General features: G+C 47.3%; 1 protein-coding gene, 1 long non-coding RNA gene and 1 pseudogene across 2 annotated transcripts in view; 1 reads left to right on the forward strand and 2 right to left on the reverse strand.

Annotated features, from left to right (window-relative positions):
• Positions 1–31,248: 31,248 nt before the first annotated feature.
• On the reverse strand, positions 31,249–33,299 carry LOC136610591 (uncharacterized). Its single transcript, XR_010790116.1, has 3 exons — positions 33,145–33,299; positions 32,210–32,380; positions 31,249–31,699 (listed from the first exon to the last, which is right to left on the reverse strand). It is a non-coding gene; the product is annotated as an uncharacterized lncRNA (long non-coding RNA).
• A 6-nt stretch (positions 33,300–33,305) lies between these two features.
• LOC136610008 (general transcription factor II-I repeat domain-containing protein 2-like) lies at positions 33,306–49,473 on the reverse strand (annotated as a pseudogene).
• An 18,704-nt stretch (positions 49,474–68,177) lies between these two features.
• LOC136610592 (ranaspumin-like) overlaps positions 68,178–72,089 on the forward strand; it is a 22,410-nt gene continuing 18,498 nt past the window's right edge. Inside the window, exons 1-5 of the mRNA XM_066589816.1 lie at positions 68,178–68,402; positions 68,528–68,580; positions 69,029–69,088; positions 70,734–70,790; positions 71,472–71,519. Coding sequence (XP_066445913.1) covers positions 68,318–68,402; positions 68,528–68,580; positions 69,029–69,088; positions 70,734–70,790; positions 71,472–71,519 — 303 coding nt within the window. The 5' untranslated portion in view covers positions 68,178–68,317. The remainder of the gene's footprint in view (positions 68,403–68,527; positions 68,581–69,028; positions 69,089–70,733; positions 70,791–71,471; positions 71,520–72,089) is intronic.

Below are 72,089 nucleotides of genomic sequence, written 5' to 3' on the forward strand. Positions count from 1 at the left end.
ATATATAAACATAATTAAGTGTATAACATTGAATATAAATGAAGGATACCACAAGGCCCCTTGTCCACTGTGAACTGCAAGCTCTTAGTACCCTGTTTCCTTGAAAATAAGACCTACCCTGAGTTTACACAGTCGATAGTCATTTGACTTTTTATGACTGCATAAGCAACCAACCAGCTTGGGAAAAAGTAAGTGATTCTATGATTTGACAGATTTTGAATTTTTGGGGGCTAAGGAGGTTTTTAACCCCTTAGTGACGGGCCCATTGCCTTTTTACGTCCTAGCTAAGTGGGCTTTAATCCTAGAGGACGTGAAAACATTCATCCTTTTTGGATTAATGCCCTCTTAGCTGAAGACGTGACAGCTCCATGCTGTCAGTGCCCGCAGGTAGCCGACAGCATGGAGCTGTCATCCTGGGCTGCGGGCAGTCCCCCTCTGCAATGCGATCGGCGCTATCCAATGGATAGCGCCGATCGCAATAAAGTGGAAAAAAGTTTTAAAAAGTTAGATATTCAGCTGCTCTGATGGATCGGATCCATCGGGGCAGCTGACATTACTCAGCCACCTTGTCAAAGGTGTCCCGCGGTGCACTGGTCCTCCGGGACCCTCGGCCACCCGTCTGCGCATGCGTGCAAGATGCATGGCGTCACGTGCATGCGCAGAAGGCCGGGAGCCCCGCAAATTCAAAATCTCCTGGCTCCCGGCTCCTGAAGGTAGCCAGGAACCAGGAGAAGTCACCGGGGACCGCGGTCAGCGGTCCCCGAGCCCTCGATCGCTGCTATCCAATGGATAGCGGTGATTGCGAAAAAGTTAAAAAGAGGGGCACAGAGGGGCTCAAGCCCCAGGAAATTCAAAATCCCTCTGCTCCTGGCTACCATGTATAGCCAGGAGCAGAGGGAGGTCATCAGGGACATGATCACTGTTATCCAATGGATAACAGTGATCATTTAAAGTAAAAAAAAAAGTTTTAAAAAGTAAAAAAAAAGTTAAAAAAAGCTTACGTTTCATCTTCCCCCACGGATCATATCCGTGAGGAAGGATGAAATGAAGTACCTAAGGCCCCCGGATTTATCCACGGACCTCACCCCAGCTTTTGCGCATGCGCCCGTCGCCAAAATGGCAGACGCATGCGCAAAAGCCGTGGATTGCGAGGGTAATTTAAAATCTCCCTGCTCCTGGCTACAAAACTTTGCCAGGAGCCTGGAGATTTCACGGGGGGCCGCGGTGAGCGGTTCCTTATCACGTGTACACCGTTATCCAATGGATAATGGCGATCACGTAAAAGTAAAAGATAGGTGAAGCTTCATCTCCCCTCACCAATGTGATCGGTGAGAGGAGATGAAACTTTTTACAGGAGGCCTCCGTATTTGAACCCCAACGCGATCCTCCTCTGTGAACTTTTCCGGATTCTGCACATGCGACCACCGGCAAAAACACCGGACATATGCGCAGGAGGCGGGGAGCTCAGGAAATTTAAAATCTCCTATCTCCCAGCAACCAATGGTCGCCGAGAGCCTGGAGCAGTGACCTTGTTGCGCGGTCGCCAGTCACATGATAAAAAGGTAGCGATCTACCTTAGGCCACTCTCACATGACCAGATAGGAATTAGGGATTCTGCATGCATCTGATCCGTGGTAATACGCAGATTAATCGCATTGGATTACACAATTCCGCTCACATTAGTGGGTTGGAGTTGCGTAATCCACTCGCAGAAAAGAGAAAGCAGCAGATTCTATTTTACTGCGGATATCCTCAACATAGAGCCCATTGTGCTGCATGGTCGTGGATATACCCGCAGCCCATACGCAACTACATTGTGTATGGGCTGCGGGTACCCGCGTCTTTGCTAAGCGACGGTGCGGGAAATACAAACCAAAAAAAGATGCACTGCGCATGACCTCCTGTGTGAGTACGCAGTTATGCGCAGTACATTACGCGGCCGTATGCAGGGTCACAGCCGGGCTCACAGCTGGGATCCGCTGGGGGGGGGCCTCCGCAAGTGGATCCCACCTACGCCTGCGTGAGCCTGGCATTATTCAGAGCGCTACCTGTAATACGTAATTTACAAGAAACCCTTCATGTAGTTCCAGGAGCAGCTTGTTGAGTGCCTTCTGCGAGAGACCGCCGCACCTCAGCAAGATTACGAAGACTCACAGAGAGCTACTTTTTACACCCCATACCCACCACTGATGTCATAAAATACCCCCCAAAAAGCATGAGACAAGGGGGGATACACGATTTTATTGCCCCATGTACCCATCCTAACCAGCCTCCGTAATTACCCCTGTCTTCGGAAATACCACACAGTTCACATTATTACTTTTATCTAAGATTTGGGGAACGCCGAAAAGGGCGCGGAGTGTGTGTGGTGGGGAGAAATTTTTTTAAGGTATCAATTTTTATTCCGTACAAGTCAGCAATGAGGCCTGGAATCTATTCAGTTGTGTCCTGCAATCCAACGGGTGTTCCCTGCATTATAGGCCTAGCCATGTGTCCTATAAGTAGATTAGGGCCACAATGGGTATGTTTCTGAACACGAGACAAATGGGGGTATCCATTTTGGGGTGACAGTCTTCATTCCAATCATTCCTATGTACACTGTACAATAAAATCTGTTTTTAAATTGACAAAATTGCCAAAAAAAAAGAAAATAGTAATTTTTTCCTTCTGCTTTGCTTAGATTCATTCAAATACTGTGGGGTCAAAATATGCAGTACACCCCTAGATGAATTCGTTAAGGGGTCTAGTTTTCAAAATGGGGTCTTAATCATTTTGGACGCTCAATGGCTCTACAAGTGGGCAATGGGACCTAGAATTTATTCCGTTGTACCCTGAAATCCAACGGGTGCTCCTTCCGTTATAGGCCTAGCCATGTGTCCATTAAGTAGATTAGGGCCACAAGGGGTATGTTTCTGAACACGAGACAAACAGGGGTATCCATTTTGGGGTGAAAGTCTTCATTCATTTGTGTGCTGTACAAAACAAAACTGTTTTTAAATTGATGCAACTGCCAAAAAAATGAAAATTGTAATTTTTTCCTACTGCTTTGCTTAGATTTATTCAAAAATTGTAGGGTAAAAATACACAGTACACCCCTAGATGAATTCATTAAGGGGTCTAGTTTTCAAAATGGGATCATTTGTGGGAATTCTCCATCGTTTTGGCCACTCAAGTGGGCAATGGGGCCTAAATCACCTTCAAGCAAAATTTCTGTTCTGAAAACCACCGACTACTCCTTTCATTTTGGGCCCCGTTGTGCATCCAGACATAAGATTAGGGCCACAATGGTATGTCTCTGAACACGGGAGAAACAGGTTATTCCATTTTGGGGTGCAAGTCTTCATTCAGAATTGCTAAAAAAACAAAAATCACATTTTTTTCATTTTGCTTTGCTTGAATTCATTCAAAAACTGTGGGGTCAAATGGGCAGTACACCCCTAGATAAATTCATTAACAGGTCTAGTTTTCAAAATGGGGTCACTTGTGGGGGTCCTCTATGGTTTTGGACGCTCAGGAGTGTGCTATGTGGCATAAAAGGCTTTCAAGCAAAATTTCTGTTCTGAAAACTACCATCTACTTCTTTCATTTTGGGCCCCGTTGTGCATCCAGACATAAGATTAGGACCACAATGGGTATATTTCTGAACATGGGAGAAACAGGGGTATCCATTTTGGGGTGTCAAACCCCATTTTCATGTGCACTATAGGAAAAAAATATGTCTTTAAAATGACATTTTTGCAAAAATATGAAATTTTATTTTTTCTCCCCTAAATTGAAGTAATTCCTGAAAAAAAAAACTGTGGGATCAAAATACTCATGACACCCCTCAGTGAATACATAAGGGGTGTAGTTTTTAAAATGGGGTCTTTTGTAGGGGTATCTATCATTCTGACACCTATGGACCTTTGCAAACTTGGCTTGCTGTAGGAAAACAAAGTATTCCTCAAAATGCTGAAAAGTAATGTTAAATTTGTACGTCATCTAAATGGTTAAAAAACACAAATGTTTTTCAAATGTGCATTCAGAATAAAGGAAACAGATGAAAATATATATCCTATCAAAAATTTGTACAGTATGTTTGCACATATTTGAGATACTGCAGTTGAAAACATGAAAAAATGACAATTTTTTCAAAATTTTTCCAATATTGGCACTTTTAATAGATATACACAAATTATATCGGACTATTTTCACCAACTAACCATGTGGCGAAAAAAACAATGTCAGAATCATTTGGATATGCAAAACCTTTACAGAGTTAGGCCTCAGTCAGACGACCGTTTTTTGCCGCGATTTGCGGATGCGCATTCGATCTGCGCATATATAGAACCATTGCTTTGCAATGGGATCGGTCACATGTCCGCTTTTTATGCGGATGTCTGATAAGTTATAGGACACAAGGATTCGTAGATCGCGTCTATCTGCGTTCTGCGATTCCTTGTGTTCTATATATGCGCTCAATGGGGCCGGCCCCATTGAGAACATCTATATATATAAAATTGAATGTATGTCTGTCTGCGTGCGTGTCTGCGTGTGTGTTTGTCCTTTATGCGCTACTACACCATTCATCCGATCGCCATGAAACTTTTGGAAGTTGTTAAGTACACTCCTGGGAAGATTATAGGCATAGTACAAATATCCTACGATAAATGGCGCGCGAGCGTCGTCGAAAGTTACGCCCCCCCCCCCCACGTAGATCGAGTAAGTAAGCCACCTGCTATTGGGATGTCATCACTGATGTCATCAACATCGGACGCCCTTGAACATGCCCCAACATGTTCTATAAAGCTGCATTGTGATGTCATTAAGGCTGTATTATGACACGTACAGCTTGGAACCACTAGAGCACGCCAGCCAATTACCATTGGAGTTGGAAGTGGGTAAACAAGTACTAGGCTATCTTCCCAAGAAGCCACAGCAGCCGGATAAATTGTATGTTCCACCCAACGGCTATTTTATTCAGCCCGCAAGGGGGAAGCAGCGGCCTACAAAATCTAATTCTCTCATTTCCTGATGTCATAGATAGATAGATAGATAGATAGATAGATAGATAGATAGATAGATAGATAGACTGTATGCAATAACCCAGATAGATAGATAGATAGATAGATAGATAGATAGATAGATAGATAGATAGATAGATAGACTGTATGCAATGACACGTACAGCTTGAAACCATAAATACTAGAGCATGCCAGCCATTTACAGTCAGTCTCCATTGGAGTTGGAAGTGGGCAAACATGTACTAGGCCAGTGATGGCGAACCTTTTAGGGACCGAGTGCCCAAACTACAACCCAAAACCCACTTATGTATCGCAAAGTGCCAACACGTCAGGGGGCAGGGCTTATCACAATGTATGATTTTACCCCCGTCGTTCTAAAAAGGACAAGGCTGTTTCAGAATAGACCGGGTGCAGATTCTGACTGCTTTTGGGACGCGGAAATACTGCAGAATGTCCTCAGCGGAGATTTCTGTGGAAAATTCTGCAGCATTTCCGCATCTAAAAAGCAGTCAAAATCTGCACCCGGTCTATTCTGAAAGAGCCCTGCCCATTTCTGCCACATGTACACATACCCCAGCGGTAATAGTGACACCTTCACCCCAGCGATAATAGTGACATCCCACAGCAGTAATAATAGTGACACTCCCCCCATTAGTAATAAGAGTGACATACCCCAGCGGTCCCCCAGCAGTAATAATGCCCGCTCCCCCCCCCCCAGCGGTTCCCCCAGCAGTCATAATACCCCCCCCCCAGTGGTCCACCAGCAGTCACAATGCCACCCCCAGCTGTCCGCCAGCAATAATAATGCCCCCCTCCCCCCAAGCGGCTCCCCCAGCAGACATAATGGCTCCCCCCCAGCGGTTCTCCTGGCAGTCATCATGCCCCCCTTCCCCCACAGAGATTTTCTTGACAGTCACCATGCCCCCCCTCCCCCCAACGATTCTCCCAGCAGTCATGCCTCTGCTCCCCCGCCAGCGATTCTCCCAGCAGTCAGAATGTCTCCCACCCCCCCCCCCCAGCGATTCTCCCAGCAGTCAGAATGTCTCCCATCCCCCCCCCAGCGATTCTCCCAGCAGTCAGAATGTCTCCGATCCCCCCCCCAGCGATTCTCCCAGCAGTCAGAATGTCTCCCATCCCCCCAGCAATTCTCCCAGCAGTAAGAATGTCTCCCCCTCCCCCCCCCAGCAATTCTCCCAGCAGTAAGAATGTCTCCCCCCCCCCCCCCAGCGATTCTCACACAACGGCTATTTTATTCAGCCTGCAAGGGGGAAGCAGCGGCCTACAAAACCTCAGTGGTCCCCCCCCCCAGCGGTTCCCCCAGCAGTCATAATACCCCCCCCCCCAGTGGTCCACCAGCAGTCACAATGCCACCCCCAGCTGTCCGCCAGCAATAATAATGCCCCCCTCCCCCCAAGCGGTTCCCCCAGCAGTCATAATGGCTCCCCCCCAGCGGTTCTCCTGGCAGTCATCATGCCCCCCTTCCCCCACAGAGATTTTCTTGGCAGTCACCATGCCCCCCCTCCCCCCAACGATTCTCCCAGCAGTCATGCCTCCGCTCCCCCGCCAGCGATTCTCCCAGCAGTCAGAATGTCTCCCACCCCCCCCCCCCCAGCGATTCTCCCAGCAGTCAGAATGTCTCCCATCCCCCCCCAGCGATTCTCCCAGCAGTCAGAATGTCTCCGATCCCCCCCAGCGATTCTCCAAGCAGTCAGAATGTCTCCCATCCCCCCCAGCAATTCTCCCAGCAGTAAGAATGTCTCCCCCTCCCCCCCCAGCAATTCTCCCAGCAGTAAGAATGCCCCCCCCCCCCCCCCAGCGATTCTCACACAATGGCTATTTTATTCAGCCTGCAAGGGGGAAGCAGCGGCCTACAAAACCTCAGTGGTCGCTGCTGCCGTCATCTATATATATAAAAACGAATGTATGTATGTATGTCTGTCTTCGCAGCAACGCGCGACGGGTACGCTAGTATACTATAAAAATCATTCTCCTCTGCCACAGCTGAGAAGAAGGATGTTCGCCCATTGAATTCAATGGAGCCAGCAATACAGCCGGCTCCATTGAAAGCAATGGGCTGCCGGCAAGCGCGGGATGAATTTTTGGGAAGGGCTTAAAAATATAAGCCCCTCCCTGAAAATCATCCTAAAATGTGTAAAAATAAAAAAAAATGTATACTCACATTTTCCAAGCAGCCGGAGTTCAGCCACGTCTGGCCGGCAGTACAAGGAGATGTTTCTGTATAACTTCAGATTTATTGCGCCGCGTTTCGGCTTATTCTTAAACCTTTTTCAAGCATACACATCATGTAACAACATACCTGTATTTATAGTAGGTAAGCAATGAGGGAACGGGAAAGCCGGCACCGTGCCGCCACCAATCTTGGGCGTTCACTTCCGGTAATTTGTATAAATAAAAACAGCACATCTTATAATTAAAATTTAAATGACCTCTATCACACTTAACCAATATAACCTTATGTAATTGGCATCATTGCGCACTCCCGCGCTGCATTGTGTCATCCCATAATGTGGCAATAACGGTCTTTAAGGAGTGGGGAGTGGATGGCGTGATGGCGTCATCACACGTTCCCGTACAGTGTTTACGTCCTGGCCCTAGGCACGGAGTGTAAAAGACGTAGTGATGTCACGACCTCTCTTTTAAAATCAAGCTCTGCGTGTTAAAATCATTCATCCTACTGCGATTGCATCTGATGTGTTTAAACTGACCATACGGAATATTATTCTTCTGCTTTCTATAATGTGCACTTAAAATCTAAGAAACTGCTACCATCCTCAGGCTTAAAATATGTTTTAGCAACAACTCTCACATATTTGTGACCTAGAACCAAGCCGAGGAATGCGATGGAGATGGGGGAGCTCTTACCTGAAAAGAACAACTTCTAATCCTTCCTATTTAGATACCTATTAAAGTCCTCCTGACCCTTCCCAGATATAAGTTGTCTATGTGCTGTTTATAAAAGACAATTTTGTGAGACCAGTCATAGCCCGATAAAATAAAGTTCTTCTCAAATTCCCAGAGTAGGGTCCCTCCATCATTTGTAAGGCTGTTTGTCTTTAAGTAAGTTTGTCTCCCTGCCCTATGAGCGTGTTGTGATTGGTAGATTGGGAGAAGGGGGAGGAGTTGTGAGTGAGAGGGTTGAGGGAGAACTGTGTTGGTGGTCAGAGAAGGTGCGAGCAGGAGAGGCAGGCTGTTACTTCTGCTGGGGCTAGGTCGCAGGTTTGTCCCTGCTGCTAGAAGGCTAGTCCCCTCCAGGCATGAAAGCACAGGACGGGCTGCTTGAGAGTTGGTACGGGAATGCAAGTTATGCACATTCCCGCACTGAACTGCTTCTAGAGGGGAAGCGCAGAAGCCTGCTACAGCTACCAGCTAATGTGAGAAACAATTGATAGTCTGTGTAGCCCAAGAAATAACAGATAACAGTGACTGAGGAATGTTTGCTTTGGGAAAAAGGACTTTTTGTTGTCAGGTGTGTTCAAAAAGGTAGATCTCAGAAAACTGTTCAGAAGTCTGTGTCTCCATGTTCAGAAGTACAAGTAATTTGCCTGTGTTAGAAAATCAAAGTTGGATTGTGAATAAAAGGAAAGCGTGTGTCCCTGGTTTTAAAAAGCACTTTTTGTTGATGGACGTATTTATTCATCACAAGTAACTGATGGCTTATCTAGGGACACTGGCGTCACAACAATAATCTGGGACTGATCTGTGGTAATCAAGTCTGCTATAAAAATCTTATCTCCCTTGCAAGTGACTGAACTGGGCCATACTTTAGCCTATGGGAAATGAGATGCTAGAGCTACCGTGAACCGCTGCCATCTTGTACCTCGCTGTCACCTCGGCTGAAGGCCTGATTCCCGGTCACTGCTGAACAACAACCAGGGCTATAGTGATAGTATGCACACCAACAATACTTGTGTTTAACTAGAGAGCGGACTCTAGTATCACAGTTCTAGTCTGCTGCAAATAAACATGGTCTCTGCCTATTTAACAGTACACTTAACTTGAACATGGAATGAAAACACACAAATCAACTTGACAGTAACTTCTTCATTTGTGATGTATAATAGGAAAACAGTTTTTCATACTTCTGGTTAGATATTTACCATGTTATTAACACACACTCGCAGTAAGGTGAACTAAACTTCAATACCATCTGTTAACAAGTAATTGGGACTTAATGCACGCAGCCCGCAGATGATAAGAATACTCTCTGCGACTATTGGAGCTGCAAAGCTCTGATGCCGTCACTTAGTAATTCCAGGCTTGATTCCGGTATAAGGTGCAAGCAGAGTTCAATATTCAAGCCTCCTTACAAATACCAATATCCCGTAGTTTGGTAAACTACGCTTGTAGCAGACCTAGTTAGTCACTTGAAAGTCACTTTCAGTGTGTTTGGCTTTGAATGAGGCCAACCTCACTTATAATCCAGTGCTGCAGAAATTCTTAATGTCCACTGATGGGCCTTGGTCCGTTGCATTCATTGTGCTGGGCCTTGATTCGTGGCACAGTTCCAAAATGTCTTTTTATAGATTATTGCTCTTCAATCTACAGCTTGGCTGTAAATCTACAGCTTGGCTGGGAATCGCAGCAGCATTTCCCTAAGCAGTGCAGCAACAGCAAGGGTACAGCCCTTTACCATCATCCAGTAGCCTCCTGCAGACTATCACCATCTAGGTCTGCAGCTGTACTACGCTCTCAGCAACGCCTCCGAGCTCCAGCAGCAGCTCCCTCCATCCAACCTTAGACCCTCAGCACCCTCACTGTAAGCGGTTATACCTCTTCTCCTTCTCATAAGTCCCCCTGCACTCTCTACTGGTGGTGTAGCATAAATCTTTTTATATGGTACTGAAGTGCCAAGAAGACTGAGATTTCCTGAGGGGAGGGAGTCTATGCTCTGGGCTGTCTTAAAGGGGTCAAGTCATGGAGCTGGCCAGGCCTATCACCCATACACTCCAAGCACCCTGTTCCCATTCTCTCCAGAAATGTGCTCAGGTTATGGGCATGGCTTAATGCCGCAGTCATCTGGCCACTTCTATCTGAAAGGGGAAAGCGCAGTAGGGCTCCCTGCTTACAGAAATACAGAGCCAATTTATAAGATCGAAAACACACTGTACAGCTGGCCACATACAGGCAAACAATGCCCACATTAGGCTGCAAAAAGCTACACAAATTACCATCAAAGTCATGGGGCCATTGGTCCCCATGGGTGGGCATACTCTGACAGCTGCAATGCGCCCAGCTGCACTAACATGACTCGGTTTTACCAGTGAAAGAAAGAATAACAAAAGAATATTTAAAACTACGTGTACGCGAAATATTTATTCATAGCATACGAATCTCTGATTGAGTTAAGTCTCATTATCAGAGCATCATTTAGGTCATAAGGGTACTGTTGTATTATGTGGCCACCGGATTTGTGAGTGGAGACATGGGTTGAGACCCCACAGTGATAGGGCACGCCTATGTGATGGAGCGAGTAGCTGATTGGCTGGCGCAAACATACCTCCCTACATGTGAGCCGATCCCCCTGACAAGTGTACACATCTTCCAGCTCCTGTGTCAACCATCTCCCCGGCAGACTCCTATCTGAGCTTCACTCCAGACGCCGCAGTGCTCACACAACATCCCTGCCGGACTTGCCTGTAAGCTCCCAGTTGCTGTCTCCAATGGCGCGGCACACGGTGAGCTCCTCTCTTGTCCGTGTTCCGCACAGCTCACATAGTCACCCGGCGAGCTGTTCTGTCAAGTTGCAGCTGCTGTCCCCGCCAGAGTATCGTGTGGCAACCCAAGGTCTAGTAATACTATGACCTCCCAAGTGCTACTATGTCACAATAGCATTTGAAGGTGTCCCCAGCTGGATACCTGCAGGAGGTCTAAGGGCCATATGTTACTCCCAAGCAACTGGTTGGCAAAGACCCTATTGGAATATTGCTAACATGTTTTGTCCTATATTTAGAGTAGTCTATTCTAAAAAATTGTACTTTCTGAAGTCTACTTGTACCGTTGGCGTTCCAACCTGAATACAACCACATAAACAGTACAGCTGCTGTTGAACTCTACACAAATAGGACCCCAACCTATCGTTGAGTATATTGAGAAAATTTGAATATTAAGAAGCACCAGTAGGGGTATTAGTCTTAAAGGTGTTCTCCTACTACAGACATTTATCGCCTATCCACAGAATATGTGATAAATGTCTGATTGCTTGGGAAGGTGGTGGTGGTGGTGGGGGGGGGGGTCACTTAATCATGACTGCTCCTGGTGAATGGAGTGGCAGTGCTCATACATGACCACTGCACCGTTCACTTCTATGGGACAAAGGGATATGGCTATCTTTAGTGGGAAAATCCCATTTATTAGAAAAAGAGGAAATTGAATTGTGCAGTATATTTTAAATAGTGTTCTCATTTCCAATAATGTCCTGTGGGTAACAACACGTGTGTAACTCTTCAGCATCTGACAGATCTCAATGACACCTGGCAGGGATAACGTTATATGCAACTAATTTTCTGATTTCCAGGTAGATAAAATCCAAAACATAATTGACATTAACACAGACATTTTATATAAACCAGACAGATTTCCTTATTTACAGAATGCTTTGTCTAATTCTACTTTCTTATTGTCAATTATATACTTTTAATTTTGCCAACATTTGAATACAATATGTGGGAACACTTTCCTATTGAAAGGTCATGTCAATAGAAAGAACAATGAAGTAGGAAATAAGCCCATTCACACCTCTAAGGTAAATGTTCCCTGCATATTATAAATCATGTAAACTCATATTAAAACTTTGTCCTTACGTACTGCTTTATATATTTTAAAATTCACAATTTAGACAGAAAGTTTATATTATTTAAAGAATGAGCTAAAAAGCATAGTTTATCCTTTTGCCAGAGTCTAAGCACAGATGGCCTAGATGGCTTAAATGAGTTTTCAGTTACAGCATCCACAGAAAAATCCAAAATAGTACATAAGCTTTTGGACAGATATCTGCCCTCCATTGGCATCGGTCACAGTCATGTGTGTCACAAAGAGCTCCGATGCTTAGCAGAAAATGCTCAGCTTTTTAGCCAGTTTTATACAACACAGAAACACTTCAGAGGTTTTATCCTGTATATAAGTATATGAATGAGAATACAGAATAATTCTATTGGGGTTAAGTAATTGCTAGTAGACACATCATAGATGAGGGTCCTCTACTCAGGACTCCCTGTATGAACCAGAGCCGAGACACTAAATAAGAGCAGCTCCAGCTCTGTAAGGCCCTACTTGTCTAAGGAAACAGCAAATGCACACAGTGTGTGTCAGTGGCCTCAGATAACATTCAAAGTGGCTAGACATAAGGCAGCTAGCAGTGGGGTTTGGGAAATTCAATTATGGTATACAAAAGAAGGGGAAGTTGCTCCCACAAATCTCTCAAGCATCTATCCTCCCACTCTATACTCCTACTACTAGCTGCGGGGATAGCTCTCCTAACCCTGGGACATCTTCTGCTTCCTCTAGCTTTAACTTCCTTTCTGTCCACTAAGAAACCCACCAAATCTGGTTAACATATGCTATACACTCTTTCCTATCTCCTTTAAATGTGCATTTTAGAACTGTCAGTCAGCTTGCAACAAGCTCCCCACCATTCATGATGACTTCATTACAAAATCCTTACATCTGCTGGTTCTCACAGACAGATGGATTCAACAGTCTGACACATATTCCTCACTGCCCTATCTTATGATGGTCTACACTTCACTCATACCCCCAGACCTGAGAACAGAGATGGAAGAGGGGTAGGCATTCTTTTCTCTCTATAATGTACTCTCCAGGTAATCCCCCCCCCCCCCCATTACCCTCCTTCACATTCCCCTCTTTTGAAATCCACACTCTTAGAATCTTCCAGGCTTTGTCCATGCGAGTGATGGTCATCTACCATGCTCCCTATTCCCTCATGTGTCTCTCCTCAGCTGCTATCAGTCACCTTACAACAATGTTCAACCTCTGTCCTTCTTCTGGTATCTTTCCTCCTCCTTTAACCATGCTGTCATATGCCCATTACTAAAGAAACCGTCTTTTAACTCGAGATGTGCTGCCAATTAAGAACCTGTCTCTAATCTCCCCATCATCTCCAAACTCTGAGGACAGCTAGTCTACTCTCGTCTAATAAACTACCTCTCAGATAACTCTCTCCTTGACCCATTGCAATCTAGTCTGTAAGCATTTGCGAGCAGGGCACATTGGTTTATTACCGTACGTTATGACCTATTTTGTATATGTTTTCCCCAATTTGTAAAGCACTGTGGAATATGTTGGCGCTGTATAAATAAAGATTATTACACAGAACAATACAAAGGTATGGAGACATTTAAATAAATGTGAAACCCTCTTTGTGAACACTATCCTTTGTGTGGCATGTAGCTAACGGGAAGGGGGCAAATCTGAGAGGGGCGGGGTTCAACAGGTGGCCATTTTGAAAGTCACCATCTTGGACTCAGTTTTTTTTAACAAGAAAGAGAATTTAAAGTGGAATGTCATGTAGCTGTATTCCTGCCAAAGTTATTAATTTTTCTGTGACATTGAACACTATGATGATCCAATACAGAATATGCTCAATGTGCTCCCCATTGTTTTGAATTGCCAAGCCTATCCACTTCTCCCATTCATAATACACTGAGAATGACACCTCAGCAGAAATGGTTGCACAGGTGTCCATGATCTGCTGTTGCTTTTGCGCCACACTCTGCACAATCCATAAACCTGACATCACCTCACAGGTAGAATTTCAAGGTGGTGAAACCTGGTGAGCACAGAGGCCACTTTACCAAGTGACAAAGCCCAATCCACTTCCCTGTAAACTGCTGATGCATAAACTCATGGATATCTCGTCCATAATGTGGGGGGGGGGGGGGGGACACCATCCTGCTGGCAGAACATTGGGGATTTGCCATCTTCGTTGCACACTGACGGGGAACACCTTGTAACAATTACAGATACTTGGTGGTAGTAATGTTGCCATAGATAAAGAATCAGCCCACTATCTTTGTACCCTACACACCCAACCACACTATGACTTTGTGTTCGCCAACCATCTTGGAGCAATCTGTCCAGTGTGGGTTTGTGTCAAACCAGCAGAAAAGGTTTTGTTTGTTCATCTCCCCATTCACGTAAAAGTTTGCTTCATCATTGAATAGTATCGTCTCGGTGAAATGTGGTTTCTATTGAAATTTCTGTTACAATTCAGCAGAGCAATTGGGATCCTTCTCATTGAGACGATGCAGCAACTTGATCTTGTATGGGTGCCATTTGTGCATAGCCAGTATCCACTCAATGTTGGTTTAACTCATTCCTTTCTCCTGTGACATATGCTGGGTGCTATGATGTGGGCCCTTGCAGAATGATTCTAGGAAGGGCATTGTTGTTACTTCATCTGTGGCAGCTTTGTTCTGTCCACTTTTTGGCAGGTCCTACACAGAACCTATTTCACGAAATTTGGCAAGCAGTTTGCCAACTGTGCCATGGCGTATCAGTGATCTGTTAGGGTGCCAAATGTTGAAATCAGCTACAACGACTCAGGTACTGTGCTACAAGGAGATCAGCACAGTCACTCTTCTCTCCTCACATGTTAATCTTACAGCAATATCTGTGTCTGTGATTTTGATTGCTTATTAAACTATTTATCAGATACACACATGCCCCTTTCTCCTTAGTAACATGTCACACACAGGATTGCATCCCTAACAGGGATGAGCGAGTATACTCGCTAAAGCACTACTCGCTCGAGTAATGTGCCTTAGACGAGTATCTCCCTACTCGTCCTTAAAGATTCGGGTGCCACCGCGGGGCGGGGAGCTGCAGGGGAGAGCGGGGAGGAACGGAGGGGAGATCTGTCTCTCCCTCTCTCCCACCCACTCTCCCCTGCTCCCCGCCACGACTCACCTGTCAGCCGCGGCGGTCCCCAAATCTTTATGGACGAGCAGGGAGATACTCGTCTAAGGCACATTACTCGAGCGAGTAGTACCTTAGTGAGTATACTTGCTCATCCCTAATCCCTAACGATCATTTTCCATTTATTCAGGTGTCTCCATACCTTCAGACCACCCTGTATTATTATTAGACAGTGTTATATACCAGTTTTACAGGTTTTGTTAAACAACTGGTTCAGTCTAAACTAATTTGGACAAAACCAAATTTTTTGCAAAAGTTATGGTCTGACCAAACTTTCCAAAAGTTTGCTCATCACTGAGAACATTAAAGATTGGTAAAGGGAAATATCTCCATATGTTACATTTCAGGAGGATGCGCTTAGAGTTATTTTGAATATAGGATGTAGATTCTCCAGCAGATCTCCCACTTTAGGATTTATTCTTTTGGTAAATTTAATTTATAAAAATAGAAGTAAAGGAACTTGGTTAAATTGCACTGGATTTTATAAGTACAGAGGCAAATTATTAAACAGTGTGTATGCAAGTACTTGGATGAGAATGGAGTAATTAACCAGAGCCAGCATGGGTTTGTAATAAACAAGTCATGCCAGACGAATCTAATATTCTTAGACAGAATCCCTGACTGGGCTGATCAGGGAAATGCAGTACATATAGTATATCTTAACTTCAGCAAAGCATTTGGAAAAGTATCTCATACTATACTTATTGAAAAAATGACCAAATGTGGAATCAGCAAGGCAACTGTTAGGCTGGCTGTCCACGGGCGAGGTTTCATGGCAAGATTCTCAGCAATAAATCGCACGTGGAGCTCGCATGACATGCTTTTCATAAGATAACTATGGAAAGCGCAGCCTGATGTACACGCATGGAAAAACGTTCGTATCTAAAAATCGCAGCATGCCGCGATTCTCCACAATGAACCTATCACTATAATAGGCTCACCATGGAAAATCGCAGTGACTTTAAATGATTTCCTTAGGTGGATTCACAGTTAGCTGAGTGATCGTACCCAAAGAGTGGTCATAAATGGATGTACATCCGATTGAAAGAATGCCTTATGTGGGTTACCACAAGGTTCTGTTCTGGGACCAGTGTTGTTCCACATAGTATCTAGATCACGTGAGGTAATTATCCACCTTTGCTCTTTCTTAGTCAAACCTCATCTGGAATTCTGTGTCCAGTTCTGGGCACCCCAATTTAAAAAAAACATTCACAAACTGAAGCAAGTTTAGAGAAGAGCTACCAGGATGGGGAGCGGTCTGCAAATCTTAAAGGATCTGGGAACATTTAGTTTGCAAAAAAAGAAGGCTGAGAGGAGACTTAATAGCTGTCTACAAATATCTGAAGGGCTGTCACAGTGCAGAGGGATCAGCCCTATTCTCATTTGCACAAGGAAAAACTAGAAGCAATGGGAAAAAACACAAAGGGAGGAGACACAAAAAAACTTTCCTACAGTGAGGGTGATCAATGAGTGGAACAGGTTACCATGGGAGGTGGTGAGTTCTCCTTCAATGTAAGTGTTCAAACAAAGACTAGACAGAAATTTGTCTGGGATGAATTAATGAACCATGCATTGAGTAGGGGCTTAAACTTGATGACCCTGGAGGTCCCTTCCAAGTCTACCATTCTATGATTCCTTAGCTGCAAACATATTTTCCGGATCAGGGTACATGCACATGGGCATTAAAAAAGTTGTGCTTGGGTGTAACTCGGATCAGACAGCATTCGGACATCCTGTCCATGTGCTGTTCAATGTGCTGAACACCACACATAGACATGTGCTATTCTCGACAGAAAATCAGAAAAGAATAGGACATGCTGTGGTTTTTTTTACTTGGCCTATAAGTCAAGTAATAGGAGTAAAGAAAGTTTGTGTGCATACACATATTCAAATGAATGGGGACTATTTCCATCCAAAAATCAGGCGGAAAAAAAGGCCATTTGCTTGTAGCCTTAGAGAGGTAAGAGACACAATTAGACATGACAGCCACTTGACATTTAGACACTAAGAAACAAGCTAGAAATAATCCATTATCTAGTCTGATGAAATGACAATGGAATACAGTACTTGTGCCTGAATACTAAGTGACATATCTGTAGGCAATCAGGCACTGCTCATCATCTGGTCAGTTCTATCTGTGATGATGGAGATGCTTTTCAGCTGCAAAAAAAAGTGTTCCACATTACTCTGGAGCTCAGAATGGAGTGAAGAACTGACTTAGGGTAGGCACACAAGTGGTGTAAATGCTATAGACAAATATGCTGCAATGTCTGCATCTCTTGCATGCAGATTTTGGATGCCTATTTGGAACTCCTGTGGATTTCACCCTTTGCAATATGCAATAATTTTGCATCAAACAGTCTGAATTATAGCACCATTGACTGATATCAATAGATGTGAAAGAATCACGATGAAAAGTTCCTCAGAAACTGAATGATTAACTTCATGGATTCTAAGACAGCATTGATTTGGGTGCAGCCTATGCATAGGAACTACAGTTGAGCAAGCGTACTCGCTAAGGTCAAATAGTCCAGCGAGTATTGCCTTTTGCGAGTACCTGACCGCTCGTCTCAAAAGATTGGGGTGCCGGCGGGGGTGAGTGGGGGGAAGAGAGAGAGATCTTCCCCCCGTTCCTCCCCGCTCTCCCCCGCCGGCACCCGAATCTTTTGAGACGAGCGGGCAGGTACTCGCAAAAGGCAATACTCGCTCGAGTATTTGCCCTTAGCGAGTACGCTCGCTCATCTCAAATAGGAACACCTTGACTAAATTGAGATTACCTAATAGGGCTTATTTATGATAGTGTAAGGTCTACAAAAATTATTATTCCATGCTGACTTAAGAACATACCCTTAGAGAGCGTTATCAGTAATTATAGGGTTGAGGATCAAGTTACATTGGATGGAGACCACTCCAGAAAGCACTGGAGCAGATACACTAGTACTGTCTAATTAGACAGTGCAAACATATTTAACACAGTGGCTAAACTGGATAGTAACATAGTATGGGTACTGGTGTACTGTAAACCCACCTGGAAGTGGTGGGTTTACACCAGGGTTAGGCTGCTTGACAGCTAGGTGACGCCCCCACTTCCACATTGGCCATTTGCAGAGTGGTCGGCCTGTTTGACAGCAGCAAACCAACTGGGGAGATTCCACAGCAGCGGCCAAAGAGCGGAGGCTCCTGCGGCGCTGAGGACATTCAGGCGACTTTAACAGCAGGGAACAGAAAGTCGAATAGCAGCAGGGGAGATGCTACAGCAGCGACCACAGTTACAGCTGCCGGCCACCAGCAGAGCACCAGGGTCGGCATGGTTAGCACGACCGAGTGCACATTTCACTCACAGCGCCCTGTCCCCACTGCCGGAGTCACTGCTCCCCTGACGGCTTAGTATGTCCGGTAGTGGTGTCCTGCGTTTTCTCACTGTTGCCGACCCCTGATGTTGTCAGCTGCTATCACACTAGTGCCCTGGCGGCATAATACCTCCAGCACCGGTGGCCCCAATCTCACTATCCCTCCCGGGGGGGTTGGGGGGGGTTGAGGGGAGGGGGGCTTTCTCTTTTCTACGCTGAGGGGGCAGCGCAGAGCGTCCCCACCGGCCTCCTTTCTGCGCTACCGCCTTCCTCCCTGCTGTATCTTGTGAGCCAATGAAATGTACCTTGAGGGACATGTTGCAACTCAAATCTTTGTATGATTTCAACATGTTGGTCACAATCTGTTTGAAGGTGTTTGATCTCATTTTTTCTTTAGAAATTTGTCACATTCTAGAATGCCAACCAGGCAGATTTTTCTTTGTTAAGCATTCATTGAATCTATTGTCATGTTTCAGTTCTCTAATCTCGGGCCGATTCAAATACTCTCTTTCATCTGGATTAATTTGGTCTCATGACAGGCAAATCCATGGCGTTGATGAGCTCTTTCATAGGGCCTTATTTAATACATAATGGAGGGAGCAGGATGTCTTCAGAGGACACAAGACTTTTCTATTGAACATTTTTGCCCCCAAGTCTTCGAATTCTGGCTAGCCATTCCTTTGTTATGCAGTGAGATTGCCTGTCCCAGCTATCCCACTAATACAGGAATACTTCATGAATCCTGTCTGCTATCCCAATATGACAACAATGATCCTCAAGTCTCCACAGATCTTCCACTTATGTTCAGAGTATTTAATTGAGTGAAACATAGGATTCCTTTGCAAGACTGGCATAACCGAATGGAACAGAACTACTTTCAAACTGGTTTTTGGGGGTGTCTATGAAATGCCTCCCCTCTTGGACATCATAAGAGTGACCCAAAGCTGACATCAAACCATTTATGTTGTTAGAAAAAGTTAGGGTTACAAAAGATTAGATTTTAATAAATGAGGCCCAGGGTTTTGATGGTCAATATACTGTAACAAAATGGTACAATATTGAATATATTTCTTTCCTATCATCTCTATAACTTCATTATCTTGCCTGACAGACAATTTTGGTTGCCATATTTGGATTCGGCACCCTGAATATTGGTAAGAACACTGACTTCGATGCAAGAAAATATCCCCTTATAACACAGTGTTATCTGCCCTATTAAAAGGACTCTTGGACAGAGTAGTTGTGAAGTTCTTCCGTATACTTCTGCACTATGAATAAGTTACATAATTGCAAATAGGATCCTGAAACAATCACATTGTTTAATACAATGGAACTGGCAACGCTAATACTTTTCTGGGTTTTAAACAACATTAGCTTTGCCAACCATTCTGATTTGGACAGTGAAATAAGCTTCCTCTTATTAACATGTTAAAGTAAATATGACATTGTGTTCGCAGCTTTTCTGACTTTCCGGGTACAATATTTAGACAAGATGCGGACTAATGAGCCGTAGTTATGGTTCTAACACAAAGTGAGTTACTGATGTATAGGAACAGGTCCTAAAAGATGTATATGGCCAGTTGGAAGGTGTGGGGGGGCTTGTGGAGAGCAGGCAGTGTGTTCATATATACATCTACAAGGACGTAGCTGTAGGGGATGAAGAAGTAGTAGTAGCTACCAGGCCCTGGAGACTTAAGAGGCCCAAAGATTCCCCTACCACATAAGAAGACACTAGTATTATACAGCAATGACAGGTAGGGGGTCCTGTTAGAGATTTGTATTGGGGCCCAAGAGCTTCTAGTTACACCTCTGTGCATTTACATGCAGCTCCTTTCTTCCCTGCCCAACATACTGTATAATGTACATTTGCCATCAGATACATCCAACCTGTTTCTGTGCCCATCTCTAAAAGGCACCTTACTTCTACTGCCACTGTATGAATATGCAGGAGTAGTAAGAATGAAGAAGCTACAATCCCTGCACATTGTTTTTAGATTAAGGGCGCCCACCCACTGGCGTTTTTTTACCTGCGTTTTGTGTTTTTCCTGCACAGGCATAGAGATAACATGTGTTCCTGTCCACTGGCGTTTTTTTTGCGTTGCGTTTGCGTTTTTAACATAGGAACTGTCAGTTGCATATGTGTCCTTATTTTTCTCCTAATGCACCCATGAAAGTCAATGGAAATTAATGGAAAAGCCGCAAAAACGCCGCAAAAACGCCGCGGAAAACACCACGAAAAACGCGGTAAACGCGGCGAAAACGCTGCGTTTTTTTCCCGCGGAAAACGCAAACGCCAGTGGGTGGGCGCCCTAAAGGTGTTCTTCAACTTAAATTTTTTTTATAGATTTCGAACCCCCGTGCCTAAAACTATATAAAAGTAATATGCTCACCGTGGCGTAGGACCACTGCTCCGGCTCCACGGCATCTGACTAGTGACATCACCACATCTTCTGGCCTGGTGAAGACCCATAAAACTGTCACATAGGCTTCTAATGTAGAGCCCCCTGACAGGTTTATGGGACATCCCCGATGACAACCCTGTCAGGCCTTCTACTGGCTGCAGCGGTCACATTGGTATACAACCCACATGACCGCAGTAGCTGAAGTACATAGAAGACTGGAGGACAGGAGCTGGCAGCGTAGGAGCAACGTTGCAGCAACGTTTCAGTGGGAGGGTGAGGATTATAATTTATTATAATTCTTTTAATTTAACCCTACTGCTGCCAGTAATAATCAGAAAACCCCTTTAATGGGGTTGTATCAAGATTGCAAGTTATTCTTTATCCACAGGATAGGGAATAGCATGCTGATCAGTGGGGGTCTCACCTCCCTCCGGAACGGGAGTCCCATGTCCCCTCTGCCTGTCATTGCATAGTCGCCTCATCCCCCTGCAATGACATATGAATGAATGGAGGGCTGGCCGAGCGTGTGACATCAGTGCACCATTCATTTCAATGAAAAATAAACACAATGGGATAGCGCCTTGTGCAAATGACAGTAGGTAAAAATAATTGGTATTCGATGAATGATTAAGGCAACTTACCCGGTGTGGACAGTCCTCAAGGAAGACTGTCAGCACACCTGAAGTCCAGGTCTGCAAGAAGAAACGAGTCTTGTGCACAAAAGCATCCATGGATATTAGGAGAACCGCAGACAGATGGTCAAAGCAACAAAAGAGAGAGTAGAAAAAAAAAATATTTTAATTTTTCTGTAATATATTAAATATATATCTTTACATACAATTACGGTTGTTTCGGTTGAATCCTATTTAAATACGTTTTTTGTTGAACACGGGATCTTTTTCTACTGTCTCTGTTGATTCATTTCAGTCTGACTGATTGCAATGCTTGAGTGCTTGCTGCTTGGCTATCTGCACAGTCCCATTGAAAGCTTGCACAGCTAGCACCTCATTCAGTCTTCTCCTTACTGTCCGGGGTGCTATAAACCTGCAGTGAGAAGGAGGCGAGACATGGATTTGTGGGGTCTTTGCGGTGAGACCCCATGATCAGCAAGGTTTTCCTTATCCTGTGGATTGGGAATTCCTTGTAATCCTAGCACAACCCCTTTAAGCCTTGCTTCTAAACACACCTAAATCCACACAATCTCCTTCCCCCACACACAGTAATAGTGCCCACCTTTGTGTAACACGCAGTAATTCAGTTATAGTGCCCCCTTAGTGCCTAACACAATAATAGGATGCTTTTTGGTCCCAGACACTTTCATAGTACCCACTTTGTGTGCCACAGTAGTAGCGCCCCACATAGTAAGAATCACCCGTTAATGTCCTCCACACAGTAAGGAAGCAGCCTTGGTGATGCTCCCACAGTGTCTCAAAGGTGTCAATGAAAATAAAAGAAGGCCAACAGAGTCTCCCAGATCAAAAATTGCACCAAGTAAGACACGAGGTGTGCTGCTTATTTTAAAAGCAATGTCATAAATTTTACAAGGAAAAATTCTGCAAGGTGAGCAGAACACTCAAGCACGGGCCTGCTCCAAGGAACAGCTGTAGAGCTACCAAAAAGTTCACTACGCAAGACAACAGGTGTGTTGCTTGTTTTAAAAGCAATGTCAAACATTTTAAAAGGATACTAATTCTGCCAAGTGAGCACAACACTCCAGCGCGAGCTACCTATTCCTTTTAAGCACTGGAGATACCAAAAATTATGCGAATTGAAGCATCAGGTATGCTAATTGCTTTAGAAACAATGTCATAAAGTTCGCAATGTACAAATTCTGCCAAGTGAACAGAACAGCCAAATAAGGGAATTCTCCAAGGAAATGCTGTAGAGATACAACTGATTCTTGTACTTTAGAAAATTTTCATTTTAGGAGGAGGAGGGGGGAGGCGTGAGTAAATGCCCATTTACACAGGACAAATCTCGGGTAAACGATGTCCGACACTCGACCCTGTCTGTCCTCGCTCCCCTGCTGCTGCACAGAAGAGAGTATTGCTGACTCACTCACAGAGTGGCCAGCAGGGGGCGGGGGCTGCTGGAGGAGTTTTCACTCTTTGCTCTCCCCCACCCCTCTCCAATCACTTAGCAGTACTGAATGGCTGCTGTTTACAATGAACGATCATGACTCAGGATTTTAAGCTGCATGAAATCCTGATCGTTCAGTATGAAATGTATGATTTCAAGTGAATAGTATGATTAAATTGTAACTGTTGTTGTAATACAAACTCATCCAATCTAGTAGAAGGACATTACAAAAGATGCTTTTTGTACCACAGAAAATGGAGCAGAAGATAGACTACTAGGGGAAATATTAACAAGTAAGATGTTCACCAAACTGATGCCGCAGCTCCCCACTGGTAATCACACTGACAGCGCTGATCCCGGTGCACACTCTGACATCAGTGTGCAGCCGGAATCCTTCTCCCGAGTCCCCTGCTCTTCAGTTCCGCAGGAGAGGACTCAGCGAGGAAGCATGCCGTGCTGCACACTGACGTCAGTGTGCACCCGGGCGCATATGAACTTTTTCCACAAGACTTCTGCACTATTCAGCAATTCCAGCAACCTGATTAGTTGTCTGGGTTGGCTGATTCCCAGTGATTGGTTGTTTGGGTTCGCTGATTTACCAAACAACCAATCAGGTTGCTGGAATTGCTGAATAGTGCAAAAGTCATGTGGAAAAAGTTATATGCCACCTGGGCTCAGCACGATCGGAGGAGGAGCGGCCCCGACAGCAAGGAGGAGGTAAGCATATGGCTGGGGAAGGGGGAAGTTAATATTGTTGTTGCTGGGAGGAGGTTAATATTGCTGATTACTGCCGGGGGTGAGGGGGTTAATATTGCTGGTGTGTTGGGGGTGTGAGGGGGTTAATATTGCTGGTGTGTTTGGGGGGGTGTCAATATTGCTGCTGGGAGGGGTTAATATTGTTGCTGGCAGGGGGTTAATATTGCTGCCGGGTTGGGGGGGAGGGTGTTACTATTGCTGCTGGGAGGGGGTTAATATTGCTGGTGGGGGTGGGGGTTAATATTGCTGGTGGGGGTGGGGGTTAATATTGCTGCTGGGTGAGTGGGGGTTAATACTGTTGCTGGGAGGGGGTTAATATCGCTGCGGGGGGGGGGGTTAATATTGCTGCTGGGTGGGTGGGTGTTAATATTGTTGCTGGGTGGGGGGTATATTGTTGCTGGGAGGGGGTTAATATTGTTGCTGGGAGGGGGTTAATATTGTTGCTGGGAGGGGTTAATATTGTTGCTGGGAGGGGGTGGAGTGGTAATATTGCTGGTGGGGGTTAATATTGCTGCTAGGGGTTAATATTGCTGCTGGGTGGGTCTGGGTTAAAGGAGATGTCCCGCGCCGAAACGGGTTTTTTTTTTTTAAACCCCCCCCCCCGTTCGGCGCGAGACAACCCCGATGCAGGGGTTAAAAAAACCACCCGCACAGCGCTTACCTGAATCCCGGCGGTCCGGCGTCTTCATACTCACCTGCTGAAGATGGCCGCCGGGATCCTCTGTCTTCGTGGACCGCAGCTCTTCTGTGCGGTCCACTGCCGATTCCAGCCTCCTGATTGGCTGGAATCGGCACGTGACGGGGCGGAGCTACACGGAGCCGCTCTCTGGCACGAGCGGCTCCATTGAAGACTGCTGAAGACCCGGACTGCGCAAGCGCGGCTAATTTGGCCATCGGAGGCCAAAAATTAGTCGGCACCATGGAGACGAGGACGCTAGCAACGGAGCAGGTAAGTAAAAAACTTTTTATAACTTCTGTATGGCTCATAATTAATGCACAATGTATATTACAAAGTGCATTATTATGGCCATACAGAAGTGTATAGACCCACTTGCTGCCTCGGGACAACCCCTTTAATACTGTTCCTGGGAGGGGGTTAATATTGCTGCGGGGTGAGGGGTTAAAGGGGTTGTCCCGCGCCGAAACGGGTTTTTTTTTTTAACCCCCCCCCCCCCCCGTTCGGCGCGAGACAGCCCCGATGCAGGGGTTAAAAAAACAACCCGCACAGCGCTTACCTGAATCCCGGCGGTCCGGCGTCTTCATACTTACCTGCTGAAGATGGCCGCCGGGATCCTCTGTCTCTGTGGACCGCAGGGCTTCTGTGCGGTCCATTGCCGATTCCAGCCTCCTGATTGGCTGGAATCGGCACGTGACGGGGCGGAGCTACACGGAGCCGGCATTCTACACGAGCGGCCCCATAGAAGACTGCAGAAGACCCGGACTGCGCAAGCGCGGCTAATTTGGCCATCGGAGGGCGAAAATTAGTCGGCTCCATGGGAACGAGGACGCCAGCAACGGAGCAGGTAAGTATAAAACTTTTTATAACTTCTGTATGGCTCATAATTAATGCACAATGTACATTACAAAGTGCATTAATATGGCCATACAGAAGTGTATAGACCCACTTGCTGCCGCGGGACAACCCCTTTAATATTGCTGGGGGGGGGGGGGTAATATTGCTGTTGGGTGTGGGGGTTAATATTGTTGCTGGGAGGGGGTTAATATTGTTGCGGGGGAGAGGGGTTAATATTGCTGGTGGGTGGGGGTTAATATTATTGCTGTGTGTGGGGGGGGTAATATTGCTGCTGGGAGCGGGTTGATATTGCTGCGGGGGTGGGGTGGTAATATTGCTGGTGGGGGTTAATATTGCTGCTGGGTGAGTGGGGGTTAATACTGTTCCTGGGAGAGGGTTAATATTGCTGCTGGGTGCGGGGGGTTAAAGGGGTTGTCCCGCCGCCCAAAGTAATTTTTTTCCCCCCATGAATGCCCTGTAGAGTAGAAGAATCACACACTACAGCTTTACCTATAAAAAAAAAAAAAAAACACGATATTTTGCTCACCTTTTTATTCCTTTTCTTCCCCTTATAAAGCTTGCCTGAAGAACTTTTTAAAGATGGCGCCGCTGGGTAGTTCCCATGATGCACTGCTGCCTCTCTGTCTCCTTAGCGTGCGCGCTCCCGATGATGCCGGTCACATGACTGGAGGACCAGCGTCAATGAAGACGCACGCTGCACTGCTTTAAATCGAGCCGGCAGCCGTCCGGCTCGCATATTAAAGGGGTTGTCCCGCGCCGAAACAGGTTTTTTTTTTTCAATAGCCCCCTTGTTCGGCGCGAGACAAACCCGATGCAGGGGTTTAAAAAAAAAAACGGATAGTACTTACCCGAATCCCCGCGCTCCGGTGACTTCTTACGTACCTTGCGAAGATGGCCGCCGGGATCTTCCCCCACGGTGGACCGCAGGTCTTCTCCCATGGTGCACCGTGGGCTCTGTGCGTTCCATTGCCCATTCCAGCCTCCTGATTGGCTGGAATCGGCACACGTGACGGGGCGGAGCTACGAGGAGCAGCTCTCCGGCACGAGCGGCCCCATTCAGAAGGGAGAAGACCGGACTGCGCAAGTGCGTCTAATCGGGCGATTAGACGCTGAAATTCGATGGCTCCATGGAGACGGGGACGCTAGCAACGGAACAGGTAAGTGAATAACTTCTGTATGGCTCATAATTAATGCACAATGTACATTACAAAGTGCATTAATATGGCCATACAGAAGTGCTGAACCCCACTTGCTTTCGCGGGACAACCCCTTTAACACTAATCGCTTCGGTTATGCACGCTGCCGATTCCAGCCAATGAGGTGGCTGGAATCGGCACCACGTGACTTACCATCGTGCGCGAGCAGTACAGTTCAGCAGCCGTGCACGATGAGAGCTGTGCCCACGCGTCACGTGACCCGTGACGTCATCGACCCTTGAATTTGCCCGCGGATTCCGAGCCCTATTCACCTACAGAGGAAGCTGATGGTTGGAGCCTTTTATACAACTTACAACGTGGAAGAGGAAGATTTGTGCACTACGTGTGGTGAGTACCCACCTGAGATTAGTGCGCTGTGCGCTACGTGTAGTGAGTACCCACCTGAGATTTGTGCGCTGTGCGCTACGTGTGGAGACGAGGCCACCTGAGATTAGTGCGCTGTGCGCTACGTGTGGAGACGCCGTCACCTAAGATTTGTGCGCTGTGTGTGTAGACGCGGTCACCTGAGATTCGTGCGCTACGTGTGGTGAGTACCCACCTGAGATTTGTGCGCTACGTGTGGAGACGCAGTCATCTGAGATTAGTGCGCTCTGCACTATGTGTGGAGACGCGGCCACCTGAGATTTGTGCGCTGTGCGCTACGTGTGGAGACACGGTCACCTGAGATTTGTGCGCTACGTGTGGAGATGCGGTCGCCTGAGATTTGTGCGCTCTGCGCTACGTGTGGAGACGCCGTCACCTGAGATTTGTGCGCTCTGCGCTACGTGTGGAGACGCAGTCACCTGAGATTTGTGCGCTGTGCGCTACGTGTGGAGACGCGGTCACCTGAGATTTGTGCGCTGTGCGCTACATGTGGAGACGCGGTCACCTGAGATTTGTGCGCTGTGCGCTACGTGTGGAGACACAGTCACCTGAGATTTGTGCGCTGTGCGCTACGTGTAGAGACACGGTCACCTGAGATTTGTGCGCTGTGCGCTACGTGTGGAGACGCGGTCACCTGAGATTTGTGCGCTCTGCGCTACGTGTGGAGACGTGGCCACCTGAGATTTGTGCGCTGTGCGCTCCGTGCGGAGACACCATCACCTAAGATTTGTACGCTGGGCGCTACGTGTGGAGACACCGTCACCTGAGATTTGTGCGCTGTGCGCTACGTGTGGAGCCGCGGCCATCTGAGATTTGTGCGCTGTGCGCTACGTGTGGTGAGTACCCACCTGAGATTTGTGCGCTGTGCGCTACGTGTGGAGACGCGGTCACCTGAGATTTGTGCGCTACATGTGGAGATGCGGCCATCTGAGATTTGTGTGCTCTGCGCTACGTGTGGAGACGCGGTCCCTGAGATTTGTGTGCTCTGCGCTACGTGTGAAGACGCGGTCACCTGAGATTTGTGCGCTCTGCGCTACGTGTGGAGACGCCATCACCTGAGATTTGTGTGCTATGCGCTACGTGTGGAGATGCGGCCACCTGAGATTTGTGCGCTGTGCGCTACATGTGGAGACACCGTCACCTGAGATTTGTGCGCTGTGCGCTACGTGTGGAGATGCGGTCACCTGAGATTTGTGCGCTGTGCGCTATGTGTGGAGACGCCGTCACCTGAGATTTGTGCGCTGTGCGCTACGTGTGGATACGCAGTCACCTGAGATTTGTGCGCTACGTGTGGAGACGCCGTCACCTGAGATTAGTGCGCTCTGCGCTACGTGTGGAGACGCGGTCACCTGAGATTAGTGCGCTCTGCGCTACGTGTGGAGATGCGGTCACCTGAGATTTGTGCGCTGTGCGCTACGTGTGGAGATGCCGTCACCTGAGATTAGTGCGCTCTGCGCTTCGTGTGGAGACGCGGTCACCTGAGATTTGTGCGCTGTGCGCAGATTCGTGTGCTACGTGTGGAGACGCCGTCACCTGAAATTCGTGTACTGTGCGCTACGTGTGGAGACGCCGTCACCTGAGATTCGTGCGCTACGTGTGGTGAGTACATCACCTGAGATTTGCGCAACGCCACCTGACGCAGCCTGACATTTTTTTGCAGATTTGTGCGCTACGTGTGGAGACGCGGCCACCTGAAATTCGTGCGCTGTGCGCTACGTGTGGAGACGCCGTCACCTGAGATCCGTGCGCTATGTGTGGTGAGTACGTCACCTGAGATTTGCGGGACGCCACCTGACTTTTTTTTTCAGGTTTGTGCGCTACGAGTGGAGACGCGGCCACCTGAGATTTGTGCACCTTTTTGCAAACTTACGTGTGGAGAGGATCTGACATAACTCGGCGAGGTAAGCTGCTGCATCTGCCAAAATTTTCATCTCGTGCATCTGCTCATACGTGCATATTTGCGCATATTAGCAGGTTTTTGCTTGCATCTGCAGATATGCGCATATTTGCATGTTTTCGCTTGCATCTGCTCATATGCGCATATTTTGCGCATATTTGCAGGTTTTCACTTGCATCTGCTCATATGCGCATATTTGCATGTTTTCGCTTGCATCTGCTCATATGCGCATATTTGCAGGTTTTCACTTGCATCTGCTCATATGCGCAAATTTGCATGTTTTCGCTTGCATCTGCTCATATGCGCATATTTGCATGTTTTCGCTTGCATCTGCTCATATTTGCAGGTTTTCACTTGCATCTGCTCATATGCGCAAATTTGCATGTTTTCGCTTGCATCTGCTCATATGCGCATATTTGCATGTTTTCGCTTGCATCTGCTCATATTTGCAGGTTTTTGCTTGCATCTGCACATATGCGCATCTTTGCAGGTTTTCACTTGCATCTGCTCATATGCGCATATTTTCCGCAAATTTGCAGGTTTTCGCTTGCATCTGCTCATATGTGCATATTTTGCGCATATTTGCTGGTTTTTGCTTGCATCTCCTCATATGTGCACATTTTAATGTTTTCGCTTCCATGTGCTGAATTGCTCTCCGTTTTCCACAGGACGACTCTTGTGGAGAGGAACCTGACATGTGGCTGCGTTTTGTACAACGTTCGGAACCAGAGATTGTCGTTTTAGGTGCTGATTTCACATTTGCCCACCTTTTGGAGAGGACGACTCGTGTGGAGAGGAATTTCGCTTCGCTCGGACAGCACCTGACATCACTCAGCGAGGTAAGCTGCTGTATCTGACAAATTTTTCATTGCTTGCATCTGCTCATACATACATACATACGTACATACGTATGTATATATGTGTATATGATTCTTCTGTCCAGGTTGGGGGAGTAGTGGTCAATGTAAGTGGGTGGAGCGGATCTAGGGATCAGTAATACTGGTGGGATGTGACTGTTAACCTGCTGATTTTTCGTCATTTCCTGCAGATCTGACGTCCTTGAGAATGGAAAGGCTGGCAGACAGTGAAGAGACCCTCAACGTTCAGCAATCTTGAAACCCTTCGTTTTATGGACTGCTTTTTGCCTGTGACTCACCTTTTTTTTTTTATAAGCTTTTTATTTCAAAGAATTATGACGGAGGATCCAGAAAAAATGTGCAATATTTTACTACGATGGAGTAAACAGAAAAGACCCGCAAACACAGCGGCCTTTTGTTTATCAGGGAATGACACTTGGTGTAAAATCCACATTTTTAATAAATAATAAAACGTGATTTGAATTTGGTTTTTGTTTTACCTTATTTATGTTTTCAGACTCCTGATTTCCCACACTGTAAAGCCGGCTGCACACGGCTGTGACGGGCTCCGCCATGGAATTCCGTGGCGGAGCCCGTCACGGCGGCCCCCAGAGACCTCAATACTTACCTCCGGATCCCGAGTCCCACGTCCCGCATCACGCCTCGGCATGCATGCGCAATAGAGCGCGTGACATGCTGCAGCGGCATGTGACGCACCGGCTGCGTCATATGACGCGGCTGGCGGTAGGCGTAGAGGCGGTTTCACGCTATCTTCCACTGTGCTACAGCGGAAGATAGTGTGAATGGACGGCTTCCATAGACTGCAATGGAAGCCGTCCACGCGTATACCCGCGGCAAATAGAGCATGCCACGGGTGAGGACGGGTGATTTTACGGTGCGGAATTCCGCGGTGAAATTCCGCACTGTAAGCATTGAGCTATTAGGTTTAATAGAACCTAATAGCTGCGGGCAACACAGCGGATGTCAGTCTGTGGGAAGGATCCCTTAAGGCCTCATGTCCGCTAGCAAAATGGAATTGCGGTTTCCGCAGCAGATTTGCCCATAGGGAATCATTGGCCATCTGCGGTCCATTAAACTGATTTTTGCACCCGCGGATGGAATTTCAATAGAATTGCGTTTTTCACGCGTGGGAGAAAAAAACGCGGCATGCTCCATTTTACCGCGGATCGGCCACATTGCTATCACATTGATAGCAATGTGTGAGGATATCTGCATGCAAAAATAATACAATTGAAAGCCGATTCCGCGCGGATTGTATTTTTCTAGTGGACATGAGGCCTATGGCCGCCTGCAGACGGCAGGGTCGGATCCGGCTGCGAGAATTCTCGCAGCGGGACCCGACCCGAGCGCCTGCAGAGAGCAGTGCGGAACTTGCCCGCTCCCGCAGCTCCGATTCATGTGCCAGCAGCCGGTGCATGTGCAGAGTCGGCAGCCAGAGAGTGACGTTTCTGTACGGGGCTCTGCGAGCCCCGCACAGAATTAGGGAGTGCCGCGGTTTGTTTTCTGCACGTGATTCCTGAAAAAAATTGTGGGGTCAAAATCCTCCTGACCCCCTCAGTGAATATGTTAAGGTGTGTAGTTTATAAAATGGGGTCTATCTATCATTCTGACACTCATGAGCCTTTCCAATCTTGGCTTGGTGCCGGAAAACACCGTGTTCCTCAAAACACTGAAAAGTAATGTTAAATTTGTACGTCTCCTAAATGGAAAAAAAAAAGGTTTTTAAAACGTGCTTCCAGAATAAAGTAGAGAGATGGAAATATATATCTTAGCACATATTAGAGATATAACATTTGAAAATGTGAAAAAAAGTACAGTTTATTGAAATTTTTGCCAATATTTGCCATTTCAATAAATATACACAAGTTCTAACAGTCTATTTTTACCACCTAAATGAAGAACAACAAGGGGATGAAAAAACAATGGCAGAATCACTTGGATATGCAAAGCCTTTACAGAGTTATGATATGTTAAGTGACACATGGGAGATTTCTAAAAGTTCGCTCCGGCACAAGCAGGCTTTGCCACTAAGGGGTTAAATAGCTTGGTGTACAAACTTTTAAGCCACTAATGAGGGACAGTGAGCAGCAACACATGCAGCTCGACAATAATCTTCATCGTATTCCTCCATCAGGTCCCGTTTATGTATTTCCATAGCATGTGATGGGCCATTACCAGCTTGTAAGCGTCCTTCTGAGCCAACATCTCGGACCTCAGGCTCTATGCTGCATCAACTCTGTATTCAGGCAAAAAGGTATCAGCTGACCTGTAAAGAAGAAAAAAAATGAACCCTGCAATTGGCTTAATTCCGGAGGTTTGCATACAAACATCTTATTTGGACAGTTGGTATGTGTTTGCGAAGGTTTGTTCACTTAGTGCTAATTCGGCACCTGTACGTTTGCTAGAAAAATATAAAAGCAATTAGTGGATCCAAAAATACAAAAAAAATAAAATACTCAGATCTTATGTAATGTATTTGCTGGCCTACAATAAGAATTTTTAACACAGCAAATTCTTGTCCAAAGTCGGCGGTCATCTTATACACCGGATATCATGTTATCCAGCAGGTGCTGCGGCAGCCGGATACTTCCTGACCGCGTCAGTGAGGTCTCGCGGTTACGCAACCAGGAAGTGTCCGGCTGCTGCCTGCAGCTGCTGGCGAGTACGGCCGGCTGTGTGAGATACATATATATATACATACATACATACATACATACATACATACATACATGAGCAGATGCAAGCAATGAAAAATTTGTCAGATGCAGCAGCTTACCTCGCTGAGTGATGTCAGGTGGTGTCCGAGCGAAGCGAAATTCCTCTCCACACGAGTCGTCCTCTCCAAAAGGTGGGCAAATGTGAAATCAGCACCTAAAACGACAATCTCCGGTTCCGAACGTTGTACAAAACGCAGCCACATGTCAGGTTCCTCTCCACAAGAGTCGTCCTGTGGAAAACGGAGAGCAATTCAGCACATGGAAGCGAAAACATTAAAATGTGCACATATGAAAACCTGCAAATATGCGCAAAATATGCACATATGAGCAGATGCAAGCGAAAACCTGCAAATTTGCGGAAAATATACACATATGTGCAGATGCAAGCGAAAACATGCAAATATGTGCAAAATATGCGCATATGAGCAGATGCAGGTAAAAACCTGCAAATATGCGCAAAATATGCACATATGAGCAGATGCAAGCGAAAACCTGCAAATATGTGCAAAATATGCGCATATGAGCAGATGCAAGCGAAAACATGCAAATATGTGCAAAATATGCGCATATGAGCAGATGCAGGTGAAAACCTGCAAATATGCACATATGAGCAGATGCAAGCGAAAACCTGCAAATATGTGCAAAATATGCGCATATGAGCAGATGCAAGTGAAAACCTGCAAATATGCGCAAAATATGCACATATGAGCAGATGCAAGCGAAAACCTGCAAATATGTGCAAAATATGCGCATATGAGCAGATGCAAGTGAAAACATGCAAATATGCGCAAAATCTGCGCATATGAGCAGATGCAAGCGAAAACCTGCAAATATGCGCAAAATATGCACATATGAGCAGATGCAAGCAAAAACCTGCTAATATGCGCAAATATGCACGTATGAGCAGATGCAAGCAAAAACCTGCTAATATGCGCAAATATGCACGTATGAGCAGATGCACGCGATGAAAATTTTGGCAGATGCAGCAGCTTACCTCGCCGAGTTATGTCAGATGGTGTCCGAGCGAAGCGAAATTTTTCTCAAAACGCGTCCAAACGTCAGGATCCTCTCCACACGTAAGTTTGCAAAAAGGCGCACAAATCTCAAGTGGCCGCGCCTCCACACGTAGCGCACAGCGCACGAATTTCAGGTGGCCGCGTCTCCACACGTAGCGCACAAATCTGCAAAAAAAAGTCAGGTTGCGTCAGGTGGCGTCCCGCAAATCTCAGGTGACGTACTCACCACACGTAGCGCTCGAATCTCAGGTGACGGCGTCTCCACACATAGCGCACAGCGCACGAATGTCAGGTGGCCGCGTCCACACACGTAGCGCACAAATCTGCAAAAAAAAGTCAGGTTGCGTCAGGTGGCGTCGCGCAAATCTCAGGTGATGTTCTCACCACACGTAGTGCACAAATCTCAGGTGACGGCGTCTCCACACGTAGCGCACAGCGCACAAATTTCAGGTGACGGCGTCTCCACACGTAGCACACAAATCTGCGCACAGCGCACAAATCTCAGGTGGCGTACTCACCACACGTAGCGCACGAATCTCAGGTGACGGCATCTCCACACGTAGCGCACAGTGCACGAATCTCAGGTGGCCGCGTCTCCACACGTAGCGCACAGCGCACAAATCTCAGGTGACCGCGTCTCCACACGTAGCGCAGAGCGCACAAATCTCAGGTGGCCACGTCTCCACACGTAGCGCACAGCGCACAAATCTCAGGTGACCGCGTCTCCACACGTAGCGCAGAGCGCACAAATCTCAGGTGACCGCGTCTCCACACGTAGCGCACAGTGCACAAATCTCAGGTGGCTGCGTCTCCACACGTAGCGCACAGCGCACTAATCTCAGGTGACGGCGTCTCCACACGTAGCGCACAGCGCACAAATCTCAGGTGACGGCGTCTCCACACGTAGCGCACAGCGCACAAATCTCAGGTGGACGCATCTCCACACGTAGCGCACAGCGCACAAATCTCAGGTGGGTACTCACCACACGTAGCGCACAGCGCACAAATCTCAGGTGGGTACTCACCACACGTAGCACACAGCGCACAAATCTCAGGTGGGTACTCACCACACGTAGCGCACAGCGCACAAATCTCAGGTGACCGCGTCTCCACACGTAGTGCACAAATCTTCCTCTCCCACGTTGTAAGTTGTATAAAAGGCTCCAACCATCAGCTTCCTATGTAGGTGAATAGGACTCGGAATCCGCGGGCAAATTCAAGGGTCGATAACGTCACGGGTCACGTGATGCGCGGGCACAGCTCTCATCGTGCACGGCTGCTGAACTGTACTGCTCGTGCACGATGGTAAGTCACGTGGTGCCGATTCCAGCCACCTTATTGCCTGGAATCGGCAGCGTGCATAACCGAAGCGATTAGTGTTAATATGCGGCGGGCTCCATTCAAAGCAATGAGAGAGCAGTGCGATCTCCTGCTACTGCCGTGACAGCTGTTAGCAGGAGATTCCTTCATCTCCCCAGCATGTCCCCTCATCACTGGAGGCTGTGACAGCAGTGTCCCAGTGTCCAGTGATGAGGGGACATGCTGGGGAGATGAAGGAATCTCCTGCTATAGCTGTCACGGTCGGCGCGAGACAACCCCGATGCAGGGAGGTAAAGAAAGCTTACTGGAGCGCTTACCTTAATCCCCGCGCTCCGGTGACTTCAATACTTACCGCTGAAGATGGCCGCCGGGATCCTCTGTCTCCGTGGACCGCAGCTCTTCTGTGCGGTCCATTGCCGATTCCAGCCTCCTGATTGGCTGGAATCGGCACGTGACGGGGCGGAGCTACACGGAGCCGGCATTCTACACGAGCGGCCCCATAGAAGACAGGAGAAGACCCGGACTGCGCAAGCGCGGCTAATTTGGCCATCGGAGGCCGAAAATTAGTCGGCTCCATGGGAACGAGGACGCCAGCAACGGAGCAGGTAAGTATAAAACTTTTTATAACTTCTGTATGGCTCATAATTAATGCACAATGTACATTACAAAGTGCATTAATATGGCCATACAGAAGTGTATAACCCCACTTGCTGCCGCGGGACAACCCCTTTAAATGGCAGAGGAATGCGGTCCTCTGCTATTGAAAGTGAAAGTAGCACCAAGCATGACACACACACATGCCCCCCGCCCTCCAGTGCCCACACACAGTGCCCCCCCTCAAAGTGCCCCCTCCACACTGCCCCACACATAGTCCCCCCCCCTTCAGTGTCCACACACAATGCACCCCCAAAGTGCCCACACACAGTGCCCCGCCCCACAGTGCCCCCACCACACACATGCGCCTCCACAGGGCACCCCCCACAGTTCCCACCTCCAGTGTCACCCGCCACAATGCCCTCCCACAGTTCCCCCCCACAGTGCACTCTTGCACAGTGTCCCCCCACAGTGCCCCCCCCCCAAATGCCCCCTTACAGTGCCCCAGCCCACAGTGTCCTCCACAGTCTCCCCCACCCCCCCTCCCTGGACCCACCATTCACAATAGACACAGCTCACCTCCTCCCCTCCTTGCACAGGCAGGATTACACCCTGGGATCAATTACTGTGACAACCCCCCCCCCCCCCCTTTCTTTCCCCGGCGACAAGACTATGTGACAGCACCACCACCTCCGCAAGAAGTCTATGTGACAGCACCACCACCTCCGCAAGAAGTCTATGTGACCGCACACCCACCCCGCAAGAAGTCTATGTGACCGCACACCCACCCCGCAATAAGTCTATGTGACCGCACACCCACCCCGCAATAAGTCTATGTGACCGCACACCCACCTCGCAATAAGTCTATGTGACCGCACACCCACCCCGCAATAAGTCTATGTGACCGCACACCCACCCCACAAAAAGTCTATGTGACCGCACACGCACCCACAAAAAGTCTATGTGACCGCACACGCACCCACAAAAAGTGTATGGGACCATACACCCACCCAGCAAGAAGTCTATGTGACAGCACACAACAGTGACAAGTCTATGTGACCGTACACCCACCCAGCAAGAAGTCTATGTGACAGCACACAACAGTGACAAGTCTATGTGACCGCACACCCACCCAGCAGGAAGTCTATGTGCCTGCACACCCACCCCGCAGGAAGTCTATGTGCCTGCACACCCACCCCGCAAGAAGTCTATGTGACCGCACACCCACCCCGCAAGAAGTCTATGTGACCGCACACCCACCCCGCAAGAAGTCTATGTGACCGCACACCCACCCCGCAAGAAGTCTATGTGACCGCACACCCACCCCGCAAGAAGTCTATGTGACCGCACACCCACCCCGCAAGAAGTCTATGTGACCGCACACCCACCCCGCAAGAAGTCTATGTGACCGCACACCCACCCCGCAAGAAGTCTATGTGACCGCACACCCACCCCGCAAGAAGTCTATGTGACCGCACACCCACTCCGCAAGAAGTCTATGTGACCGCACACTAACCCCGCAAGAAGTCTATGTGACAGCACACAACAGCAACAAGTCTATGTGACCGCACACCCACCCCACAAAAAGTCTATGTGACCGCAAACCCACCCCGCAAGAAGTCTATGTGACCGCACACAACAGCGACAAGTCTATGTGACCGCAAACCCACCCCGCAAGAAGTCTATGTGACCGCACACAACAGCGACAAGTCTATGTGACCGCACACGCACCCCACAAAAAGTCTATGTGACCGCTCACCCCGCAAGAAGTCTATGTGACCGCACACACACCCCGCAAGAAGTCTATGTGACCGTACACGCACCCCACAAGAAGTCTATGTGACCGCACACGCACCCCGCAAGAAGTCTATGTGACCGCACACGCACCCCGCAAGAAGTCTATGTGACCGCACACGCACCCCGCAAGAAGTCTATGTGACCGCACACCCACCCCGCAAGAAGTCTATGTGACCGCACACCCACCCCGCAAGAAGTCTATGTGACCACACACCCACCCCGCAAGAAGTCTATGTGACAGCACACAACAGCGACAAGTCTATGTGACCGCACACCCACCCCACAAAAAGTCTATGTGACCGCAAACCCACCCCGCAAGAAGTCTATGTGACCGCACACAACAGCGACAAGTCTATGTGACCGCAAACCCACCCCGCAAGAAGTCTATGTGACCGCACACAACAGCGACAAGTCTATGTGACCGCACACGCACCCCACAAAAAGTCTATGTGACCGCACACCCACCCCGCAAGAAGTCTATGTGACCACACACCCACCCCGCAAGAAGTCTATGTGACAGCACACAACAGCGACAAGTCTATGTGACCGCACACCCACCCCACAAAAAGTCTATGTGACCGCAAACCCACCCCGCAAGAAGTCTATGTGACCGCACACAACAGCGACAAGTCTATGTGACCGCAAACCCACCCCGCAAGAAGTCTATGTGACCGCACACAACAGCGACAAGTCTATGTGACCGCACACGCACCCCACAAAAAGTCTATGTGACCGCACACGCACCCCGCAAGAAGTCTATGTGACCGCACACCCACCCCGCAAGAAGTCTATGTGACCGCACACCCACCCCGCAAGAAGTCTATGTGACCACACACCCACCACGCAAGAAGTCTATGTGACCGCACACCCACCCCACAAAAAGTCTATGTGACCGCAAACCCACCCCGCAAGAAGTCTATGTGACCGCACACAACAGCGACAAGTCTATGTGACCGCAAACCCACCCCGCAAGAAGTCTATGTGACCGCACACAACAGCGACAAGTCTATGTGACCGCAAACCCACCCCGCAAGAAGTCTATGTGACCGCACACAACAGCGACAAGTCTATGTGACCGCACACGCACCCCACAAAAAGTCTATGTGACCGCACACGCACCCCGCAAGAAGTCTATGTGACCGCACACGCACCCTGCAAGAAGTCTATGTGACCACACACGCACCCTGCAAGAAGTCTATGTGACCGCACACGCACCCCGCAAGAAGTCTATGTGACCGCACCGCCCGCCCGCAAAGTGACAGGCTGCCCGACTCTCGCACCGCCCCCACCCCCGCAAAGTGACAGGCTGCCCGACTCCTGCACCGCCCACCCCCGCAAAGTGACAAGTCGCTCAACTCCCGCCCCCCCCCGCAAAGTGACAGGCCGCCCCACTCCCGCACGCCCCCCCCTCCCCGCAAAGTGACAGGCCGCCGGACTCCCGCGCCGCCCCCCCGCAAAGTGACAAGTCGCCCTACTCCCGCACCGCCTCCACCCCCGCAAAGTGACAGGCCGCCAGACTCCCGCACCGGCCCCCCCCCCCCCCTCAAAAAAAGTGACAGGCCGCCCAACTCCCGCACCCACCCCCCAGGAGAAGCTGTTGCCATAGAGCAGGACCAGCTACAGACTGCGCATGCGCCTGCATCAGGCGCGTTCACAGGGACCTGACCAGCCAGGACCAGCTACTGCACCTGCGCGACTGTTAGGAGACGAGCGACCACTGGAATCGTCGGAGTCAAGGCAACGGACAGGTAAATATAGGGGGGTGGCACCGGATCAGGTAAGTATATATCTTCTGTATGGCATAATTACAAAGCACACATTATATTACAAAGTGCTTTGTAATAGCCATACAGAAGTATGTAGATCCATTTTGCACGGTGGGACAACCCCTTTAATATTGCTGCTGGGAGGGGGTTAATATTACTGTGGGGGGTCGCTATTACTACTGGGGCCACTGTGGGGTACCAGTTATTACTGGGGCCACTGTGGGGTACCCAGTTACTACTGGGGCCACTGTGGGGTACTGTTACTACTGGGGGTACTGTGGGGTACCCAGTTACTACTGGGGCTACTGTGGGGTACCCAGTTACTACTAGGGCCACTGTGGGGTACCCAGTTACTACTGTGGCCACTGTGGGAATCGCTATTACTAATTGGCCCACTGTGGGGGTCAATATTTTTACTGGGGCCACTATGAGAGTCACTATTATTACTGCGACCACTATAGGGGTCACTATGACTACTGCGACTACTATAGGGGTCACTATTATTACTGCGACCACTATAGGGGTCACTATTTTTACTGGGGCCACTATCAGAGTCACTATTACTACTGCGACCACTATAGGGGTCACTATTAGGGTTTGTTCACACGGGCGTAATTGCATTTTGGTTGCACAAATACGCTATGCTATACGAAAATCGCTTATGCCTACATATTTGGGCACGCAGAAAAGAACGCAGATGGACCCACTGAAATGATGCACAAATATATAGTGAATACAGAGGTTTCCTGCGCATTCACCACGTATTTGCGCGGCCCATTCACTTCAATGGCCTATCGTGGTGCGCAGTATGCAACAAAATAGGTTATGCTGTGTGAAAATATACATCATGTGAATGAACTCAGTGAAATCAATGGCTTCTATTCACTGCATAGTATGTATGCAAATACGCTTGTGTGAACAGGCCCTTACTGTACTGTTTTACAATTGAAGGTCACCAAAAACCTGATGTGGCCCTCAGTGAAAATGAGTTTGACACCCCTGTTATAGAGGGATAATCATAGGAGGGATATCTCTGCCATCTATAAACACGATTCATTTTGTAGTCCTCTGCATTGCTCAGAAATGTTTGCCTTTTCATGACCTCTATAGATTTGTGGCAGTTATTGTATGTTTTATTATAATTTTTTAATTTTGTGATACCATATTTTGTCATATTGTTATGATTATAGTTTATTTTCTGTCTACGATTTATAAAATGTGAGGATTTCATTTTTTTTTTGTTTGAAAGTTATTAAAAAAGTCATATGGCACATGTGTCAAACTGAAGGCCTGCAGGTCAAATATAATTTATTTTCGGCCACCTGTATAAGGTACAGCTGCTCTTTGATTCATGGACAAAGATTAGAATAACCACTTGCTGCTACCATCTTTCCCCCAAAATAAGACTTTGTCTTATATTAATTTTTGCCCCAAATGAGGCACAAGGTCTTATTTTCGGGGGATGTCTTATCATACTTACCTAGCAGGCGCTCTCCGGGTCCCTCCCGCTGGTCTCTGGCACTTTTTATGCAGTCCTCAGCCACCTACAGAAGATCGCTTCCTGGTAACGGGGGTTCATAAACTCTGCTCCAAGAAGTGATGGCTCTGGTTGGTTCTTAAGCACCACGACTCAGCCAATCAATGCAGGGCTCAAAGAACCAATCACAGCCTTTAATTGGATCAAGCGCTGCATTGATTAGCTCAGCCACAGTGCTCGAGAACTAATTAGAGCCATTCCTTGCTGGAGGAGGGGTTTACAAACCCTATTACCAGCAGGCGATCTTATGTTGGCGCTGAGAAGTGCAAGGAAGCTGGCCGGAACTGTGGATACCAGCGGAGGAACCCGAACGGCGCCTGCTAGGTAAGTATAAGACATGCTTCAAAAATAATAAGACCCTGTGTCTTGTTTTTCTTTTTTTGGGGGGGGGGGCAAAAATTAATATAAGACAGGGTCTTATTTTCGGGGAAACACGGTATGTGTTTTACTTGTGCAACTTCTCCAAATTTAAAATGAACTATGTTGCAATAGGTGAGTGCAGAGTTTTGTATTTACTGTATCTGGATTGAAAACTTACCATAGAAACCCCTGAGTGACATGAATTACTATCTGTAAAATAACTCTTTAGTTTGAGGGAAAACTCTATTGTCAACGAGATGCATTTCTTATATCACCCCCTCTAACTTGTTAACACAATGAAGCATTCATTATAATAGTATTAAAAAGGTTTTCCAGGACATTAAAAAAGTTTAAAGGGATTAAAATGAAGAAAAATTGAATACTCATTTATCGCAGCGGTTCCCTGTCCAGTGCTGCAGCCACGGTGCCCACCGCACGGAACCCAGGTGAAAGCAACGGGCGGTCATGTGCCATACATTGTGCATGTGACCGCTCAGCAAGTCACAGACTTCAACAGCCATAGAATAATGCTACTTATGCTACAAATTCACAGAGGCAGAGGGAACTTATATCATATAACCCAGTCACAGAAAATAACCCTAAAATTATAAATTCTTTATTATTCTTCTTCTAAACCCTCTGTAACCTGACCGCCCGTTTCCTGAAGAGTTGTGAGGTCCAACTGAAATGCATTGAACCAAATTAACTAATTAAACTGTACTGAACATACGATTAGTGGTGTGCAAAACATACCGAATGGGACTCATCCAACTGGGGTGAGCCCGTCTAGTCCAAGTATCACAAGCCTATATGCATCAGGTTGTTTGTGTTTCATTCTATTCTTATGATATGTAAGCCTACCTATAAAGGCTACTAGCCTCTGTACGGGTATTTTCGTATATTGGGAGACCCTGTACAATAGGGTTATTACCTAAGTATCCAGTGATAGGTGTTAGCATGTAAGAAGGGAGTCCATACATTATCTAGTAGGATACCCTTAGGATCACACAGCTGGGTCAGGTCTTTTTATATGTTCGTCCTGTCTTACTAGTCCTTTGTCCTTGGACTACTTATGCTACAATACTCAGTTTAGTTTCAGACTTCTAATGTTCGAGCTCTTACTACAGAGGCGTATGTAGCTGTCTGAATCTATATATTGATTGGTTACTTAGGGTAGACACTAGAGATGAGCAAGTATACTCGCTAAAGGCAATTGCTCGAGCGAGCATTGCCTTTAGCAAGTATCTCCCCCGCTGGAGACTGCAGGTTCGGGTGCCGGCGCGGGGGAGCGGTGAGTAGCGGCTGTCAGCAGGAGGGAGCGGGGGAGAGAGAGGGAGAGAAAGATCTCCCATCCGTTCCGCCCCGCTCTCCCCCGCAGCTCCGTGCCCGCTGCTGGCACCCGAACCTGCAGTCGCGAGCGGGGGATATACTCACTAAAGACAATGCTCGCTCGAGCAATTGCCTTTAGCGAGTATACTCGCTCATCTTTAGTAGACACCCACTTGCGTTTTTTTTTCTCTGCGATGCAACAGCTATTAATATGAAACCAATGATTTTCAATGGTTTCATACGCATTTGCGATGTTTCAGCAGAGCTGCGCATCGCAGAGAAGAAATCTGCAATATCGCTCAATGTTTTCAATGGGGCCAGCGGCAGTAGCGCTAGCCCCATTGAAAACATAGGGTGACTATCACGGACTTCCGCCGCAGCTGTCAGAGCTGTGGCAGGAGTTTCCTTCACTCCCTAGGGGATGAAGGAATCCTCTGCCACAGATGTCACAGCTGGGACAGCTGGGACAGAAGTCTACCATGCTGTCCCATTGCTTTTAAAGGGTTTGGCGCTGTTGCCGGCCCAATTGAAAGCAGTGGTTTGTGGCAACCCCTGCAGTATGATTTTCGGGGAAGGGCTTAAATAGCTAAGCGCTGCCTGTAATTGGCTGAGTGCTCAGCCAATCAGCAGAGCCCTTTCAGGAGGCAGATATTTTAAAATCCCCGCCTGCTGAAAGTGCCAGGGTGACAGCAGTGCCAGGGTGCCAGCCAAAGGACGCATCTGAGCGGCGGAAAGGTGAGTAATTTTTTTTTCTTTTTTTAACCAGTTCATGATGATTTTCAGGAAAGGGCTTATATTTCAAGCCCTTCCTGAAAATCATACTGCGGGGGTTGCCACAAACCACTGCTTTCAATGAGGCCGGCAGCAGCGCTAAACCCATTGAAAGCAATATGACAGCATGGTAGACTTCTGCCACAGCTGTCACAGCTGTGGTAGAAGTCCGCAGTATACTCCTATATGTTTTTAATGGGGCTAGCGCTGCTGCCGCTGGCCCCATTGAAAACACTGGTGATATCGGTGTTTTTCTTGCGCTGCGAGGCGACTGTTTTCAGTCGCTCTCGCAGTGCAAGAAATAAAACCGCCTGTAGGTGTCCGACTTTACACTACCAGATAAACTTTGCAGCCCTTTCTGATATGCTGTGCCTGACCCCAACTTTGGTATACTGTGCCTGCCACTTGCTTTCACTCAAACACCTGAAACAGTGAGTCTGGTTCTTGCTCTCTCTGAGGCTTGGCGCAGCTACAGATTTACTACAATACTTGACTGTTTCTAGTTACACAGGTGTTACTAACTTTCACTGTTGTCTGTTCTCACCTCCTATGGCTGACTTGTCCCTGTCTGTCTTGCTTATCTCTGTTACTGACAATCTTCTTTACTGGTTGAGCAAGAGGCTAACTGGTTTCTTTCAATGTATCGCAATTACTTAAAGGGGTTTTACCACCAAAAACATTTACTCTCCACTAACACGATAGGGGATAAATGTATGATTGCGGGGGTCCGACCACTGATACCTCCGGTGATCCTGTTATCTCTGCCTCCAAATGCCCCTGTGAATAGAGCTACTGTCGCATGTGAGACCACCACTCCTTCCACTTCTATTTGATGAACGGAGTTTGCAGAGTGCTTTGATTTTTGCCAAAGAAATGACAAAGCTGTCAAGATCCTTTTTTTGCTTAAAGGGAATGTATCGCCTACATTTTTTACTAATTAAAACCAGATAGTAAAACATTTAATTTTTCTAATGTGCTTTTATCATCTGATTGTAGATTTTTAATTCTATTGTCTGTACATGACTACGGGGGGGGGGGGGGGGGGGCAACTATCTTGCCTTTACTGCAGTTTGGAGACAGTTACCTTTGTAGCATTGGGAGATATCTTACAGGAGAACTCATAGGCCATAGACACAATGGACAGGAGATTGCTTGTTGACTTCTGTGGGAGACTGCTAGACATGCTCTGAGACCTGTGTAAAGATTGGGGAGGGGGAATACATAAGCTGTGACCATCAGCTATTGTGAATGGTAAATCCTGTTTTAAGGCCGATTTGCCCGACACTCGTCCCTGCACATACTCGCTCCCGTGCTGGTGCACAGTAGTGAGTATTGCTGGCTTACAGCGGGGCGGCAAGAGGAGATTTCTCTCTGCAAAAACGATGGACGATGAGCTGAACGATGAACATTCAGTGTAAATAGCAGCCTTCAGTACTGAACGGCCGCTATGTTAAGTGAATGGAGAGGGGAGAGGGAGAGCGAGAAGAGAACTCTCCTCCTGCCGTCCCGCTGTGAACCAATGATACTCGCTTTGTGCAGCAGCATGGGTGTGGGTATGTGTAGCGATGAGTGTTGGGCATCGCTTGCCTGACATACGTCCCATGTAAGTGGACCTTTAGCTATAGGTGTTATCTTTAACTGTAATTGTAGATTTGGCTTAGTGGCTCAGTGGTCAACAAATCTGAGCAAGGTCAACATCTACATGCAACTTGTATGGTCTCACCATGAATTTAGATTATGAGCCCCGATTCTGTACAGCACCGTAGAATATGTATGTGCTATAAAAATGAATAAAATAAAAAATATGTCTACTAAAAAGTTTTTTCTACTTTTTTACTAGGCTTAGTAACGAAGTGTGTGTGTGTGTGTGGGGGGGGGTGTTGCTGCGTCTTATACAGTGAACATTATTATACGCTGAAATTCGCGGTCGCGCAAACAAATTTGTAATTAGTTACCAGTTCTCTCTCTTTCCCACTGCCACTCATACATGCCACTGATTGGTGGTGAGCACCGGTAGGAACTGCTACTGCTTCCCCGCCTCCACCGATCAGCTTCTACTCTTCCTCCTGCCGAACAAGCGCCGCTGTGACTCAGACCTCTGCTGAGCCTTCTGCTCTGTCACCCGGTACTGTCCCTATTTTTCCCCTCTAAAACGGGAGTGCGTCTTATAAAGCGAAGAATACAGTAATCATACTCCATAAAGTAATGGTTTCCCCATAGAATAATAGTGCCACCATTGTGTCCCACTTAGTGGCCACATTGTGCCACAATGTAGTAATTGGGCCATCATAGAGATATAGGGACCCCATGGTGCCCCCATATGGTAATTTTTACCTCCATAAAGAAATAGTTCGTGTCAATTAAAATTAAAAAAAAAAAAACTTAAACTCACTCATTTCCCGCAACTAGCACCCCTGTCCTCATCTTGCAGCCCGGCTGAGACAGCACAATTCAGTGATGCCGTTACCCTAACTGGTTTGGCTTTAAGCTGGACAATCATTTTGTTACAAATCAAAATCCAAGTTAGGCCACTTGCACACAGGCGGAAATCCTGCGGCGAGGTTTCCCGCGGGATTTTTTCCGCTCAAAGCGTGCATAGGATTGCGTTAACAAACGCAATCCTATGCAGACGGACGCGGTTTGGCCGTGCGAAATATCGCACGGCAAACAAACCGCGGCATGTCCTATTTCTGTGCGGGGCCCGCAGACCCTCGCACAGAAACGTCACTCACCCGGCCGCCAGCTCTGGTCTGCGCATGCGCCGGCTTCCCGGCAGCCGGCACATGAAAGAGCCGGGACCACCGGGCGCGGGTGAGTACGTGCTCGCCCCTGCAGGCGCTCAGGTCGGATCCTGCGGCGAGAATCCTCGCCGCCAGATCCGACCCGCTCGTCTGCAGGCGGCCTTAATAGGGTTAACCATTACAGGTGAATAAAAATGACACAGTGAAGATATCTGAAGTAAATTATTAGCACAGAAGCAGTCTATTCATGCAATTGTGTGTGTTAGAATTTAATGACTCATTTTGGCATGTGTACTTTGTTGGTAGCTTTCTTGTTCTGTCAGTGCATTGAAGATTCACAACTGCTGCAAGAAGTTTACTTAAAAAGTTCAAAAAAAGAAATGCAACAACATTAAATTAAATGTAAATAACTTGAAGAACGATAGGCCAAGGGAGAAAGGTATTTTTTTAGATATGTAAATGGCCCAAATAAAAACCTTTCCTATAGATCCCACAGACCACTAAGACCAACAGACAGCTGATGGACGCACACACCGTGTTTCCCCCAAAATAAGACTGTTCTATATTCATTTTTGCCCTGAAAGAAGCACAGGGTCTTTTTTTTGGGGGGGGGGGGGTTATACTCACCCAGCATGCTTCTGTGTAGTCCGCAATGCCAACGGAGCATCTCTTGCTGGTGACGGGGCGTCAATACCCCGCATCCAGCAAGCAATTGGTCAGATTGGTTCAGGAGCATGTGTGTGTGAGGGCATGTTTGGTGCTACTTTTCACTTTCAATTACTTTCAATGGCAGAGGATCGCGGTCCTCTGCCATTGAAAGTAATGCTAGAGATCACAATCTCCTGCTACTGCACTGACAGCTGTAGCAGGAGATTCCTTCATCCCTCCGGCATGTCCCCTCATCACTGGACACTAGGACACTGTTTTCGCAGTGTGCAGTGATGAGGGGACATGACAGGGAGATGAAGGAATCTCCTGCTACAGCTGTCACCGCACTATCAGGAGATCACACTGCTCTCCCTGCTCTCTCATTGCTTTGAATGTAGCGCAGCTGCTCCATTCAAAGAAGTGAAGCGTGTGTCTCCATTATGACGCCGGTCCTCCAGTCATGTGACCGGCGTCATCGGCGTCAATCCGCATCATCATTCAGAAATATCTGTATGACATGTGTATACATAGTTACTAGAATAGCATTTAAGCAGATATAATATTATGGCGTAGCCCTGGGATCTCTAGACATTCAATCCAGGGTTGCCAGATTTAGTGTCTGTTCTAAACGCATGAATCCTTTCATATAACATTATTGAGGATAATCTATTGAGCACTTCTGGGAAGGAGAGAGTAGGTGATTTCCATTTAGAGGCGATGTGGATAGATATTGAATCAGTTTATGAGCTTGATATCTAAATCGCAGAGGGCGGTCCCCCAGCAGGAACACTGTAGGAGACCTAGGAACCGGAGCCCACAAATAGTTGGTTGAAAAGATTGTGAACCTGTGACCATAGCCTTTCGACCTCCGGGCATGTCCACCATGTGTGAAGCATATCCCCCTCTTGGCATCTCCGTAAGCATAATGGGGAGGAGGGTGGGTAGAGATGGTGCAATCTCTGTGGAACTAAGTATGTCCTATGTAAAATTTTAATTGAAGTTTCCATAATGGAGACTTGGTGGCTGCCTTTGGAGATCATGGAACAACAATGCTGCCATATGTCAGTGGTCAACTCAAGCTGTAGGTCCGCTTCCCATCTCCTCATAAACATAAGCTTCTCCCCATGCAGAGGTTGGTTTAGCGTATTATATATATATGAAAGCATTCCTTTCTGAGAAGGGTTTCTGGCACAGATGGCTTCAAATGATGTGAGTATAAGTGGCATAGAGGTGGGAGCTATAGAGTGGATAAAGTGGAATATTAGATTAATTCTCAGATATTCCTGAGCAGGTGGTTTAAATGTAGCTACGATCTGCTGTATAGTGTAAAGCAGGGGTGTCAAACTCATTTTCACGAAGGGCCACATAAGCCTGATGGTTGTCTTCAAAGGGCCGAATGTAATTGTAAGGCTGCCTGTCCACAGGCAATTGTTCTCGCATCACCCGCGGCAATAATCCGACCGCGGGTAACGCAGTGAAGGCTTTCCATAGCGTTGCTATGGAAAGCGCAGCCGTGGATTTCACGAGCAGAGAATCATAGTGATTCAAAACAATGAACACAAAACAAAATGCAAACACAACCATTCAAATGTATTCAAATCAAGCTTTTTAAAAATGCTTACCTATTTTGTTTTTTGGCTCGATGTCTGACACCGTTTTCCCATGGTCAGTGTGTCTATGTCTGGTTTTAGGTCTTGTGCTGCAGCAATCCATAAAACAGCATGGAGGTTGTCATCGGTGATGCGTGATCTGTGGGTCTTGGTCTTGTTTAGATTCATTATTGAAAACATATGTTCGCATAGATAGGTGCTCCCAAACATGGAAAGAACACGGGTAGCATGAAGTCGGAGCTGTGGCATCAAGCAGGGGGCAGTAGACGGTAAAAGTCCTCAATTTTAGCATCCTTGAACTTTATTCTCAGGCCACTATCGCTTTGAATATCAATCAACTCCATCTGAAGGTGATGGGGTGCGCTGTTGACGTCACCGGTGAAAGGATTGTCAAATATGGCAAAGCTTGAGTGCTGTGTTCTAAAGTCAGAGAAGCGCCGATCAAACTCATCAATTAACCGACTCACTTTGGTAGCCAATCGAATGCTTGAGAAAGCTCCAGGAACTGAGGCTGAGATGCTCTGACAAACAGGAAAGTGAGCAAGATTGTCCTGGTCCAGTTGGGATTTCCATAGGTGAAGTTTACGCAGGAAAGCTGTGGTCATGTCGGCCATCTGTGTGATTACTTGTTTGCGCCCCTGCAGCTTCTGATTCAGTTGAGCGAGATGTTCGGTTATGTCACACAACATAGCAAAATCACATAGCCAGTTTGGATCTGACAGCTCAGGCAAGGGTTTTCCTTTACTTTGGATGAAAAGTGCAATTTCTTCTCGAAGCTCAAAAAAATCGTTTAAGGACTGCGCTCCTGCTCAGCCACCTTACTTCTGTATGGTACGGCACGTCTCCAAGCTCCGAGTCCATCTCTTGTAAAAACTGCTGGAACTGGCAATGATTCAAGCTACGGGCCCGAATGAAGTTTACTGTTTTCATGACCGTGGCCATGATATTATCCAGTTCCAGAACTTTTCCACACAGGGCTTTTTGATGGATAATGCAATGATACAATATCAGAGGTGTGTGGCAGTTACTTTTTTTCATTTTCTCCTTCATAAGTCCAACTAAGCCTGTTTTTTCTCCACACATTGCAGGCACACCGTCAGTAGTTAGCCCCACCAACTTTTCCCAGGGTAATTTATGTTTAGTAATGGACTTCTCCACCGCATCAAAAATGTCCTTCCCTGTTGTCGTCCCATGCATGGCAATTACATCCAAGAGCTCCTCCATGACAAAGAGGTCCGCCTTCACACCTCTTATAAAAATAGATAGATGCGCGGTATCCGTGTTGTCTGTGCTTTCATCCACGGCTAATGAAAAAACCAGATAGCTGTATGCCTCTTCAACCGGCCGTGTTGTCAGATTTTCTGCTAGTTCATTAATTCTGTTTGCAATGGTGTTTCTTGACAAATTGACAATTTTAAAACTCTGCATCTGATTGGGGCACGCCTGCTCACACACTTTTAGCATGCACTGCTTCAAAAATGCACCCTCCGAAAAACACTTCGAAGCTCGTGCAATCTCTTCAGCCACAATAAAGCTAGCTTTCACCGCTGAATCATTTTTTGACTGTAGCTTTTGTAAACATATTCTGCTGCGATTGCAGTCTACCTTTTAATTCTTGGACAATTTTTTGTCTGTCTTGCAAACTATATTTACCATATTTAGTGCCATGTTTGGTCTCAAAATGTCGTCATATATTATACTCTTTCAACACAGACACTGCCTCATGACACAAAAGACATAGCGGTTTTTCTCCCTGAAGCACAAACATGTATTCGCTCTCCCATTTTTCGTTAAACTGCCTTCCATCTGCATCTATTTTTCTCTTGCTGGACATTTTCAAATTGGTGCACCAGCAATGTTATGGTGTGCCACCTAAGTAAAAGACCATTATGTCTTTTAGGAGCAGGTTAGATAATAGCCAACTCCCTCCAGCTCTTTAGCACCTGTGTCCCAAATAATGCCTCCCTTGGTGCCCTGCATAGTAATAGCAGTAGTAATAGTGACCCCCCCCCCCCCAGAGACCTCCGCAGTACTAGTTACTCCCACAGAGGTATCCACAGTAATAGTGACCGTCACAGCAGCACCAGTAGTAATAGTGACTCCCACAGCGGCCTCAGCAGAAACAGTGAACCCTACAGCAGCCACCACAGTAATAGTGACCCCAACAGCGGCCTCCGCAGTAATCGTGCCCCCTACAAAGGTCTCCGCAGTAATAGTGACCCCTACAGAGTTCTCCGCAGTAATAGTGACCCCGACAGCAGGCCACCGCAGTAATAGTGACCCCTACATGGGGCCTAAGCAGTGATAGTGACCCCTACAGCGGTCACCGCAGTAATAGTGACCCCTACAGAAGCATCAGCAGTAATAGTGACCCCCACAGCGGCTTCAGCAGAAACAGTGACCCCTACAGCAGCCACCACAGTAATAGTGACCCCCTACAGAGGCATCAGCAGTAATAGTGACCCCTACAGCAGCCACCGCACTAATAGTGACCTCTACAGAGGCATCAGCAGTGATAGTGACCCCTACAGGGGTCTCCGCAGTAATAGTGACCCCTACAGCAGGCCACAGCAGTAATAGTGACCCCTACATGGGGCCTCAGCAGTAATAGTAACCCCTACAGTGGCCACTGCAGTCATAGTGACCCCTACAGAGGCATCAGCAGTAATAGTGACCCCTACAGCGGTCTCCGCAGTAATAGTGACACCTACAGCAGGCCACCGCAGTAATAGTGACCCCTACAGGGGTCTCCGAAGTAATAGTGAGCCCTACAGCAGGCCACCGCAGTAATAGTGACCCCTACATGGGGCCTCAGCAGTAATAGTGACCCCTACAGCGGCCACCGCAGTAATAGCGACCCCTACAGAGGCATCAGCAGTAATAGTGACCCCTACAGGGGTCTCCGCAGTAATAGTGACCCCTACAGCAGGCCACCGCAGTATTAGTGACCCCTACATGGGGCCTCAGCAGTAATAGTGACCCCTACAGCGGCCACCGCAGTAATAGTGACCCCCTACAGAGGCATCAGCAGTAATAGTGACACCTACAGGGGTCTCCGCAGTAATAGTGACCCCTACAGCAGGCCACCGCAGTAATAATGACCCCTACAGGGGTTTCAGCAGTAATAGTGACCCCTACAGCAAGCCACCGCAGTAACAGTGACACCTACATGGGGCCTCAGCAGTAATAGTGACCCCTACAGCGGCCACCACAGTAATAGTGACGCTTACAGAGGCATCAGCAGTAATAGTGACCCCTACAGGGGTCTCCGCAGTAATAGTGACCCCTACAGCAGCCACCGCTGTAATAGTGACCGCTACAGCGGCCACCGCAGTAATAGTGACCCCAACAGCAGCCACCACAGTAATAGTGACCCACTACAGAGGCATCAGCAATACTAGTGACCCCTACAGGGGTCTCTGCAGTAATAGTGACCCCTACAGGGGTCTCCGCAGTAATAGAGACCCCTACAGCAGGCCACCACAGTAATAGTGACCCCCTACACAGGCATCAGCAGTAATAATGACCCCTACAGCAGCCACTGCAGTAATGGTGACCCCTACAGCGGCCACCGCAGTAATAGTGACCCCTACATTGGGCCTCAGCAGTGATATTGACCCCTACAGCGGCCACCGCAGTAATAGTGACCTCTACAGCGGCCACCACAGTAATAGTGACCCTTACAGCGGCCAACGCAGTAATAGTAACCCCTACATGGGGCCTCAGCAGTGATAGTGACCCCAACAGCAGCCACCACAGTAATAGTGACCCACTACAGAGGCATCAGCAATAGTAGTGACCCCTAAAGGGGTCTCTGCAGTAATAGTGACCCCTACAGGGGTCTCCGCAGTAATAGAGACCCCTACAGCAGGCCACCACAGTAATAGTGACCCCCTACACAGGCATCAGCAGTAATAATGACCCCTACAGCAGCCACTGCAGTAATGGTGACCCCTACAGCGGCCACCGCAGTAATAGTGACCCCTACATTGGGCCTCAGCAGTGATATTGACCCCTACAGCGGCCACCGCAGTAATAGTGACCTCTACAGCGGCCACCACAGTAATAGTGACACTTACAGCGGCCAACGCAGTAATAGTAACCCCTACATGGGGCCTCAGCAGTGATAGTGACCCCTACAGCGGCCACCACAGTAATAGTGACCCCCTACAGCGGCCACCGCAGTAATAGTGACCCCCTACAGCGGCCACCGCAGTAATAGTGACCCCTACAGCGGCCTCCGCAGTAATAGTGACCCCTACAAAGGTCTCCGCAGTAATAGTGACCCCTACAGAGGTCTCCGCAGTAATAGTGACCCCTACAGCAGGCCACTGCAGTAATAGTAACCCCTACATGGGGCCTCAGCAGTGATAGTGACCCCTACAGCGGTCACCGCAGTAAGAGTGGCCCCTACAGAAGCATCAGCAGTAGTAGTGGCCCCAACAGCGGCCTCAGCAGAAACAGTGACCCCTACAGCAGCAACCACAGTAATAGTGACCCGCTATAGAGGCATCAGCAGTAATAGTGACCCCTACAGGGGTCTCCGCAGTAATAGTGACCCCTACAGCAGCCACCGCCGTAATAGTGACCCCTACAGAGGCATCAGCAGTAATAGTGACCCCTACAGTGGCCACTGCAGTAATATTGACCCCTACAGAGGCATCAGCAGTAATAGTGACCCCCACAGCGGCCTCAGCAGAAACAGTGACCCCTACAGCAGCCACCACAGTAATAGTGACCCCCTACAGAGGCATTAGCAGTAATAGTGACCCCTTCAGGGGTCTCCGCTGTAATAGTGACCCCTACAGCAGCCACCGCAGTAATAGTGACCCATACAGAGGCATCAGCAGTAATAGTGACCCCTACAGGGGTCTCCGCAGTAATAGTGACCCCTACAGCAGCCACCACAGTAATAGTGACCCCCTACAGAGGCATTAGCAGTAATAGTGACCCCTTCAGGGGACTCCGCTGTAATAGTGACCCCTACAGCAGCCACCGCAGTAATAGTGACCCATACAGAGGCATCAGCAGTAATAGTGACCCCCTACAGGGGTCTGCGCAGTAATAGTGACCCCTACAGCAGCCACCACAGTAATAGTGACCTCCTACAGAGGCATTAGCAGTAATAGTGACCCCTTCAGGGGTCTCCGCTGTAATAGTGACCCCTACAGCAGCCACCGCAGTAATAGTGACCCGTACAGAGGCATCAGCAGTAATAGTGACCCCAACAGGGGTCTCCGCAGTAATAGTGACCCCTACAGCAGCCACCGCAGTAATAGTGACTTGAACATGGGGCCTAAGCAGTAATAGTGACCCCTACAGTGGCCACTGCAGTAATAGTGACCCCTACAGAGGCATCAGCACTAATAGTGACCCCTACAGGGGTCTCCGCAGTAATAGTGACCCCTACAGCAGGCCACCGCAGTGATAGTGACCCCTACAGGGGTCTCCGCAGTAATAGTGACTCTTACAGCAGGCCACCGCAGTAATAATGGCCCCTACAGGGGTTTCAGCAGTAATAGTGACCCCTACAGCAAGCCACCACAGTAATAGTGACCCCTACATGGGGCCTCAGCAGTAATAGTCACCCCTACAGCGGCCACCGCAGTAATCGTGACCCTTACAGAGGCATCAGCAGTAATAGCGACCCCTACAGGGGTCTCCGCAGTAATACTGACCCCTACAGCAGCCACCGCAGTAATAGCGAGCCCTACAGCGGCCACCTCAGTAATAGTGACCCCTACAGCAGCCACCACAGTAATAGTGACCCCCTACCGAGGCATCAGCAGTAATAGTGACCCCCTACATGGGGTCTCCGCAGTAATAGTGACCCCTTTAGCAGCCACCACAGTAATAGTGACCCACTACAGAGGCATCAGCAGTAATAGTGACCCCTACAGGGGTCTCCACAGTAATGGTGACCCCTACAGCAGGCCACTGCAGTAATAGTGACCCCTACAGGGGTCTCCGCAGTACTAGTGACCCCTACAGCAGGCCACCACAGTAATAGTGACCCCCTACAGAGGCATCAGCAGTAATAGTGACCCCTACAGCAGCCACTGCAGTAATGGTGACCCCTACAGTGGCCACCGCAGTAATAGTGACCTCTACAGCGGCCACTGCAGTAGTGGTGACCCCTACAGCGGCCACCGCAGTAATAGTGACCACTACAGCGGCCACCGCAGTAATAGTGACCCCTACATGGGGCCTCAGCAGTGATAGTGACCCCTACAGCGGCAACCGCAGTAATAGTGACCCCCTACAGCGGCCACCACAGTAATAGTGACCCATACAATGGCCTCCGCAGTAATAGTGACCCCTACAGAGGTCTCCGCAGTAATAGTGACCCCTACAGTGGTCTCCGCAGTAATAGTGACCCCTACAGCAGGCCACTGCAGTAATAGTGACCCCTACATGGGGCCTTAGCAGTGATAGTGACCCCTACAGCGGTCACCGCAGTAAGAGTGACCCCTACAGAGGCATCAGCAGTAGTAGTGGCCCCCACAGCGGCCTCAGCAGAAAGAGTGACCACTACAGCAGCCACCACAGTAATAGTGACCCCTACAGCAGCCACCGCAGTAATAGTGACTTGTACATGGGGCCTAAGCAGTAATAGTGACCCCTACAGTGGCCACTGCAGTAATAGTGACCCCCTACAGAGGCATCAGCACTAATAGTGACCCCTACAGGGGTCTCCGCAGTAATAGTGACCCCTACAGCAGGCCACCGCAGTGATAGTGACCCCTACAGGGGTCTCCGCAGTAATAGTGACTCTTACAGCAGGCCACCACAGTAATAATGGCCCCTACAGGGGTTTCAGCAGTAATAGTGACCCCTACAGCAAGCCACCACAGTAATAGTGACCCCTACATGGGGCCTCAGCAGTAATAGTCACCCCTACAGCGGCCACCGCAGTAATCGTGACCCTTACAGAGGCATCAGCAGTAATAGCGACCCCTACAGGGGTCTCCGCAGTAATACTGACCCCTACAGCAGCCACCGCAGTAATAGCGAGCCCTACAGCGGCCACCTCAGTAATAGTGACCCCTACAGCAGCCACCACAGTAATAGTGACCCCCTACCGAGGCATCAGCAGTAATAGTGACCCCCTACATGGAGTCTCCGCAGTAATAGTGACCCCTACAGCAGCCACCACAGTAATAGTGACCCACTACAGAGGCATCAGCAGTAATAGTGACCCCTACTGGGGTCTCCACAGTAATAGTGACCCCTACAGCAGGCCACTGCAGTAATAGTGACCCCTACAGGGGTCTCCGCAGTACTAGTGACCCCTACAGCAGGCCACCACAGTAATAGTGACCCCCTACAGAGGCATCAGCAGTAATAGTGACCCCTACAGCAGCCACTGCAGTAATGGTGACCCCTACAGCGGCCACCACAGTAATAGTGACCTCTACAGCGGCCACCGCAGTAATAGTAACCCCTACATGGGGCCTCAGCAATGATAGTGACCCCTACAGCGGCCACCGCAGTAATAGTGACCCCCTACAGCGGCCACCACAGTAATAGTGACCCCTACAATGGCCTCCGCACTAATAGTGACCCCTACAGAGGTCTCCGCAGTAATAGTGACCCCTACAGTGGTCTCCGCAGTAATAGTGACCCCTACAGCAGGCCACTGCAGTAATAGTGACCCCTACATGGGGCCTTAGCAGTGATAGTGACCCCTACAGCGGTCACCGCAGTAAGAGTGACCCCTACAGAGGCATCAGCAGTAGTAGTGGCCCCCACAGCGGCCTCAGCAGAAACAGTGACCCCTACAGCAGCCACCACAGTAATAGTGACCCCCTACAGAGGCATCAGCAGTAATAGTGACCCCTACAGGGGTCTCCGCAGTAATAGTGACCCCTACAGCAGCCACCGCAGTAATAGTGACCCCTACAGAGGCATCAGAAGTAATAGTGACCCCTAAAGGGGTCTCCGAAGTAATAGTGACCCCCTACAGCGGCCACCGCAGTAATAGTGACCCCTACAGAAGCATCAGCAGTAACAGTGACCCCCAGAGCGGCCTCAGCAGAAATAGTTACCCCTACAGCAGCCATCACAGTAATAGTTACCCCCTACAGAGGCATTAGCAGTAATAGTGACCCCTTCAGGGGTCTCCGCTGTAATAGTGACCCCTACAGCAGCCACCGCAGTAATAGTGACCCCTACAGAGGCATCAGCAGTAATAGTGACCCCTACAGGTGTATCCGCAGTAATAGTGACCCCTACATGGGGCCTCAGCAGTAATAGTGACCCCTACAGTGGCCACCGCAGTAATAGTGACCCTTACAGAGGCATCAGCAGTAATAGTGACCCCTATAGGGGTCTCCGCAGTAATACTGACCCCTACAGCAGCCACCGCAGTAATAGTGAGCCCTACAGCGGCCACTGCAGTAATAGTGACCCCTACAGCAGCCACCACAGTAATAGTGACCCCCTACCGAGGCATCAGCAGTAATAGTGACCCCCTACATGGGGTCTCTGCAGTAATAGTGAGCCCTACAGCAGCCACCACAGTAATAGTGACCCACTACAGAGGCATCAGCAGTAATAGTGACCCCTACAGGGGTCTCCGCAGTTATAGTGACCCCTACAGCAGCCACTGCAGTAATGGTGACCCTTACAGCGGCCACCGCAGTAATAGTGACCCCTACATTGGGCCTCAGCAGTGATATTGACCCCTACAGCGGCCACCGCAGTAATAGTAACCCCCTACAGCGGCCACCGCAGTAATAGTGACCCCTACAGCGGCCTCCGCAGTAATAGTGCCCCCTACAAAGGTATCCGCAGTAATAGTGACCCCTACAAAGGTCTCCGCAGTAATAGTGACCCCTACAGTGGTCTCCGCAGTAATAGTGACCCCTACAGCAGGCCACTGCAGTAATAGTGACCCCTACATGGGGCCTTAGCAGTGATAGTGACCCCTACAGGGGTCTCCGCAGTAATAGTGACCCCTACAGCAGCCACCGCAGTAATAGTGACCTGTACATGGGGCCTAAGCAGTAATAGTGACCCCTACAGTGGCCACTGCAGTAATAGTGACCCCTATAGAGGCATCAGCACTAATAGTGACCCCTACAGGGGTCTCTGCAGTAATAGTGACCCCTACAGCAGGCCACCGCAGGAATAGTGACCCCTACATGGGGCCTTAGCAGTAATAGTGACCCCTACAGCGGCCACCGCAGTAATAGTGACCCCCTACAGAGGCATCAGCAGTAATAGTGACCCCTACAGGGGTCTCCACAGTAATAGTGACCCCTACAGCAGGCCACCGCAGTAATAGTGACCCCCTACAGGGTTCTCCTCAGTAATAGTGACACCTGCAGCAGGCCACCACGGTAATAGTGACCCCTACATGGGGCCTCAGCAGTAATATAGTGACCCATACAGCGGCCACCGCAGTAATAGTGACCCCTACAGAGGCATCAGCAGTAATAGTGACCCCAACAGGGGTCTCCGCAGTAATATTGACCCCTACAGCCGCCACCGCAGTAATAGTGACCTCTACAGCGGCCACCGCAGTAATAGTGAAGCCTACATGGGGCCTCAGCAGTGATAGTAACCCCTACAGCGGCAACCGCAGTAATAGTGAGCCCTACAGCGGCCACCGCAGTAATAGTGACCCCTACAGCAGCCACCACAGTAATAGTGACCCCCTACCGAGGCATCAGCAGTAATAGTGACCCCCAACAGGGGTCTCCGCAGTAATAGTGACCCCTACAGCAGCCACCACAGTAATAGTGACCCCCTACAGAGGCATCAGCAGTAATAGTGCCCCCTACAGGGGTCTCCGCAGTAATAGTGACCCCTACAACAGGCCACCGCAGTAATAGTGACCCCTACAGGAGTCTCCGCAGTAATAGTGACCCCTACAGCAAGCCACTGCAGTAACAGTGACCCCTACAGAGGCATTAGCAGTAATAGTGACCCCTACAGCAGCCACTGCAGTAATAGTGACCCCTACAGCGGCCACCGCAGTAATAGTGACCCCTACATTGGCTATCTCAGTAATGCTATTACTACTGGAGCCAATATAGGGGACACTATTACTAATAGTATTCCCTATATCAGCCCCAGTAGTAATAGCGCCCCCTGTGTTCCTATGCCACTGAAAGAAACACGGTAGTTGATTAGATATGAGATATAATGTATTTTGTGTTGAAACGGAAAATTAATCTTATTAAGGATTCTGGGGTGTTGATAAAAGATATTTTGGATTTATCGACGTTCACTCGAAGGCCTGAGAGCTTGGACCAGGTGTCTAGTGCGGACACTAGGTTTGGCAGTGATGTTAAGGGCTGGGAAAGGATCAGCAATAGATCATCTGCAAATAGACTTATTTTATATTCATTATTCCTCATCCAAATTCCTTTTATGTTGGGATTAGAATGGATTGCCTCTGCCAGTGGTTCAATCGCCATAGCAAATAGGGCTGGGAGGGAGGGAATCCTTGTCTGGTACCACTACTAATTTGTATGGGGGCAGCCCTGGTGGATGGAAGTTTCAGAAATGCAGAGGGTGTTGAGTGGAGAGCTAAGAGGGCAGAAAGAAAAGGTCCCCGGAATCCCAACGTGTCATAAAACTGAGAATAAGTAGCTCCATGGCAATGTATCAAAAGCCTTTTCTAAATCCAGTGCTAGAAGAGTCATTTGGAATTTAGTTGTAGAAACAAAATGTATAATATTTAAGACCTTCCTTATATTGTCTGGGGCTTGTCTTGCTAGTATAAATCTGACTTGATCCCTGTGGATCAGAGATGGGAGTAGGTGGTTCAGTCGGGTTGCTAGATTGGAGGTGAAAATCTTAAAATCCTGGTTAAGTAGTGAGATAGGTCTATAGTTTTTTGGGGACAGAATATCTTTGCCTTCCTTAGGAATCACTGTTAGTTGTGAATCCAAAAACTCATGCGGAGGTGCCTCCCCATTCAAGAGTCTCTGGAACAATTTCTTCAAAGGCTGGACTAGTATGTCCTTGAATTTTTGTAATACAAAATAGTGAACCCACCGGGGCCAGGGGCCTTTCCCAATTTAAGAATTTTGATGGTATTTTATATTCCTTCTTCTGAAATATCAGCATTCAAGGTGTCTCTTTGGGGGTCAGGGAGGGAGGGGAAATTTACTGCATCTTAAAAAGCAGCTCTCAGGGATGTGGCATTACTATCCTGGGCTTCATATAAAGTGGTATAATAATCATGAAAGATATTATGGATCCAGTCAGGATTGGATGTCGTGTTCCCCTGGGGCAATTTGGTATCTTTGATATCTTTGGTCTTAGCCATCGTTGGGTTGTGCTGGTTTAAGCTCTCTAAAAGGAAAAAGTTTCCTCTCCAGCACTGATGGTGCCTGGTTCTTTTCCCGTTTTCGTTTGGATGCTATTTCAAACACATGTTCCCTAATAAATACTTTGTGGGTCAACCAGATCCACACCGGGGAGGACTCTGGATTGGTATTGGTCTCAAAATGCTCTGGGGTGTTGCGTGGTTTGAGCCAACAGTCTTGGGTCTCGCAACAATGATTCATTTAGACGCCATTAGGAATTAAGGAATGATGCTGAGGACCATAGAATAGAAGATACCACCATATCATGATCAGATCACACACAGGGTATGTGTCTGATTTGTGCTAACATTGGTAAAAGGGAGATTAAAATAAGTAAGTAGTCTAGAATATAGACGGGCAAATGGGCAATAATATGTATATCCTCGTTTGTTGCCATGGAGTTCCCTTCAACAGTCTGCCAGGGCTTCTGGCCATCTTCGTCTGTGTTTTGGTAAACCTGCCATGTCTAAGAGTTGTTCTATCCAATTTCTGAGAGAATGGGAGGTTAAAATCTCCTGCCCAAACTAATTTTGCCGATATATATTTTGCTAGTTTATAACTCAGGAGCAGCAGCGTAGGCAATGGGTTCTCCGAAGGCGGGGGGGGGGGGGGGGGAGAGGGGGTTTAGAAATTAATAAAGAGTACTTGTTGGTCATACAATGTTCCCGAGACCAGACAGATCCAAGGCTCCTTATCTATGTCTGTTTGATATATATGAAAAGGAAGCGTTTTGTGAAACAGATTCAATACCCCTCTATGTTTTGTAGGAGCCGAAACAGATTAAAATCTTGTGTATTGAGGATGGAAGTAGTTAGGTGAGGAGGATTGAGAGAAGTGGGTTTCCTGGATACAAATAACATCTGGACCGGTGTGTCATATAGGATAAAAAGGCCTGTTTTCTTTTTCGAGGGGAGTTGAATCCCCATACATTATGGGAGATAATGTGCACCATGAGTAAGGGCTAAGAGGTGCGTTTGACCTTCTAGTAAACCATGGTACGGTAGCGTATCATTGAGACAATATATTAAAGTAGACTCTGTTGACGACCTAACTAAGGGGAAATCAAACAAAAAACTGAGATTCAGGTGCATTATAAACAAATAACAGAACAGTAAGGTGGGTTCTAAAAACCCAGTGATGGTGACTGAAGGCATTCCCCAGTGATCGGTGTTCAACAGTCATTTTAAGTGTAACAATCTGTACAGCCAGGCCAGACCTGCAGTGGCCTCTTGCACATGTCAACTTTGAGGCTTAGTTACATATATCCGGGGAGGAGTTAAGAATCCCTCCCAAATAGGTTATAACTTTATTTCAACTCTTTCCCTACAGATCATTTCTAGCATGGTAATGCATCTTCCTGGTCCTAGGTTTTCCCCACACCAGCGCCCAATAATATATTTTGTTCAAAAATGCAGTGCCTTACATCGGTCTTCAGCGGTATATGTGTGGGGGGTGACCCTGGGAGCAGTGTCCACAGAAAATGGGTCGGCAAGACAAAACCTAACTTAAACTTGTTTTTTCTAACATAAAGTCTGAAAACTTATTCAGGTTCAGGGTTACCCGAGTCAGTTCAAATATCCGTATTTGCTTGGGCCCGAGCATGAGCTTAGGTTGCTCCATTTCTTCTTCTAGTTGAGGCGGTCACAGACCAGATTCGTCTTGGACGTGGAGGTAGAACTCTCAGGGTGGAAGTTGTCGGTATTGGGATTTGCGCAGTCTCCACAGCTTGGTATGCCTCTTCCAATGTTTTTACTGAATAGGATCTGCCCTGCTGGTGGAAGATGAGGGCAAAGGGAAAACCCCATCGGTATTTTATTTCAGCCGATTGAAGTGCTTGGGTGATTGGTCGCAGCATTCTGTATTTTGCCAATGTTGTGGGAGTAATGTCCGCATATAGTTGGACTGATGTTGGGAGCCCTGGGAGATGGGCTAGTTGTCTAGCTGCTGACAGAAGCGGTTCCCACATTTCGCTGTAGTGTAGCTTCAGAATTACATCTCGGGGTAAGTCTGGATTAGGTGGTCGGGCAAGGGCCCGATGGATCCTGTCAATCCTCAGTAAATTCTGGTCGACCTTTGGCACTAGTGCTGGGAACAGATTGACCCTTGTCTCCTTTAGAGCTGTCACTGTCTCATGGAGTCCTCAGATGCAAATGTTTGCTCGCCAAGATCTGTGTTCGAGGTCTTCATATTTAGCTTCCAGGGTCTCTATTTTGGACTCTAATTCGTTGAGTAATTTATCTTCTTCCACTGCCACAACAATGTCATCTGTTTTGCTCTCCTTTTCATCTGTTCTTTGGCCCAAATCTTTTATTTGATCAGTAAATTCTTTAACTGCTATAGCTAGTTGTTCCTTGAATATAGACTTCATATGGATTAGCAAGGTAATGTGGGGCCTCGTCAGAGCAGGGGATGCTGGATCTGGAATATGTTGCGAGGGAGGCACATCAATAAAGATTCGGATGCAGATGGACTCGGCGATTTAGATGTTGTATGGGAAATGGCCTGAGATAGAACTGCAAACATTTCTGGGAGTGTACTCTGTATTGTAGTATGAGAGTCCCGAAAGTTCTTTCCTTTGGTTCTGGTCATATTCATGATAGTGCCCTGTGTCTATAATAAGATATGCTGTTTTCAGAGAGTGCAATGGTCCAGCCCAGGCAAGGCCTAGGTAGACATCAGGATGTCAACCTCAGACCACCCATGTGTCACACTTGTAAAATAGGGGGGTGGGCATAGTTTATGGCATTTGGTGGTTAATAATGTGGGCTTCTATCTTGAGGCACAGGATCTTTGCAGACAATATGCATATATATCCCTAGGGGTTTGATCCACCCCCAGAGAAAGGAGCTGTTAATGCAGAGTATGCTGTTCTATTAAAAAACCAATAGGTGGCGACAGAACACCAATAACGTCCTGCTTTTCTCTTAGATCCACTAATACTGTCTGTGTATCTGTGGGCCAGCGCACCTCTCTCCCCCAAGTTTGCAGGTGATATTCTTCTGCAGGCAGGGCAGAGGGGATCCAATGGGATCTCCCTACAGCCACAAATAGCACCCCTTAGCTCTCTGGCCTTGATTATGGAGTCCCAAGCCCTCACTGCTGGTACTAAGTGGGGTGCCTTTGGGGGAGTAAATGTTCCAGGTGTGTGGGGAAGCAGTGGGTCCTCCTCTCCTCTCAGGATGCCGCTCTGTGTGCCGTTAGTGGCACTCAGGGCCTCGATTCTGTGCCCCCAAGCCTGCTGGAGATCCTCAACTCTCTCCCAGTCTCAGGGGGTATTGTGGTGCTCCTTCCCAGACGTTGGCTGGCTCCTGCTACTCTAGGTCCGCCCTGTGATCTGCCGCTGTGGTCGGTCTGAAAATGTACTCTGTAGTGTTGTGGTCCTCAATAGGCCACAGATTCCCGCGGTCTCCGATCGGGCTGCAAGACCCCTCTTTCTGCTCCTCCCGTTGCTCAGAGGTCAGCAGTGGTTACTGTGGAGGCCCTGGAAGCCGTGGGATCCTGGATGGTGGTGACTTTTCCTCTGTTTCCAGAGGTGTTCTCCCGCCGCACGTCTGCTTCTGCCGGCGGATAGCCACGGCCCCCCTAGACTGAATTACCTTTATTGACAAATTTCTTTTTTTTTTTTAAACTTTGGCAATTGTTAAAAAACTTTATTGACAACGTTCCATTTTTTTTTTTCTTTAAATAATTTCTTTAATAATGAATTCCGGGGCACTTCCGGTCATGTGGCTTATTGTTAGTCCCATAACTGTGACCTCAGTAGTGTCATAAATGACATATGCATCATGTGACCGTTGTTTCACTTCTGCTACACAAGCGCAATCTCTAAAATGTAATGTATAAAAGTATCCCAATTAAACATCCCACTCACTTGAAAAAGGTGATAGTTACACCTCTGAAACGCGTTGCAGGGCTATCTTGAAAGATCCCCCTGACCTACTATCTTTTGGAATAAAGAAAGTTTAAGCCAACCACCTGTGTCATGGGTGCCTAAACAAGGGTTATCACAAGCAAACTCGGACATAGAGGAATTCTGCCTTAGGCAAGGCTTACATGTGCGGATTGGATTCCGCATGCGGTAATGGGATTAACCGTGGCGGCTCGCCATCGGTTATGCGCAGTACCGTTTTTTTTAATGTTTGTATTTCCCGTGGCGTCGCTTAGTGTCGGCAGCCCATAAGCAGCGTTAATTGTGCATGGGGCAGTCTCCGCACAGAAGTACTCCAAATTTCTTCCCGTACCACTACATTAATCTCTTCGCGTTTACCTAGAAGTGCAGCTTTTCTTTACACATTGTTATTACCTTGGAGGGGTCAGAGGAACTGATTCCAAGAGTCCATCTTAAAGCTTTCTGGATATAATCTAATGGAAGACCTGTTTATCCTACATAATGTGCCATCACGGAATTGATAGAAGCAGCCCTATAGGGCAGCACACATGGATGTTCAGCATACTAAATCTTGAATGACATGAGGAATGTTAGTTGCTCTCATCTTGCAGAGAAGGTAGTGACAACAGGCAGTGCAGGTGCTTCATTACCGGTTTCCCTCACCTGAGATCTCATCAAAGCCATTTCAGGTCATTTTATAAAGAAATGTCGAACAGAAGAAGGAACATCAACTTGTATTTCTAAATCACTTACAAATAAATATGCCAGATTGTTCAGACTATAAGATGCACCTGACTATAGGACATAAACAGGTTAAGGGCTTCTACCCACTTGCGATGAAACAGCGATGATTATGGAACCAATGATTTTCAATGGTTTCATACTCATTTGCAGGTTTTTTTCTTAAGTCTCGCAGCGCACATTGAAAATCTGTGATATCGCTCAGTGTTTTCAACGGGGCCGGCGGCAGAAGCACCACCCCATTGAAAACATAGGGAGTGCATTGCGGACTTCTGCCAGAGCTGTGACAGCTGTGGCAAAGGATTCCTTCATCCCCAGCCTCCAGAATGCAGAAGACAACTCCCGGGACCGGAAAGACAAGATGGTCGGCTCTTCTAGGTGAGTATATATATATATTTTAACTTTTCTTTACAGCTAGCCATGATTTTCAGAGAAGAGTTAGATTTCAAGCTCTTCCCCGAAAATCATTGCTGCAAACCCACTGCTTTCAATGGGGTTGCAGCAGTGCCGGCCGGCTCCATTGAGAATGGGAAAGCATCATGGACGTCTGCCACAGGGGGCGAAGGAATACTCTGCCATAGCTGTCACAGCTATCACAGCTGTGGCAGATGTCCGCGATGTATTCTCTATTCTTTTAATGGGGCTAGCGCTGCTGCCGCCGGCCCCGTTGAGAACAATGAGCGATAGCGGAGCGTTTTCTCTACGCTGCAAGGCACTCAATCCCACATCGCTAGAGACAAAAACGCTAGTGGGTAGGCACCCTTAGAAAACAGAAAATAGGGGGGAAAATTTTCATTTTATATATGAAATCTGTTTGCTTGTGTCTTCTACAAATCCACAGGTCTGATCTGATTGAAAAACTCATCGACTTCTCCTGTAATTTTTGTTGCCAATAGCAACCAATCACAGCTCAGATTTCATTTCTTATACTGCTGAGGTAAAATGAAAGCTGCACTATGATTGGTTGCTAGAGCTCAGCTTTCATTTCTTACACAACTGAGGTAAAATTAACTGGACATTGCAGCTCTAGGATGGGTAACAATAACACCGTTAACCCAAAAGCATTATATTAGACACCCATGTTGTAGCTGTAAGAAAATTGTACATCTTGTTCAATTGTGCACCCTCTTTTGGGGTTTGCATGCATGTAACATTATCATGAAAATGTTCACAAATCGTATATTAGGTCGGGCAAAGCCGACTGCTGTCTGACATACCACCAAAACAAATTTTTCGCATGTCAGCGACTTTTTCCAACAGTGTCCGCTGGTGGCACTTATGTAGCAAATATTACAGAAATATAACTGAAGATGATGGCACGTAAGTTGATGTGCCAATTGTACAGCACTAGAGATGAGCGAGCGTACTCACTAAGGCAAACTACTCGAGCGAGTAGTGCCTTATGCAAGTACCTGCCCGCTCGTCTCTAAAGATGCGGGTGCCGGCTAATGATTCGGGTGCCGGCGGGGGAGAGCAGGGAGGAATGGGGGGGGAGATCTCTCTTTCACTCTCTCTCCCCCCGCTCCTCCCTGCTCACTTCCGCAACTCACCGCTCTTCCCCGCCATCACCTGAATCTTTAGAGACAAGCGGGCAGGTACTCGCATAAGGCACTACTCGCTCGAGTAGTTTGCCTTAGCGAGTACGCTCGCTCATCCCTACACAGCACCTCATAATCAAATTTTTGCCGAACGAATGATTTGGGACGCCTGCAAAATGACGTAGTAACATCTGTTATTATGTAGAAGAAGGAGATAACTTTGAAAGGCCAACTTTCAATTACCAATCCCTGCCCTTATAGCACCGTGCAATGCACGGGTATATCACCTAGTACTACTGGGAAATAAAACTTCCCTATGCTTGTCAAGTAGAAGAAGTATGAAAGCAGAATATGACTCTACTGCCCAAGGGCCCTGGGCTTAGGCCCCCTGCACACGGGCAGAAATTCCACGGCGGGATTTCCCACAGAATTTCCGCCCGCTGCCATAGGATTGCATGCATGCACGCAATCCTATACACACAGCTGCGATTTGTCTGCGAGAAAACACACGCGGAAAAAAAATTGTGGCATGTTCTATTTCTGTGCGGGTCTAGCAGGGGCCCACACAGAAATGTCAGTAGGGACCCACCGGCTCCGCTCTGCCCATATGCCGGTGAGCCACAGGTCTCTGCAGGGGTGCGGGTCGGATCCCGCTGCTAGAATTCTTAGGCCCCCTGCACATGGGTGGAAATTCTGCAGCGGGATTTCCCGCAGAATTTCTTCCCCTGCCTGCCTACATAGGATTGCATTGCAAAACGCAATCCTATGCAGACCGCCATGATTAGTCCGTGTGAAAACACACGTGGAAAACAAATCGTGGCATGTTCAATTTCTGTGTGGGTCTCACAGAGGCCCGCACAGAAATGTCAGTAGTGCCGGGCCGGCTGTGCTCTGCACCTGCACTGGCAGCGTGTGAGCCGCAGGCCTCTGCAGGAGCATGGGACCGCATCCCGCTGCGAGAATTCTCGCAGCGGGATCAGACCCGGCCGTCTGCAGGCGGCCTTACTCAGATTTTAACACAGAGTCCTCCAGAGTGAGGAGATAGAAAATGCAAACAAATAGTAGTTGTAACAACAGCTTGAATTACAAGCAGGCATTGAACACCAACTATAATACATATGAAAGGTAGGGAAAAGATTGCAAAAACTATAATACAATGTACCCTTTATTTAATACACATATCATTAAAAATCTGTCCACCATAACTAGTAAGACCTTGGGTTATTGAACCTCTCTTAGAATTGATGATCTGGATTTCCCCAACTACCATTAACTAGAATTAAAAAAAAACCTGCCATGAACAATTTGCTTCTCCACATTATTGTCTGGCTGACTGCATATCTCCAGGGCTTACGGCCATTGCGCCTGCCCTACGGCGATTGTGCCGGTGGCGATTGTGCCTGCCTTATGGCGATCGTGCCTATGGCGACCGTGTCTGCTTTGCAGACCTTCAGGTATTGTATTTTTGGCTTTTTCTGTGAATAAAGAATTTTAAAAAATTATTCATTTTCTCTACAAACATTCTTATTTAAGGGGTAATGCCCACTGCCAGATTTCTGCTGTGTTTTACACAAGGGAAATACGCGGTGTTGCCCTGCAGCTATTAGGCTCTATTGTTCACGCTGCGGAATTCCACCGTGGAATTCTACCTCAGCTGTATAAGAAGTAGCAACCAATCACAGCACAGCTTTCATGTTACCTCAGCATTCTCAATATCCAGCAATTGTCTAGCGATACGTTCGGCGGATGCATCATTTTGTAGTTGAACACGCATCCCGTTGCTCGTAATGCCTTTTGCTTTCGTGCTTGAGATGGAAATCAAACGATCTTTGTCTGGGGGGTGCATAACTGTCGATGATGCTCACACGCACCCCACCTATCGTAGGATAGATGTACTATGCCAGTAATCTTCCCAGGAGTGTACTCACCAACTTCCCAAAGTCTCATGGCGATTGGATGAATGGTGTAGTAATACATAAAGGACAGACAGACATACATACGTTTTTATATATATAGATGAAACAATAGGACCCCGCCATACACAGGTATTAAACGCATGGCTAAAGTTCCTCTTTTGGGATACGTTGGGTAAATAGAGCTTATGGATACATTTTGCATTATGCACTGACATTCTTCCCTACGGATACATTGAATGTGGGACTCAAACACAATGTGAAGAGCCTTGGATGATCTGAGGCCAACAGACAGCCATAATCTTGTGCATGTGGCCTGTGCTGGACACATGTATTGTGCACTACTAGAGATGAGCGAGCATACTCGCTAAGGACAATTACTCGATCGAGCATTGTCCTTAGCGAGTATCTCCCCGCTCAGCAGAGAAGATTCGGCTGCTGGCGCGGGTGACAGGTGAGTTGCGGCAGTCAGCAGGGGGGAGCGGGGGGGGGGGGGGGAGGGAGAGAGAGAGATCTCCCCTCCGTTCCTCCCCACTCTCCCCCGCAGCTCCCTGCCAGCAGAATCTTTGCTCCTGAGCGGGCAGGTACTCGCTAAGGACAATGCTCTCTCGAGCAATTGCCCTTAGCGAGCATACTTGCTCATCTCTACGCACTACAAATATAAGGATACCACTATTTGAATGCCTCAGAATGTGTACCTTTGTAACATATATGAGGCTATGCGAGGGATACAGGCATGAGGAATATTTTATTTTTCAAGTTAGGCTTTAATTGTCTAAATCAGATATCATAAATATATAATAAGTATATTTCAGCCACAGCAGGTGAAAATTGAAGAGCTCTCTGGCAGCAAAATAGTTAAACTTTATTTTCTAGAATCTGGACCAAGTCTGTAAAAGGAAGGGCAGTGATTTTCAGTATCATTTAAATGACTTATGTATAATGTCACAACACAATCCATATCAGATCGCTTTCCGCACCAGAACAGTGGACCTTTTTTTCAACTGCTACTGATGTGCTCAACTTTGAAGATAATTGACAGTGTTCTCTCCATAACTAATATTTAGACTTTATAGCTGATGCCAAAGTCACTGGCAAATCTGCGCTGTTTACTTTTGCAACTCACGATGCTTAAACAAACTCCAGAATGTAGGATCTACGTGACGGTCCTTAGAGTATCTGTGCAGCTTGGCAATATAAGTTGAGAGTCCCATTCTCTTCAAGTCACAGGAAACTTCAAGTGACTTTAAAGACTGCCCAAGATCCAGACACAATGAAGACCATTGTTGTACTTTTAGTAGTAGCTGTAAGCAGCTGCAGTGCCATTGGTGCTCTTGGGGTTGATGTAGCTGGAGTTGGTAAGCACAAGAAACTAAAAACCTATAGACATTTTTTTGCAAACATGAAGTTCCATTTTCTGATTTTATGTAACATTGCAGAACATTGTGGAGTTATGTCTTATTTATTGTACTTTTCTTTGTAGGTATACCACCTCTGCCAGATGTTCTAAATAACTGTCTAATCAATGACCTGAAGGTTTTGTATCAGTGTTTTCCATTATTTCAGTTTCATGTGGGACCTGCCTTCAGAATTTGTTGTCTATTGTGTGTATATATATATATATATATATATATATATATATATATCTTCTGGGTGTATTTATCATACAGTAACAGCAGAATGGAGATACAATAGAATTTAATGCAACAAGTCATTACTGCAGTAGGGAAATACTTCTAAGTTATTTATTAGAGGTGGGCACTATGCATGAGTATTACAGATGGGCTGTGTGCCTTGTATTTTCCTTTTTCTCAGTTAAATCATTTACATGAACCTGTTACTTTAAATACAATTATATGAGTATTTATTGGTAGTATGTTGTACAGACATTTAGCAGATGACTCTATGGTATAATGGATTATGCAATACTGACATTTCAAAAGCTTCATTAACTTCTAAATTTCTGTTTCTACCTTGTTAATAGGAATCATCGTTACTGCTTATAAGACTGGCAGCATTAATATGCACTTATGACACTGGAGTGGTAAATATACATTCCTAAAATCTATAGAAATGTGTATCACATGAGCAAGAATCGCACACCGAGAACGGTTGTAGCATTTATTTTAGGAAAAAATGGAATATGAATCCCAAAGGGGATAGAATATAAAAAAACAAATCAGCGCCTACTCGTCCGTAATGAATTTTAAAAAATTTAACGTGAATACAAGTACTCACCTGGTGCTCGGTATGACCCCCTGCCAAGAGGGTCCACCGGTACCTAGATCCTTGTTTGCTCGTAATAGTTTCCAGGGATTCTCTATCCGGATTTACCGGAGAGCGATCATCAGGGTAACAGCCCGCACCCGGCTGTTTGCATAAACACGTTCCAGAAGCCAAGAAAATATCCCCAGCGCTCGTGGTCTCCCAGGATATCAACGGACACGGAGGTCCATATAATTATATTTTATTTAATAATTGCTTTAGTAGTTGCTACGCGTTTCAGCGGACTGAACCGCCCTCTTCAAGCATAAAGTCAACATTAACAAGACATACATTTATACATTTAGTTAACACTCACATGGATCCGCGGACGCCGCTTGTCGGAACCATCTTGCGGTCACGTGGCCTGATGCCGCGTGAGTTAGCCAATCACAGCATTAGCTTTCTGAAGCAATGCGCTGTTGGGGATGAGGAGGGAGCAATACCCTGCAGCAGCGCTGCAGAACGTCGGGGGAGGTGAGTACTGTTTTGGTTTTTTTTACAACGTATTCCTGTCATATAAGGCGACAGAATAATACGCCAGAATATACGGTAGTTTCACATGGGCAATTGCGATATCGCCAAAACATCACTGCCATTTTGCCATTTTCTCACAATTTTTTAGTGCAAAAGTCAATAGGACATTCTAATGTTAAAAACGCATCAAATTACACGAATATCGCAAGTTCGTGCTTTGCGTTGCGATAAAAAGGAGGTTCTATAGAGAAACATGGAAGAGTAAAAATTGCACATCACAGAAAGTTAGAGTATGCTGCAATTTTTTTTCTCGCAGGATCACATGAGTGAAAACATCACAAATGTGAAGGAAACCATTGAAAATCATTGGTTTGATAATCATGTATTTTTACTCACTCTCGCGTTATGCAAAAATCGCATTATTTTATTGCCCATGTGAAACCACCCTAAGCATAATCTGACATTAATTAAAAGGGATAAAATGGTTAAAAATGCTAAACATTTTTGTTTCTGTTTTTGCTGACTTTTTTCTTTTTAAATAGGACCTGCAAAATATCTCAGTTGAAGTCTTTATTCAGACGTCTGTATATCGGCTGGGTTTTCACGCTTGGCCTATATACACTGTCCCTCTCTGCAGGGGGAGGAGGCGGGACGGGAATAGTGCACTGAGCTCCCGCCCCCTCTCCACTCCTCGCCACTGTTTGAAATGGGAGGGGTGGGCGGAGCTAAGTTTTACCCATCTAAATAAGCCTTAAATTTCAGTAGAATAAAATATCCATATTTAGAAAAGTAAAGGAAGTAATAATCATAATCACATATGGCCATCAAAATAACACCAATCATGAATGGGTTGAAAATCCATTGCTGTGTAGAGATTTTGCTATTATATTACACAATGTTGCACAAATTCCAAGTATTCCATCTCTCGTAATCTTTGTACTGTGTTTCAGGGCAAGCTGAATGATCAACAATGGGAAGATCTTTTAACGTCAACCAGCAATGTTTTGGTAAGTTGTTTTTTTTCTAAATTGATCAATTCTGCATTTATGCCTTTCTGTAATTTCACATTTTTTTTTCAATATTTAGGCCTCATATCCATTGGGGAATTCATGCCCGCGTGGATTCTCCATGCAGAATCCCGCAGCGGGTGCCTCCTTTCCCGCAGACATGAGGACTGAAAATAATATTTACTTACCTGTCCGGAGGCTGCGGATCTGCTCTCCGCCGCGGCTGGATCTTCTTTCTTCGGCTCGGCGGATGTGCTCGGCACGCCAGCAGCGCCGTGCACCCTTTTTTTTTAAACTCCTGCTCTCCCGCGGCAGAGCAGAAATTCAGCTGCGGGTGTGTTGTGGATACGGACAGCTTCCACAGGCCTCAATGGAAGCCTGCGGGAGCCGTCCGTGCGGGAAACACCCAGAAAATTGAGCATGCTGCGGGTGATTTCCCACACGTGCGATCCGCGTGTCAGGGAAAAATGACATCCGCAGGTATGTCCAATGCATCCCTATGGGCGTGGATCACACATTTGGGACACTCGCGAGGATTTGCTAAATCCATTTTTGTAGTGGACATGAGCCCTAACTCCACAGGATTTTCGAGTGTAATACCATATTGTAGACTTGATATCATGTATCCTTGGAATATTAATGTACAATTTATTTTCTTTTTTTCTTTTCAAATCACTTTAGCGTGAAACTACTTGTTTAGCTGCCGACATCCTGGGTATTGATGTGCTGGTAAACATTCTTCCTTTATTCAAATATTTGTTAGCTACAGAGTCATCAAAGAATGATTGCCCACCCATTATTACTGGAATTAGTGCTGGAGATTTACAAATGTGACCACAGCAGACGGTTGTACCGTATATTTATGGGGGTCGCACTACGGCGGTATTACAAAGTCTATTGAAGTAAAACACTATAACATTGATACCGCTATGAAATATAGATTCAAAAAATGACGAAAAACTGATTGGACACGGCTGCAATTTCACCCGTAACATGTCTGTATTATGAATCCATGTTACGTATGTGTTACGATACATTCATGTGAAACTGCCCTAAACAATGGTGTTCTTACTCAGGCCGGGCTCACACGACTGTATGCTCATTGGGTAATACCATCACAGTTTGTAGTTATCTCCCATACACTTTCATTCTGCCGCTCACACAAGCCACGCAGAAAAAAAATCACGGCATGTTCTATCTTGGCGTGTGTCACGCGCACATGCATGCCAAGATAGTGTATCTAGAGACAGTTGGGTCACAGAGCTCTGATTAAGCGAGGACAGCATGGAGGGGGTATTC

Source organism: Eleutherodactylus coqui, chromosome 2 (assembly GCF_035609145.1).
Source record: "Eleutherodactylus coqui strain aEleCoq1 chromosome 2, aEleCoq1.hap1, whole genome shotgun sequence".
NCBI lineage: Eukaryota > Metazoa > Chordata > Amphibia > Anura > Eleutherodactylidae > Eleutherodactylus > Eleutherodactylus coqui.